Consider the following 72,089-nt stretch of genomic DNA (forward strand, 5'->3'; position numbering starts at 1 on the left):
AACCACAGGTGCAAGTCAGTTTTTTTAACGCACACCACAGTGTCACGTCGTAAAGGAAAACGACGTTCACACGGCGGAAATGACTGGGAGCTGATTTACGACACCGCAAACCGGATATGCAGCTTTTTTTATGCAATAGCATCAAAATTCCCCCAAACACAGCCATTTCAGCAGAAGAGAGCCAAAATGAATTCCAGATGCCTGTACAGACCCCAGGAAGATGAAAACAGACCAGGAACCAGCCAAGAGGACCCACACAAGAACGAGGACAGGGAGAAGAAGAAAAGAAAGTGTTGCTTCAATGCAGAGGAGCAGGAAATTCTGGTGAAAGAGGTGACGGAACACCAGCACCAACTGTTTGTCACCTCAAAGTTGCCAATCAGTAGGAGAGAGGCAATATGGCAACAAATTGTTGAGAAGATTAACAGTGTGGCAGAAGTACGCAGAACAGTCATCGAGTGCAAGAAACACTGGCATGACCGCAAGCGCAGGACAAAGGAAAAGATGGGCAGGAACAGGAAGGCAGCACTGCAGACTGGAGGGGGGAGTCCAGCACATCAGGAAGCCCTGGACCACATGGAGGAGATGGTCGCAGCCGTCATCCCTGAGAAGATCGTCACAGGGATTCAAGGACAGGACAGCGCAGACTACCAGGAGACAACGCACATGCAGGGTAAGTCGCATGGGAAACTAAAATGCACCAATGTTAACTGCAACCGGGGGGGGGGGGATCCTACTACACAATGCATGTAAGTCATCATATACATGGAGTGGCATGGGTAAAGGGGCATGGCACAGGGGCATGGGCTGTACAGAGAAAAGCTGGGGCACACCATAACACAACACCAACAACATTTCCATAGGGGTATGCTGCCATGCCAACAATGTTGCAAAGGTAAAGCCACGCCAGGAGGGAAGGGCACAACGTCAAACTGACATCCCGTCACACGTTAGCCACTATACCCCTACATTAACTAGGGCCCAATTAACAACCTCTTGCCATACCGACAACTGGAATGTAACATTGACAACAGTTGCCACTACCACCTCCGCTGTGTGTGCTGGTCAAGTAGCCAATGGCAGTAACGTCCCCATGGATCATACACACCTAAATTAGAGAGTTTAGGATGACAACGTTAACAATCCCCTGAAACAAGACAAATGTTCCAGTCCTGTCAAATGTGAATGCCCATAGTTGCCGCAAACATCAGCCAATGTCATCAACATTAGGAGCTACACAGCACTAAGGTCACACCCATGCTGCATATGTCAGGATCCATCCCGTGCCTGGGTCACAATGCAACATCCCAAATGTCATACTGCTCAGACAACAGCATTGAGGGGGAGGACACATGTAACTGGTCACTGAAATACACCCGCACAGTCAGAGGAGGAAATACGACACTGCTACGACCATCAGGGCAATCCAATGTACCACACATTCCCCAACATCAGCTGTACACATTACCAATGCTGACATCCATATCGTGCCACAACAATGCTATGCATAGTATATGCTACATTTCAACTACATATAAGTGGATGTGAAAGATCAGAGACAGGGGCTGGTCCAGATTGTTAAGTGTGCTGCTAGTGCCATCAGAGCACCCACAGCCAGTGAAAAGTCTCACCATGAGAATGGAAGTAGACGGAGGGTTGAGTAGGACAAGAAGGTGGCAATTCACTATTTGGCTAAAACCAACACCTAGAGGATGTGATGCTGACAAGTCTACTAACTGACCACAATACATGTGACATGCAGGTGTGGCATAGGCCTGGGAGAATGCCCATCTGAAAGTCTAGATCAATGAACAGGAACCAATATTACAATGTGAAATCATCACAAGGCAGGCATGTCACATCACAAATGCCACAACACAGACACACTAATTGTACTCTATTTCATTGCAGAGGACGATGGATCTCCTGCGGATATGCCTGTCCAGGACTACCCTGATGACATGGATGACGAACTGACAAACATCAGCCACCAGACCCTCCAAGATGTCTTTGGAACCCTCCAGATGCCACCTTCAGTCACAAGGAGGAGCACAGAACAAGCAGACATCACAGAAGACCCACCCACAACACCAATTGTACAACCTGCCAGCTCCAATACAGCTAAGGACTCAGACGACACAGGCACCAGCTTTGAGAGAACTGTAGTGGGAGTACAGCTGGAGCTGGCCAAGGAGGTGCAGGTGGGGATGCAAAATATGGCAGCCAGCCTTGAGGGGATGCGTACGAGCATGATGTCATCTGCAGATCAGGCAGCAGCCATGCAAGCGCCAACATCCATCCTGCAAGGACTACAACAAACTGTAAAGGAATTCACCACTGCAGTAAGGGAGTTGCCACAACACCTCACACCCCAAACCTTCCACTGCATGCACGAATGCAATCATGACCCACTCGGGGCCGACCTGGCTGCCTACCATCGTGATGTGGCTACTATTCTTAAGAACCATGAGATCCTTCTTGCAGCAGTACTGCCCTTAAGACCCCCACAGGTAGCAGCTACTGGGTTGTCTGACTCTACGTCTACACACACACTGAGGTGTGTGTTGCCCCTTCACAACCACCACCACCAAGGGCATAGAAGGCAACACACACATCAGAAGATTAAATCATGGAACAGATCACCTTCACACGTAAAAGTACCCAGAAGCACCAGTCCCTGCCACATGGCCGCCTATTACCAAGGTCCTGCGCTTCGTAACATGCCAGTCTTGCAACAACTGCACTCAAGCACTGTTCCGCTTTATCAGACAATTAAATTGACTGACTGAGAACTTATTTAGCTATAAGTGCAGGCATTTAATTCTAAATCAGTAATTCATTTCAGTCTAATGGCAGTGTTATTTATGGAAGGCAAACATCTTTAAGTACATGAAACCATAGCAAACAATATTTGAAAAAAGCCGAAGAACCTGAGACAAAAATACAGTAATTTAAAATACAATTCATTTGTTGACATTAATAATGCCCTCATTAAGAAAGCTTTTCAAATTCTGAATTGGGAGCAAAGGCGAGTTCACACCAAAATTCGTAGTATTGCATTGTGCAGCCTCACGTTCACAGTTCTCTGGTGACAGTACACTTAGGATAATAGAGGACAATGCACTGGTCTGCATTAGGTGTACCTTTCTCTAATATGGCACCCGGGTCTTCATTTACAAGAACCTGATGCATTTCTGCACATCCCCTAATGACGCCATGGATGCACTTTACAACACAGATCTCCATGGTGCACATTTTCACAGATGCATCAGAATTTCTGCTGCATCTCTTGGTGCTAAACCGATGCATTGCTGGAGTTGTGTCGTTAAACCGACGCAACTCAAGCAATGCAAGGACAGTCCCATAGGAAAAAGCTCTGCATCAATTTTACGCCTGGTCTGAACAGCCGGTAAAATTTTGACGCAGCGAAGTTGTAGAATTACACAGTCAAATGTTGTCAATTTCACTACGTCATTTCTATGTGGCTTTTCCTGTGGGAACCCCTACCCTTTATACATTATACCTGGTATAGGTAAAATGTGCCACAGGGCTTTACAAACAGAAGAGGACCCTGGTGTTTTCCTCCACAAAATTAAATACATAAATCCCAGCAAAACCTGAGCTGCAAAACAAGCTTTTGAGTGCTGTTTCTCAAAAAGAGGAAAAGTGTATGTATCCTCATGAGGTAAAAATACAGTATGTTGGATTTATTCTGACATGCAAAACTCGGAAAATGGCAGTAATTTCACACAGGGAATGGTAATTCCCTATGGTAAAATTACTAAACTGAAATTACAGCGGCAATTCCGTCTGCAAGTGGAATGACTCCTCTGTTCACTTATCAAGCATAGGTGTGTTTCTCTCTCATGATATTCTCCCTCCTTCTTAAGAAGATCCTTTTACATATTGCATACTTGTAGGTAGGAAATGGTCTCCACAAGCATTAAAAAGAGTCTCCACAGAAAAAACTTACCACGAGAATTCAACGAACCCATGGATTTAAAAAGTGAATAAAGAAATCTGTTCTCGTAATTTTATTCATTTTAGCTAAAGAAAAAAACGTAATACTGATGGTGTATTACTACACACACATTAATACCATTCTCATGCACATGAAATTTAGTCTAATGATGCCCAAAGTTCAGAAGGATCCGGTGTCGGGGAAGGAAGATGTTATCTATAATGATGCTTAGAGATGGGGAGCAGCTAGGTCCCTGTTATGTATTCCCAAAAAACCTGGGCTTTGATTTATATTAAAGTGGCACTGTGCAGTGCTGCGTCAAAAATAGCAGCGGCGCACTGTGCCACTTTAGAAATGCAGAGGTGCGTCATATTTAGAGGAATACGGCACACCCCTGCATTTCCCCCTGTGCTGGTGCTGAATTAAGCTGCCTAGTGCCAAAGCAGGCATCCTTGCACCATAGTGCAATTGTGTCTGCATTGAGGGGGTAGATTGTTTATGTGCAGGAAAATTGTCCCTTCCTGCAAGTAAACAATCGTCCATGTCATTCTGCTTCTTCTATGTGTGTTGCAGAATGCAGCACACATTGAAAAAGCAAAAAAACTGTAAGAATCAAAGCATTCCTCCTCATTTTGCCATGCTGACGCCACCCCTGAGGAAGAGTCAAAAGCAATGGGTGTTGCAGTAGAACGCCCACCGCAACACCCATTGCACACCCCTCTGATGCCGAAAGCTGCAGCAGAGGGGCCCAAATTTACAATGAGGTGTAATGCCACAAAAGAATGGAGAAACTCCTCTTTGTAAATAGGGAGCAGTGCTTAGCGCCACTGGAACGTCATGAAAATTGATGCTCCAGTGGTATTAGGGGCTATTAAATATGCCACCCAGTTTATTCTTAGTAAGGGATGAACTTGAAGGAAACATTCCATTGACTTACACACCTTGGGCCTCATTTACTTGAAATGATGCATCACTGCTGCAAAGCAGAAATGCGTCAAACATTTTAACACTGTGGTATGACAAATCCTAATACCATGCTTGCGCCGAATTTACAAATCAGCACATAATGGCGTTAGGATATGGGCTGCGGCAAAACATTTTACGCTAGCCTGTGCACAGCATCAGAAGCAAAAATGATGCTACTGCTGCAAGAGTGACGCTAGGCTGAATTGCAGCACACAATTTGACACAAGCCATCCAAGCGTCACTTTTGAGCACCCAAAGCATAAAAAACTGTCAAAAAGTCCATATTTCAGAACGCACAGAAAATGAGACACTCCAGAATCAAACATGGAGAACCCAGAGCACTAGAGACCACAGGACAACCCCAACAACTCCAGTACCAACCAGGATGTCCAGGCAGACTCCTAGAAGAAGGGGAAGGGGACAGGAAACAGGAAATGGAAAGTTCAGTGAAGAGGAGAATGCCATCATGATCACTGAGATGACAGAGCACCAATAACAGCTCTTCATCACCACAAATGTGCAATTAGGGAGGAAAGAGGCCATACGGCAGTCCATTGTGGACAAAGTCAACAGTGTGGCAGAGGTCAAGAGGACAGTCATTGACCTAAGACGCACTGGCATGATTGCAAGTGCAGAACAAATGAGAAACTGTCCAGCAACTGCAGGGCAGCATTGCAGACCGGAAGTGGAAGTCCCACGCCCCGGGAGCACCTGGATGATTTGAAGGAGATGATGGCAGACATCATCACTGAGGAGTTACTGGCTGGAGTTCCACGACATGACAGTGCGGTGAATGACGAGCAACAAAAAACACAGGGTAAGTTGCAGCTAGGGGCAATGTCATAAGGTACAGGTAGCTATATCCCAGTGCTAAAAAACACTTTCTTCAGGCTAAAGGGTAGTATGCTGGGACACTTATGGTTAAACAGCAATGGCATGTAATGCACACTGACTGCCCACAATTAGCACAGCCAATTCTCAAACCGTTACCTCACTCTCTTCATTGTGTGAAATGCAGTATCAGTCCACGGTTTCCTTACTTTGAATTCTGGCACTTGCTAAGCAATGTACAACAGTACTCACCACAATTACAAATCCCACAGTACACTGCACAAAACATGGACTGGAACAATACAACAAGCATGCACACTGCTACCTTGCACGACCTGACTGTTGCAATGCAGGAAACCATGCACTATGTGGCTACTCAGTCTCACTTTGGCATATGCACACTATTCTATAATTTAAATCTTCAGAATGGAATGACTGTGTCACAGGAGAAACAACTAATCTGAGAGGGAGGAGGGAGGCCAGGAGTGTTGGCAATGGAAGGTATTAACACATAGGGACATGGCAAGAGACATGTTTATAGTACCCTGCAATAAAGCAAATTACTCACAGCTGACATAGTGGGTAGGGTGAGTGCACACAGGTGTTAACTGCCATGGAAGGGACCACAGGAACTCCTTGCAAGTAAACAATTTGGGGGGGGGGTGAAAGAGATGCACACCACAGGACCATGTGTATTCAAACAAATTATGATTTGTGTGCATGGTGGCCACCTGCTACTATTCTGCATGGTAGGTGCTGACTGTGCATGGCAAAATGACATTTGCTTTAAATGGGGACACTGTGCCTACTGGGTAGGCGGAATGGAAATGTGTACTGCATCGTAGCTACACAAATACACATAGACTACTGGGTCTGATTGTGAAACGCTTGTGGCACACCTGGTAAGGGATGGCAGAGAACGGCCCATTGGGGGACTACAACTTACATGTCATGTGGACTGGGGGAACATGTAGCATGTGCCAGGAGTGAGTCTGATGTAACATTGTCTCATGGTATCACATGTAAAAGTTGGAGGATGTCAAACAGGGGCTACACAAGGGATACCAAGAACACTTAGCCATCACAGATGGGAGAACCCATGGGAGAACCCAGGTTGAAGTTGGTGGGCCTACTGATGTGGAATTCAGATGTAGGTGCGTACCACTAATTACACCACTACTACCATGTGGGGTGAGGCCACAACAATAGCATTATATAGCAAAGCATCACGTGTGACCACTGGATATGGTCATGCATAATACATGTGTTGTAGGCATGTGAGAATGAATGTTTGATCAGTGTAGGATCACTGTGTGGCACTTACTCGAATCAGAGAAGGCATGTTCACATACAATGACGTGGGTCTCAGTCACAGGACTCGTGACACTCTCAGATAAACAACTCTGATCGTGATGATATGGGGGGGATGTCAGTGAGCTAAACTACCCAGTAGGACAGGGCCTATCCCCTTAGAGTAGGCACACAGTGCTTGTGAGTACAATGCAGAGATACTGCCATTTATAATGGAAATACTGTGAAACTGTGCATCAAAACCCATGCCTAACAGATGTACAACACTGTCAAAATAAGTGCCTCATGTGTGAGGAAATGATCCAGCGAGGTGCAGCAAGGCAGCATGCTGTGCTGCACTGCATCATTTTGAAAGCGCAGGGATTTGTTAAATTTACTAAAATACAATTCATACCTGTACTTTCCTCAGCACTGGTGCACAAACTGCTGCCTAGCACAACACAGGCACGCTTGCACCATGGTGCAAGGTTTGCCTGCATTGCAGGGATGATTGCTTCTATACAGGAAGGGACACCTTTCTGCACATAATCACTCATTAATGGCATCTTCCTCTCCCTATGTGTGCTGCATAATTCAGCACAAATAGATATGGAAAAAAACAGAGAGAACATTTTGATTTCTCACCGTTGCACCACTTAATCGACACCCCTGATGTGGTGCAGGAATATGGCACATTACCAGCCTTGGAAAACCCATAGCAACACCTATGGAATGCACCTTTCATGCATTGTCATGTGTGAAAGGAGGCCATATTTTCAGGGCCTTGAAATGCCACACAAGGTGGCTTTGCATGACCTTGTAAATATAGGCTGGCATATTGTGCCACTGAAGCATTAAAAACAATGACACTCCGGTTGCACAATATGCTGCTAGTGCCTGATAAATGAGGTACTGAAATTGCTACATCTTATTACTCATGTCAACATCTAGCAAAGATCAACATTAACATACCTCCATCTCATTGCAGAGAATGACCCCCTACTTCCTGGCCAGCTTACTGTTGTGAACTTTTCCAATGATGTACACAACCAGCTGCACACCACACATCCTGACATACTCCAGCAAATCATGGGTGACATACAGACATCATCTCCAGTCCTGCGGAGGCTGGACAGGTTTTCAGGGTCTGCGAATGATCTTCCCAAAATTCAAAATACACCCCCTGCCTGCCCATCCACAGCTCTGGACTCCCAGCACCCACAACTTAAATTCCAACAAACTGTAGTGGAGAACTGGCCGATAAAGTGCAGGTGAGAATGGAGACCATGTTGGCACCCTACAGGCAGTCCATAGGCACCCTAAGTCCGAACAATGACAATTCAGCCGCCATAAGATGCACCTTCTCTATGCCCCATGTCCTCTAGCAGCCCCTGGCTGACATTGCTGGTGTCATGAGGCTACGGCATCATCAAATATCCTGCAAAAGTGGCACCAATGAGGTTGCTAACAGGTTGGGGGCAATCTGAAATTTCTTGGAGTCCATGAAGCAGAAGCAGAACTCACTCATCGGCCCCATAGGTGCCTACCTCCGTGACATGGCTGCTGTATTGCAAAATCAGCAGTTCTTCCTTGCAGCTGTGCTGCCTTATGTGTTGCAACAGATGAGAGATGCCGTGGACACAGGATCCTCATCATCAAAACAAGCTTTATTGGGTCACAAAACCATCATAGTATACAGCCATAATACTTCACATAAATTACAAAAACATATAAAACAGATAAAATCACCATAAAATACTGGTGGAATAAAATTATTCAATTCTCCAAGTCCCAAGCCCCAGAGCATACATAACTAACACCATTAGTCAAACATACATTAAAGAGATATATATATATTACTAATCTTTCACTGCAGTGCGTGTATGCCACTCAGCCACAAGGAACTTGCTAACTACATGAACCAAGACAGTTGAAGTATCATTCTTTAAAATCCTAAGAGCAATAACATGTTATCTAATGTTCAAGGTCTGGCAAATTGGACGTATCTACTTGCGTCAGGAGGAAGCATAAGCTGTATAAAAAAACAAAAAGTGTTCAATGACTCAGAGGCAACGCCACAAGCCGGGCATAGGTTAAATACAGATGATGCCCTCCATCTACTAATAAAATACATTAATGGCAAGCACCCATAAGAGAAGCAGACATACAAGCTCTTGACTAAGGATTCAGGATGACATTTAAAAAGGACTCGTACTGTGGGTACCATTTAAAGTCGAGGAATTGATTAGTCAACCACCCATAAGTTGTGCCAAGGGGATAATTATTCCTGACATAAGACCAATAAGCTAATTTCAAAGATTGCTTCTGGGCCTTCCTTAGACCCTGAGGCCCGTATTTATACTTTTTTTAGCACCGCATTTGCGCCGCTTTTTGACGCAAAACGGCGCAAACCTACAAAATACAATGGTATTTTGCAAGTTTGCGCCGTTTTTGCGTCAAAAAACGACGCAAATGCGGCGCAAAAAAAGTATAAATACGGGCCTGAGTCCCTATAAATATTAAGCTCCTACCCAAAAAAGTAACAGTCTTAGGGCTAACATATCTGATATTTGACTGAAGCCAAGATCCAAAACGATAGGAACCAGAGGGGTACTACCTGAACACAAAAGTAGTGCTCTAGCAAAGCAGTTTTCACTCACAAACAATTTGTGAGTTTTGCACAAAAAAACACACCTCTGTGTTGTAGGTAGCAGCATTTTGTGCTTTTGCCAAGTAAATCTTTAGAGCCAGAAAGATGGTTCTTGTGTTAGTACTTACAGTATATGTAAGCACAAATTGGCGCCTGATCTATGAGAAGAAGAGACACGCTCTTACTAATCTGGTCATCCAAACTAAAATTTTTAGAGATCCTAACACCTAAATATTCTAATAAACTAACTTTATCCAAAGTAACCCCGTCTACAGAGATGGTACATCTCATGGCTGTCCCCGGGTTGAACACCATCACTTTGGTTTTGCTGACATTCAGTTCCAGCCCACGATCTTCACAAAACACTGTTAATTTATTAACTAGAGTCTGTAGCCCCATCAAAGTATTGGAAATAAGGAGGGAGTCATCCTCAAAAAGTAGTATGGGAATTTTTTGAGCATTTAAAGAGGGAGAATCTTTCTGGCAAAGAGGCACAGCTTGGACCACCTCATTTACATATAAATTGAATAGTGTTGTGATGGGACACAGCCTTGGCGGACCCCCTTCTGAATAGGGATGTGATCGGTTAGTTCTACCTGATTGCCCCATCTCACCTGAGCATAGGTGCCCTCATGTAGCCACTGTAAAAGATGAATGATATTCCCTGGAGTACCTTCTTTATGTAGAGCCTCCCACAATTTTCCCCTGGGAACCAAATCAAATGCGGACCAGAGGTCCACAAAAACAATGTACAAGCTTTGTTTTGCAAGAAATACATATTTCCAGAATAAAAGAACCTTTCAAAAGTCTTGATCCACAGTACATGTATTGGATCCCGAGCCCACCTGGAGGGGAGAATTCACACGATTAGCTTCAGCTCATTCTAGCAGCCTATCCTGTATCTGTCTTGCAAAAAAATGTTGAAGGTTATCAATAAGGCTGATGGGTCTGTAGTTAGCAGGAGAGTTCACTTCACCCTTTTTGTAAATGGGTATTATTTCAGCCTCCTTCCAGGTAGTGGGCATTTGACCCCGGCTGCTATTGCATTAGATATCATATTATTATAACTAAACCAAATTTTTGCCTCAGACTTATATAAATCCCCCGTTATCTTATCTGGACCAGGGGCTTAGAGGGCGTTAGGGAGGCAATTGCAACAGTGGTTTCCACCAGAGTAAAAACAATGCAGTCATCAGGCTTGCTGAAACCCACCCCTGGACCACCTAGCAGTAAGTGCATTTCAACCAACTTTAGAGGGGAAGAATTGTGACTGAATGCATCACAGGGTGGAGCATAACGATTGTAAAAATGATCCACTTAACTCTCTGGTTAAATATGAGTACGATTAAGACTTCTACCCTCATTATGCCTATTAGAAAGTAACTTCAAGAAGGTCACATTATGATCTTGTCTGGTTGCGTCAAGAAAATTCTGCCAGGTTGAGTCTTCCCAGATTTGCTGACATTAAAGCTGATTTAGCCTTACAGCTATCGTTAAACCAGTCCTTTTTTTATATATAGAGACAGTTCGCGTGGCGGTAATCTTCCTATAAAAAAATTCTGTACGTTAGGCACCAGCATCTCATGGATGCTGAGGACTGGACTATTTCCAATCTCAAGCTCGTCATAGTTTGCCATAGCATCAACAAACGGTTTACAAATCTCCCAGTGCAAATAGGGATTTTACATTACTTTTGGCTAGCTAACATGTTCGTAGTTGTTTGCCACTAATGGCTCAGGGAGCATGGGGAAGTGGGTGTTTTGAGATCTTCTAAATACATCATCATGTAAAGTAAGAAGCAGAGAATTGTGATCACTATCATGGCGAAAGTCAACCCTCATGTCTTCCAGCATCAGCCACATCCTAACATCCACTAGAAAATAATCAATGACACTAGAAGACTGGCCACCCTTAAAAGTAGGAGTGTTGCTTAGATCAGAGCACATACGACCATTACAAGCCCTAAGCCCTCGTTTAAGACACAGAGATGTCAGCTGAAGGGCAGCACGAGAGCAGATATGCTGTGGTTTTCCCGTCAATTGTGGAATGCCCCAGTATTCATCCTCATCCGCTGTCAGATCACAGTTAATAAAAGAGGGTTCAAATGTGCAGTTAACTTCACCTATAACCACTAAATCAAAGGAATAGTGCAATGTGTCGATAAATTCAGTTAACTGTGCCAAGGTCCGAGACTCTACATTCCATGACACTGACCTAGCATATACATTAATTACTAATTAATTACTATTAACTTAAAACCTCAATTAAATTCAAGTTGTAATGCGAGTGTATCAGGGGAATCTATTTTTAAAACTGAGTGATTACACTGCAGATTCTTATTTATCAATATCAAAAGGCCACCCTTGGCCCATCCTCTACCCCCACCTGCAGGTTGGGCCTCCGCATAGTAGAATAAAAAAACATCCAGGAAGACTGGGGCCATGGCCGAAGTCTCCCGCAATATTCATATATCCTGCTTGTTTACATAGGTAGCCAACTCGGGATACACTAGTTTACTACCCAACCCAGCCAGATTCCTGGATACAATAGATAGTTCAACACTATCTTTCAAGATACTAGACCCATATCGCTGGGCTTTGACCCCTTCCCTACAATTGGCAGACTCGACCGACACCCCAACCCTGCCCCAAGAAGCAGCAGGCAGAATTGTTGCGTGGAGTTCAGTGGATAGTCAATCAACAGCTGACAAAATAGGGAGGTTATTTGCTGCCAAAGCAGGAACATGTGTTTGACTGGAATCACACTTCCCAGCTGGTATTCCCCTGCAGATTGTGGGTATACTAATGTCAGACGGAGATAGTTTCAGCCTGATGCCAACCCCTCTAGGATTCCTGAGATAGCAGTTGTGCAATTCAAAATCAATAAGGTTGGTACCTAACAACTTGTCAATAAGAAGAATAGAAATAAAATTGTGGTTTGATCCTTGCTGGCTATGTCTTTCAACCTCTAAAATATCCACCCTAACAACAGAAAGGCAGTCACACTGAACTCTCAACCAATAAATTACCTTAATTATCAGGGAGTCCCATGTTTCTATGGACCCTAGTGGCAACTTTGGTACCTCAACCATAAAGATAGTGCCTTCTGATCGGCCCACACTCTGGGCCTGTTTCTTAGATGTTAACGATCTTGCTTCAGACTTTTGTAAAGTGCAATCTAATGTCCCGGTTTGTTGTGCTCGCGAAGTAACTTCTCCAGCAGGCACCTCAATACCAGCCTACCCCACGAGGGCCTCCTATACACTCCGCAGATTGAACTTTGTCAGGGCAACCTAGTGCAGCATAATTCCTCCCCTTGACGAAACTGTGCTTGCACTTATTGGCCTCAAAAGGGGCCGGCATTCCCTCAAAATGAGGAGCAGATGGATAAATAAGAGGAAAATTAATGGCAGACCCTTAGGGCTGATTGCTTGTTGGCAGTGCTTAATATGTAAATAAAGAGGTGCCGGTGCTCAAAGCCCTTCTCTTAAACACAAGACTGCTGTAATTAAATCTGCCAGCACTGAATACTGAGGCAGCATAATCCTGATGCCATCTCAGGCCTCTTCAAACCATTTACGGACACCCCTGCCCCTTCAGCTCATCCTACAACGTTCTACTTTCTCCCTTTATGACGCTTTTTAATTTTTTCTTCTTCTGTCTTTCCCATATGTGTCTTTTACTCGCAGCAAATGCTTGAGGCATAAGAATAAGCCCCGGACTTCACAAATAAGTGCCGGTGCTCAGCACTGGAAACAACACGCATAAATTAAGCACTGCTTGTTGGTAACCTAGGTTCTAATAGAACCGTGCCTATGGACCTTCTCCCTGAAACAGGCATAATCCCTCCCGTACTTAACCTCTGGCACCTACACCTACAGATCTGTCCAGGTTCCCTCGTTACTTTGTTCAACAGCATCAGCACCAGGCTCTTAACTTCATCCAATTTCTGGTGCACAGATGGCAATTTGGGGTTACTACACAGAGTCAACGGTCTTCCCAGGCCCAAGGGTATATTGGCCACGACATTGTCTCCAGCAGCTACCCCAGTGCATGCAGGAGTAGCAGTATCATAGAGCCCCCTGTTCTATGCCAGAGGCCCATACCTGTTGGAACAAAACATATTCGGGACCACAACAACCTCTGGACGTACGGGAGGGTGGGGGGACTTCTTCTTCCACAGCAGGGCCACCATTAGAACGCTGCAAAGCAGCCGAGCCAATGCACTGGTTGATAGTCAACACAGGGGATAGGTCTAATCTTGTGGGTTGGGTTACTTCCTTCTGTCCAGATTTCCTTAGGGTTTTAGACGGTTGCGGCTTCTTCTTAAACATATCAGGAATTTTCTTGGCAGGGGCACCACAGTTTGTAGAGGGTTATATTTACATTACTTCTCAGAATGGCCTCCACTTCTTCAATTAAAATATCTATGTCCTCTAGGGTGTTGTTTTTCCTATTATCCAAAGAGCTAGTTTTTTTGTTGTTTGGATGTTTCTTGGATTTTTTAGGCCCACACATATGTGCACGAGCATCCACAGCTTTACGCTTTACCATGTCCTTATTAAGGTTAAAAAATTTTTTTAAAACTAATGATGACGTGGCTCAAGTTCTTTAAAACCAACATCTAGGTCATAAAACTTACTTTTAGCAGTAGAAGCCCTTAGCCCAGCCTCTTCCAAGCGATGATGGGAGAAGGCGGGTACTGCAGAAGTCAAGTAGCGCTTTAATAGTTCATGAGCACAGGGGGCTCCGTCCTGGAAACAGTGCAATCTGGAGGATGAAGGCCCACCCCAGCCGATGTCGTGGTCCTGAGGTTTCCCCAGTGTCAGTGCGTCCCACGCTGCAGAAGTTAAGTAGTGCTTTAATAGCACGTTAGCAGGCACAGGCAGCCCAGTCCTAGAAGCAATGCAGTCTGGGGGATGAAGTCCCACCCCGCCGATGTCGTGGCACCGAAGGTTCTACAATGTCAGCGTGTCCTGTGCTGCAGAAGTCAAATAGTGCTTTAGTAGCACATAAGCAGGCACAGGGGACTCAGTCCTGGAAGCAGTGCAGTCTGGGGATGAGGTCCCACTCCAGCTGATGTAGTTGCCCCTAAGACTCCCCAAAGTCAACACATCCCCAGACACTGGATCAAAATCTTCTGCCCCTGATGTGTGTGTGTGTCCCTCTACAACAACACCTACTACACCCCTGTCACTGGAGGCACTGAAGACACCAGAGGAAGAAGGTGTGGAACACGCACCTTTCACCAAAAAAACTGCCCAGTAGCTTTTCTCTGTGGTACATTCCACTTTCTCCTTTACTCTGTGCTTAGGATCATGCCAATGTTAAACCACCAGCACTGTCCTCAATCTGACTCTCCCTCTATTGTCCTCTCACATTTGTGGACTGTCATTGTGAATAATCTACCCTAATGGCAATGTGGTCCTCTTCCTCACTGGAGCACTCCTCTCCTACACATGTCTAATTACATGTTTTCTCCATCGACTCTGTCAAGCCAATGGCTTGATTCATCTGTTGGGGTTGTTGTCTCATGAAATGCACATCAGTACATCAAATAAATGTGAACCTGTAAATAAAACCACTAACTACAACCTGTGTGTTGTAAGTGTGTCTGACGAATGTCAAATTTTAACATGTTGCATTGTGTGAAGCAAATACACTGACTACTTGTCAAAATGACATGTGTAGATTGGACCACTGACAAAGCCAGATAGACTGAGTGAAACATTTGTGCTAATATGATTTGTATGTTGACTATTAAGCAGTTGATGAGGCTCCCAAGCATGTAGTGTAACAGGTGTCATGCAGTCATTGTGAAAGCTGATGTTACACACCATAGGAGGCTGTTCTAAGTATGGATGTTCACAACAAAACCTTATGTCTGTGACAACCAAACGATGCAAGTGTGAATGTGTGTGAGGGGTAGGCATAGGCGTGTGAGTAACAAATCCTAGATTTGACAACAACATTCCACCAATTCATGTCCCATGGCTTATCTACACAGACCAACTGCATATGAATGCCTGTTCACATTCAGATTGTCACATTCACTGCTCACAATGCTTGTAGAGAGCGTATGTGATTCCATTGCCAACCTGATAGATTATTGCCCATAGGGAATTCACCAAGTCATGCCTGTTGCCAAATACTGCCAGGAAAGCCAAGTACCCTACATACCTGAACAGACATGCCAACTCCTAGACAGTAAATCATGATGAATACTCTACTGCAGGAAACTAACTAAACTACCAAACCCAACTATCCTAACCTAACCTACACTACCTAATACTAATTAATACCTACAGCTATCTCAACTTTACCTAACTTATACTATACATTTAGTGTCACATCATAAACAGCAACACCCATCCCCATTAATACACATCTGCAGACAAGGACAACAGTAAGTACAGCTATGCATAAACTAGCTACATATCTAGCCCTAAACAAAGATATATTTTTTTCCATTGTTTATATTTTATGTATTTTCTTGTATTTTTTTATTTTCCTAGAAACACATACCTTAAACATCAAGTCGCTCACCCACCAAAAACACATAATATTGCCAAATCCATAAAAATGTACCCACCTCTAATGCAAACTACAATGTGCTACAACTAACCTACTCTACACTAATTTATCTAAACCTCCACTCCCCTAATACACATATGCAGATAAGGACAGCAGTAACTACAGCTCTACATGAACTAACTAAGCATCTAGCCCTAAACAAAGATATGTTTTTGCATTAGATATATTTTTTGTATTTTCTTGTATTTTTTATTTTCCCAGAAACACATAGCTTAAACATCAACTCCCACCCACTAAAAACACCTAATATTACCAAATCCATAAAAATGTACCAACCCCTAATGAAAAGTACAATGTATTACAGCTAACCTACTCTACACTACAATAACTTATCTAACATAAGCTAGCTAAAATCCCTGACAATAAAAACAACTGCAAAGACAAGGGATGAAAGGTTCCATTTGACTCATCCTGCTCCTCAATGTTTTTGTCCTGCCTGCTTTATTTCATGGAGCAGGACAAGCATGGTGTCCATTTTATGCTCAAGGCTGGTGACACGGTGTTTCTAATCAGCCAGTTCCTGCTCCTGTCCTTCTCAAAGTAATTTGACAATACCTGTTGGGTGCCATGGGATACAAGTTGGGCTATGTGACTAGTGGTAGAGCTGATGGACCTGTTTCCACAGACCCAACCCTGTCTGCGCACGAGCCTTGCTGGTGGTTGCTGCTCCCAACAAGTGAACCCCTTGAAGAAAAGCACTCCAGGACCTCTCTGCTTTACCCTTTTTAAAGGATTTTGCCATCTTCTTATAGGCCTTACACACTTGTTGGAGGTGGTGATACCTTTCCTCACTCAGCTCATGCTTTTTTCTGGTCTGGGCTCATGTTCCCTGTGAAACATGTCATGCAAAGGTTAACTTGGCAAATGAACATCAACCATGCCTTGTAAATACCATCTTCAGACATCACATGTTGCACTACACAAATGCTAAATACATTTTGAAGATCAAAGTGCAGATGCGTTTGCACAATATCCATCATTTCACAATTTATTGTGGTCAAGGTACCAAGGCTAAACTAACATTGCATAATAACAATGCACTGTCTTGGGACATCTTTGCATGATCATGTCAGCAGGGAGTATGCTTAGGAACAATGCTGTTTTGTGTCCATGGTATGCAACACTCATCATGTTGAATTAATCATCATTGTCCACTCTGCATCCTGCAAAGCCCCTGATTCCATAGCCACAATAATGTAAGCAAGGACTGCAAGTTGCATGTATTGTTTCACAACATTAGGTGCCTGATATGGCAGGGACACATATTTGGAGACATTGCTACATAGCATCTACATGTGCTAGGTATCATATGTAATACCGGAGGGTGGATAGCACACTCACATCACACTATGTGAAGTCCTATCTATTCATGTTGGGCTGTGGCATGACTTCTTACATACTCGCTAAGTAACTGGATGTGTCCCACTACACAGCCCATTGTTTGTAAATACATGTCCGATATTCATATCACCTTGCTGTACAACAGCACTCAGCACAACGATTTGATGGGTGTATGCATGCATGCCCTACATCTCACCTGCACAGAGATCTTGGGATGGCAATGGCTAATGCTGTTTATTGTATGATCCTGTCTGAAGTACATTTAGGAGACTATAATGGGCCGCCCTATCTGAAGATGGAGTGGGCATAGTCAAGCCTTATGACAAGGCTGAACAGACATACCTCTGGTCCAACACACATTGGCAGATCTGGGAAGTTGACGGGGACAGCAATATTGATTCATCCAACATTGAGTATGGGGCATGACACCACATTAGTGGCCTATTCAATTGCAGTTCTAAATGTGGAATATTGACCTCTGTACTACTATACTTAAGACCTTATTCGCAAGCCCCTCAGTCCCGGAAGAACATTATTTTCTGTGATATTTCTGTGGCACACACAGCAGGTACATATTCTGTGAACTACACAATGCCACCCTGTATACATTTATAGGAACCAGTAAATCTGGCTCATGTCTTTACCGTCATCACTGTGTTGTGACTCATCCCTCCTGTGTGGGCTACCCTTACATATTGGACAAAGATTGCACTGTAAGTAACAGCATCCCATCTGTGCATCTGACATGCACTTGTTAGGAATACCATCCCCTGCCATGTTCACTTATGAACCAACTATCACATATGTTCACAGATCCTGGCACTTTGGTCATTGTAATTTGTTCATTCTAGCAAATGTGTGGGCCCTCAGTGATAGCAATGAGATCCTCCTTTACATTAGTGAGGCACATTCCGGACACAGCCTATACCTTACTGTCCATACTCATGTATACCATATAGAGTATGAATTTGGAAGCATGCACTTTGAACATGGCATTGAACACAGCATATAACATTGCACACAATCCTTGCATATGTAGGATGACACTCACAGGTAGCATTAGGGTTTCTGAAGCTATCAACCACTCCAGTGGTGTAAGGCTCAGGGCCACCTGCAAGACATAACATGAGACAAAGCAATGTGATTGTTGAAAAATGAACATTGTGGCCAAATATTGCACATTGCACATGACTTGCAAATGGCCATAGAACCTTTCTGGTTGTAACAACTGAAATAGCGCATTTGACATGTCTCAGTGATACACTGGTAGACTAGGCTGACATGGACACACGTATAATGAATTTATACATACATATCTTGGGAACATTGTTTAAGGCTTTCAAATGACTCACTACCCCAAGATTTTGCAAGGCTAGCTGAGTCTAATGGCACTCTGCACCTAAATGACTCACAGAACACACTCATCAAGGACTAGCAATACCCATGCCGTATTTGTTTCATCAAATCTACGTGACTATGCTGCACACGACACTAGTTAGACATCTTTGTACCCTCATTTCAAAGACATCGATATATGTCACATACACATACATGTCTTTTCCATCCTCAAAACCTCAACATTTGTTTTCTGAAATTTTTTTATTCTGATATTTTTTTTTTAAACTGTACAGGCTGTATAAGACATTTTCATACAACACTACAGCATACTGGGCAATACCACTGTGGGAGGACGGGGCGCTCAGCAAGTTTCATCAATCAACCTAGAAGGAATAAACATATAACACAACTAACCAATAAACCAACCACGGCATCTACATGATTACGCACAGGAAGCGGGATAGGAAGAAGAAGGAATAAGGACAGTAAAAAAAAACAATCATTATTTAGTTGTTGTGTACGTGAGCAGAGGTGGGGAGGGCAGGGGCAATAGTGGGAGGGATAAGGCCCCTGGGGGCGGGAAGCCTCATACAGTAAACCACCCATTCATCACACTCAGTCATCCAACATCATCCACTCTTGCAGGGCACAGGCCCTAACATCGCTGGTGCAGTTCTCTCCTAGCTGGAGACTTTGGGGAGAGGGTAAGCAGACGGGGTCCAGTGCTCCCGAGCATCCCTCACTTCAGGCAGGTCAGCAGCCCCTACACTCCTAGTTCGTTTCCCCAACTTTGCCCAGGCTATGCAAATTAGTGATTATATTATTCCAGATCTCGAGATCCCTCTGCGCATTATTGTCATTGTGGACTCTCCTGAGTCTTCACTACTCAGCTATTTCCCATTCAAGAAGATTCAACATCCATTTTGTCTGGATTGGGGGTGGGCTAGCCCAATGTATAGATATGTGACTGCGGGCTAAGACAAGCCAGAGCTGGGCAAATTTGTAATGCATTTTTTTACCCTTTGCGGGTAGAGGCAGTAACCGCAGGAGGCACATTGAGGCAGAAGTTTTGTCTTCACTCTGGTTACTTTACGCATCTCCCCCAGTACCTCACTCAAAAAAGGTTGCAACTGCTCGCAAGTCCACGCAACATGTCCAAAATCCACTGGATGCGCACCACAGCGGGTGCAACCCGCGGACTGCACCTGGTAGATCCTGTGCAGGTGCTGAGACATCAAGGAAACCTTATACACATAATAGAATCGTGTCAATCTAAATGTGGCATTACTAGTCAGCTCTTTGTCCTGTGCTACAGCCCTTGCCCACTTGCCATCAGTGAGCGGTGTCACTAAGGGGGTCATTACAACATTGGCGGGAAAAGCCGCTTACCGCCGTGCAGACGACCGCCAACACACCGCCGCGGCCGCGAAATTCTGCCACAGTCAATATGACCCACAGCTCGGAATCCGCCAAAATTTACACACCCACACAAGTCCGCCACACCAAAGGTCAGTGATAAACTGGCGATAACAAAATCTCCACCGTCACGCCAACAGGAATACGCCCACACTATCGCGACCCACGAATCCACGCGGCAGTTTTTGAACCGTGGCATTCCATTGGCGGTACACACCATTGCGCTCAAAATACACACACTCTTACAAAACACTACCACATTGGACAATTCCAAATACACACACCTGATACACATAAACACACCACTCCCACACACCCAATACAATATAAAACACACACCCACATCACCCACAAACCCTAACGACCACAATTGTGAGAGAAGGCCAGAGAGAGACACTACAATTTATAACCAAGCATCCACAGGCACACAGTACCATCACCCACATAACATCCACGCACCTCACACAACACACCACTAAATATTACCCCACATATCGCAACAGACACCACCCCACACATCACCCACACCACCCCATGGCACGGCAAAGACACCCCAGGTTCTCTGAGGAGGAGCTCAGGGTCATGGTGGAGGAAACCATCCGGGTAGAGCCACAGCTATTCAGATCACAGGTGCAGCACACCTCCATAGCTAGGAAGATGGAGCTATGGCAAAGAATAGTGGACAGGGTCAACGCAGTGGGACAGCACCCAAGAAATAGGGATGACATCAGGAAGAGGTGGAACGACCTACGGGGGAAGGTGCGTTTGATGGTCTCAAGACACCACCTTGTGGTTCAGAGGACTGGCGGCGGACCCCCACCTCCTCCCCCACAACTAACAACATGGGAGGAGCAGGTCTTGGCTATACTGCATCCTGAGGGCCTCGAAGGAGTAGCTGGAGGAATGGACTCTGGTAAGTCAAACCTTAACTACTATATCCCCCACCCTACCTGAATGCCATCACATACCCCCACCCTCGCCCTCACCCCCATCACTCCTACTCCTCACAAATGTCCCAATATCTCAAACCACACATACCAACACCAAGCCCTGCATGCAACAGCAAAGCATGGACACCCATCACCAATGCATGGCCACTGAACATACCCATACACCCCCCTAAACCATCATCACACAAGGTCCCACACAGGAATGCAAGCACTGGGGTACACGGTCACCCACCCATTGCACACCATGGTACACATAGATGCAATAATCATGCTTTTACACCCCTGCAGGACCCCTACCAAATGTCATCGCAGAGGAGGGTCCACACATGTCCACACCACCAACAGAAGAGGCCCACAGTGATGACAGCAGCTCTATCCAACTGGATCTAGACGGCCAACCCGGCCCATCTGGGACCTCGGGACAGTCGGTTCCCCTCACACAGTCACAGGCCACTACAGAGCTTGCCCCCTCTGGAAACACCAGCACAGCACCCACCCAGCGGGTCCATACCTCTGTCCAGAGGACATGCCAATCAGCAGTGTGTCCATCACTACAGGGAACCCAGGCTAACCCACCACCCCAACAACAACAGGAACCTGGGGGCAGTGGGCACACCGTTCAGGGGACAGAGGCCCAGGGTAACAGGGGAACTGGGAGGGCTGCTGTGCAACAGGGGGAGGACAGGCCCAGGGAAACCACTCTCCACAAGGCCCTCTCCATCATCATGGGAGCGTACCATCATTCCCAGGAGACGATGGCAACGGTACTGGCCAAGTTTCAGGAGACCCAGCGGCTGCAGGAGGAACAGTATTTGGGCTTCAGGGAGGAACTCAGATCCATCAATTCCACCCTGGGCACCATCATAGGGGTGCTGAAGGAAGTCTTCAACACCAGGAGGGACACTGTGGCACAACAAGGGGCCCCTGACACTGGCCTGGACGATGAACTGCCCACCACTTCCGCCGGCGCTAGTGGACAGGAGGCACCGCCACAGGACCACCACACCAGCACCCCACCCCCTGAAGAGGGAGAACCACCTCGCAAACGGTCCCTGAGATCCAGGACAAAGACAGAGTACGATGCCAAGACCCCCGCCAAGAAATGAGACCGCCCTGAATGTCATCCTTTTGTCCCACCTTGTCACCCTGTCAATCCTCAAACTGCCCCAGCTCCACTTCCTATGCCCCTTTGGACAATGCACCTGTGAGACTACTAGACTGAGCTCTGCCATGGACATTCCTCCACCATCACCCCTCACCATTTTACAACCCCCTCCAATATTGAACACTTAAATAAACACCCTTAAAGCACAAAACAATCTGGAGTCTGTCTGTGATTTTGAAAAGTGTATTAGCAATGACAGTGACAAAATGCTCTTTCAATTGTAATGTCAACATACCTATGTCACACAGCTCTAGTCCATGAGGAAACAAAGCAGATGTCACACAGTGGGTCCCACATCTGTGAAATCGTAAGGGAAAGTGACAACTCAGTGACCGTACACTGGGTGAAAAGGACAGACAGTTGAGAGGTAGTAGTGCTAAAGTACATGTAGTAAGCAGGTTTGTCTTCTTACCTGTGTCTCACTGGAAGTATTGCAGGATCACAGAGTTCCTGTTGTCAATGTCCTCTTCTTCTGCTTCCTCGTCTTCACTGTCCACAGGCTCCACAGCTGCCACAACACCTCCATCTGGACCATACTCCTACAGAAAAGGCACCTGTCATCTCAAAGCTAAGTTGTGAAACATACATCAGGCCACGATGATCTGGCACACCTTCTTTGGTGAGTAGAATAGGGAACCCCCTGTCATATGGAGGCACCAGAACCTGGCCTTCAGGAGGCCGAAGGTCCTCTCTATAATCCTCCTAGTTCGCCCATGGGCCTCATTGTAGCGTTCCTCTGCCCTTGTCCTGGGATTCCTCACTGGGGTCAGTAGCCATGAGAGGTTAAGGTAGCCAGAGTCACCTGCAAATGGTGAGGGACAACTGTTAGACACACACTAACCTGTAGGGATATCCCCAGACCCAGACAACTATTCCCACTGATTTGGTTCCAGGTGTTCACCTAATAGCCACACACGGTGCCTCTGGAGTTGCCCCATCACATAAGGGATGCTGCTATTCCGTAGGATGTAAGCATCGGGCACTGAGCCAGGGAATTTGACATTAACATGGGAGATGTACTGGTCTGCCAAACACACCATCTGCACATTCATCGAATGGTAACTCTTCTGGTTCCTGTACACCTGTTCACTCCTGCAGGGAGGGGACCAAGGCCACATGTGTCCCATCAATGGCACCTATGATGTTGGGGATATGTCCCAGGGCATAGAAGTCACCTTTCACTGTAGGGAAATCCTCCACCCGAGGGAAAATGATGTAGCTCCGCATGTGTTTCAGCAGGGCAGACAACACTCTGGACAACACGTTGGAAAACATAGGCTGGGACATCCCTGATGCTATGGCCACTGTTGTTTGAAATGACCCACTTGCAAGGAAATGGAGTACTGACAGCACCTGCACTTGAGGGGGGATTCCTGTGGGATGGCGGATAGCTGACATCAGGTATGGCTCCAATTGGGCACACAGTTCCAGGATTGTGGCACGATCAAGCCTGTAGCTGATGATTACATGTCTTTCATCCATTGTTGACAGGTCTGTACACCGGAGGATGCCGCCATCTCCTCATATGTCCCAGCGGACGGTGCCTAAGAAGGACAACAGTCAACCAACTCAGAGGTACGTAAACACAGCATACTCAGAAAACCATTCATAACCCAAATTTTGCCTGTATGAGTGTTGAGGCAAGGCCAAGGTATATGTGACGCAGTTAAAAATTAAAGCCATGTGGGCCCCTGAAATGTTGGCTGCCTGAGCTGTAAAGTGGGACAATGGGATGTGAGGTAACTGCTCTGGCGTTGTACACCATCGCGGTAGGCGGTCGAAGACTGCAGTGCAATTCTGCATTGGTTAATATTGGACCCTATGGGTTCCAGGAGCCAATGACGATGTACGCCGCCGGTGATGGTACGCACCGCCACAGATGTGACCACCATTTTCTATCTGTTCAATCACTCAATACCTGATCTTCGACAGGAGAGGACCTACACTGCAAGTGCTGCTGTGACCTCAGTCTGGAAGAGACAATGGCTCGTGCATCTGGGGAAAGGGCCTGATGTTCAGGATCCTGGTGGTGGCGTACCCGGAGTTGGATGGGCACTTGAGAGCATCACAGCAGCAACAAGGGGGTGAGTACACTCTCATTCTGCTGATTCAGGAGGTGTCTGGGTGGGGGAGGGGGCTGTGGGTTTCCCTAGGCCAGGGCGAGTGTGCTAGTTAAGTCCCCTTTTTCAGGGAGACCCTGTGGCACCCCACCCCACCTGGGTACAGTGCCAACTACACCTAATCAGGCTCCTGTGACATCCATGAGTGCAGATATCGGCCAGAGCCTTGTAGGCCATGTCCCAGGGATTGAATAGTGGACCCCAAGTGCGCGGCGTAGTGCAGGGGGCTTCTGTGTCTGTCGTGTCCGCCAACGGTAATGCATGCACTCAACATGTCTTTCTTCTGTCTCCCCCCCCCCTTTTGTGGTCTCCCAGTACATGTGTGCATTAGCATCATCAGGCAGAGGAGCAGTGGCACCGGAGCAGGAGGGAGCTGCATCCCACATGGCCCTGGAAGGCGACACTACAGAGTCTGATTTCACCAGTGGGACAGAGGGGAGCTCCACGGCGGGGACAGGAGCTGACACCAGGAATACAGACTCGTCCTCTGATGGGAGCTCCCTTGTGTGGCGGCCCCATCTGTGCTCCCCGCATTTACAGGTACAGCCACCCCCCCTCCAGCACCGCCCTCCCAGCAGCCCCTCAGCCTTTGCCCTGTGCCCGCTCACCCAGGAGGGTGGGCATCTCCTTCACTGCAGGCACCTCAGCCCATTCCTCAGTCACCACTGCTGCCCTCAGTGAGGAGGCCATTGACCTCCTCAGGTCCCTCACTGTTGGCCAGTCTACCATTTTGAATGCCATCCAGGGTGTGGAGAGACAGTTGAAACAAACCAATGCATTCCTGGAGGGCATTCATTCTGGTCAGGCAGCCCTTCAGTGAGCTTTTCAGACCCTAGCCTCAGCACTGATGGCAGCCATTGTCCTTGTCTCTAGCCTTCCCCCTCCAACTTCCTCCACCCAGACCCAATCCCCTGTACCTCAGCCTACCCCAAGCACACCATCAGACCAGCATGCACACACCTCAACACACAAGGGAAGCTCAGGCAAACATATGCACCACACATCCCACAGGCACTCACGCAAGCATCACACACATGCAGACATACCAACATCCACTGCCTCCACTGTGTCCCCCTCCTCCTCGTCTCCCTCCTCCCTCCCAGTCTCGTCTCCACTCACACCTGCATGCACTACATCTACAGCCACTACTTCCATCACCATCACACCCACCACCACACCCCGCTCATGTGCAGTCACCACCCCCACTACCATTCACACATCCCCAGTGTCCTCTCCCAGTGTGTCTGTGACACCATCTCCCAAGGTACACAAACGCAGGCACACACCTACCCAACAGCCATCCACCTCACGACAGCCTCCAGCGCATGCACCATCACCCAAGTAACCAAACGTACACCTCCTACAACCACAACCTCTTCCTCCACTCCCAAACCCCCTCCAGCTACCCGTCCCAGTGTTCCTAAGTATCTTTTCCTGTCCACCCTTGACCTCTTTCCCTCACCTCCCCCTCACCGTCATTCTCCTAGGGCCCGACACTCCAAGTCCCAACCTAGCACCTCAGCCACAACATCAGCGGGACCAGTGGTGGCAGTAGTCACCAGATTCTGGAGTGCACCAGGCAGCAGGGCAGCCAGTGTGGCAAGGAGCCACAGCACGGACAGTCCCCTACTTGTCAAGCATCAAAAGTTGGCCAGTGCCCGGCGGGAGAGGGGGAAGACACCAGCCACCAAAGCCGCTCCCAGGGGTACAGGTGGGTGTGTGGAGTCAGCTGCGACACCTTCCAAGGTGGGGAAGGGGCATAAGAAACCCGGCAAGTCTGGGAAGATCAGCATGGTGGAGAAGACCGCGATCAGCCCGCTGCCCAGGAGGCGACCGCCAGCAGCCCCGCTGGCCCAGCAGGACTGCCAGCATCAGCCATGCTGCCCAGGAGGCGACCGCCAACAGCCCTGCTGCCCAGACAGGACCTCCAGCATCAGCCCCGCTGCCCAGGAGGCGACCGCCAGCAGTCCCGCTGGCCCAGACAGGACCGCCAGCATCAGCCCCCCTGCCCAGGAGGCGACCGCAAGCAGCCCCGCTGGCTCAGACAGGACCACCAGCATCAGCCCCGCTGCCCAGGAGGCGACCGCCAGCAGCCCCACTGCCCAAGACAGGACTGCCAGCAGCGGCCCCGCTGGCACAGAGAGGACCGCCAGCAGCTGAAGCGCTGCCAAGGACACCGCCGCCACAAGCACTGCTGCCAAGGACACCGCCGCCACAAGCATTGCTGCCAAGGACACCGTCACCACAAGCACAGCTGCCAAAGACATCACCGCCACAAGCACCGCTGCCAAAGACACCACCGCCACAAGCACCGCTGCCAAGGACACCGCCGCCACAAGCACCGCTGCCAAAGACACCGCTGCCACAAGCACCGCTGCCAAAGACACTGCCGCCACAAGCACCGCTGCCAAAGGCACCGCCGCCACAAGCACTGCTGACAAGGACACCTTCGCCACAAGCACCGCAGGCTCATGAGGGCCAAAAGCACTGATGCTACTGAGGCCGCCACGAGCAGGATGAAGCACTCTGGGCACCAAGCCCCCTCCAGAACCAGTGGAGATTTACATCCACTACCTCTGTCCTTGGCAGGATGAAGCACTCTGGGCACAAAGCCCCCTCCAGAACCAGTGGAGATTTACATCCACTACCTCTGTCCTTGGCAGGATGAAGCGCTGTGGGCACCAAGCCCCCTCCAGAACCAGTGGAGATTTACATCCCCTACCTCTGTCCTTGGCAGGATGAAGCACTCTGGGCACAAAGCCCCCTCCAGAAACCAGTGGAGAATGTTATCCACTTGTGAGACTGTGGCTTTGCACTCCCCAGGATTGAACAGTGGGCAAACCACCCACTGTAGAGACTTGTGAGACTGTGGCTTTGCACTCCCCAGGATTGAACAGTGGGCATGGGGCCCCTTCGTGGATTTGGCGTTGTGCACTCAAGCAGCTGAGGTGCCCCCCCTTTCCCTTCCCCCTGAGGTGCCTGTTTTATTTCTATCTGATGCCCCTGCAGTGTTCTCTCCATCATGTTCGGGTATCTTGTGTGGGCCTCGCCCATGCAGTGTGGGCCCAGTGGTCCATGGACTTTAAGGGTGGAATATCATGGACTAATATTCTTGGTGTATATATTTGTAAATAGTGTATGTATATTATTTGACTACTGAATTTTAATATGTTACAATCGTTTGCTTCATTTCCTTTTGTCTTTGCATTTTTCTAGGGGGCTTGGGGGGTGCAACTGTAATGTATCATGCTGTATTAGTGTGTGTGTTGTCGGGGGTGAGGGTGGGGGTGGGGGTGTTGTGTGTTGCATGTGTGTGTCATTGTTTTTTCCTTCCCCCCTCCCCTATGTCGTAGGTACAGTATTCACTGTGGTCTTCGCCGCCGGAGTTCGTGCTCCTAGTAGAGGAGCAAGAAGATAAAGGCTGGTAAAATGTGGAGCTCGGGTTCCATGGCGTCCTGGTTCCTCGTGGGGTGTGCAGAGGTGAGCGTTTTACCTTCAAAGTCCTGTTTCCGCCGTGTTTTTGTTCACGATGAATCCGTCCCGGAAAATGTGGCGGATTGGTAAGTTGTGATACTGTGGGCGGTACATTGTCTCCCGCCTGTCGGTTGGCGGTGACCGCCGCGCTGTTTGTTTGTACCGCCGGGCCGGTCGGAGTGTTAAACTGGCTGTCTTTGTTGGCGGTTTCCGCATCGGTCGTAATTCCAGTTTTTTTTCCATCATGTGTTGTCCACATCCCATAGATAGTGGAAGCTTCCAGTCTCCCTGGTCAATCCCACTATAGGCAGGTATGGGGAACTTAATTAAGTCAGTGCTGCGAGGGGGAATAGCAGCATTTTGTGGTGAGTAATCAGAAGCCCCGAGGCTGCCCCAAAATGGTCCTTCTGCTGCAGGAGGCGAGTCACCGACTGTTCCGGCTCCGTCGACTATATTAGTGCACCATCAGTGTAGAGGGACACGATGTGTGTTGTGTCTTCAAGCCACATGCCCTAGTCTCACATCTCAGCTCTAAGGTAGATTGTGAGGGGCACTATAACAAGAGCAAATAAAAGCTGTACCAGGGGGCACCCCTGTTGAGTGCCTTTTTCGATACCGAATGCCTTGGAGACTTCCCTTCTAGTATGTGCTCGCCCTGTCTGCTCAGTATACAGCAGCCGCACCCGTGCCAGAAAGCCTTCACCCATGCTCATGAGATGCTCATGAGATGGGGAACTACCCACAATAGGGTCAAGATAGGGCGTAGAAGTCTCTTTCAATGTGTTCAAACAAATGTCCCGGGTTGCATGTATGACATGGGAGAGACAACTTAAATTCATATGTGTTCCTCTCCCTGGCATAAACCTACATTGGTGTTTCTGCACTAAGGGCCAGATGTAGAAAGCAGTTTTGCCCATTCTGTGTCTATGGGAAAATGTGTTCGTACATATGGCCCTAAGTGTGTGACTACACTGCTTAAATGCAATGCCAGAACTTTAGCCAATAGTTTAACATCAACATTAAGCATGGGCAGGTGCTAGAATGATCCCGGATTGATGGGGTCTCCCTGTCTGGCTTGGGAAGCATTATTATGAGGTCCTCTTACATATAGGTCAGCAAATGCCATCCTTGTGTGCCTCACTAAGGGCCAGATTTACGAGATAGTGTGGTATCAGGTCTGATCGCCACTTTTCTTGTGCCCCCCCTAACAACACAATGGGGGTGATTTTAACCTTGGCGGACGGTGGAGGCCGTCCGCCAAGGTACCGCCGTGAAATGACCGCACCGCGGTCAAAAGACTGCGGCGGCCATTTAAACATTTCCGCTGGGCCGGCGGGCGCTCTCCGAAAGAGCGCCCGCCGGCCCAGCAGAAAAGCCCCTGCAACGAGGACGCCGGCTCAGAATTGAGCCGGCGTAGTTGCAGGGGTGCGACGGGTGCAGTTGCACCCGTCGCGTATTTCAGTGTCTGCAAAGCAGACACTGAAATACTTTGCGGGGCCCTCTTACGGGGGCCCCTGCAGTGCCCATGCCATTGGCCCCGCGGCACCCCCTACCGCCATCCTGTTCATGGCGGGTTTCCCACCATGGCGCACATTAGGACAATAGCATCAAAATTGATGATGCTATTGAGGTACTTGCAAGATTAGCTCCATAAATCGTGGAGCTACTCCTGCACTGTAAAGGGAGGCCCATTGAAAGTAATGGGCATATCATTTTAATGCCTGCTCTAAGCAGGCATTGAAAATGATGCTAAAAATAGAGCAGTGAAATTTTGTAAATTTCACTGCACCATTTTTACGGGCCTCCCTACGTGGGAACGCCCCCTTGCACACATTATACCTGGCGGCGGCATAATGTGCAACAAGGGGGCACAAAGTGGGGCAATGCAAGCATTGTGCCACTTTGTAAATAAGGCAAAAGAGAATGGCCTCCTTAACTCCACATTAGCATTAAAAAATGATGCTAATGTGGAGCTAAGAGGTGCTAGGGCCTTGTAAATCTGGGCCTAAATGTCTCAAGGATAGCAGGAAGCAAATAGTCTGAGTAGGCTTGAGAATATTCAACCAGAAGACCATCTGGGCCTTGACATTTCCCTCTTTCAAACTCCTGAGGGTCCCTCGCAACTCTTCCAATATAATAAGGTCCCCCAGCCTGTCTGCCTGTGTCGCTGTGAAGTGAGGTAGGGTGATGTTGCCTAAAAACTGTTGTCCCTCGGGGGGTATGTGATTACTGGAACAGTATACACTGACTTTAGTTGGTTGTTGAGTATGAGAATAACTGTTGCTTGGCCAGCAGGCAGGATACCATCTGGATTACGGAGGCCAAGAATATGCAGTGGGGGCCGCTTTCTTTTTAGTAGTCATGCTAACATGCAGCCAGATTTATCGCTGACCAGGTGTAGAGGCTGGCAGTACTCTTTGCAGACATGACATTCCAGCCTGTCCCATGTAACTACCACACATCTATGCACCTCCACTAAATCCACCCTATCTGTGTTCCGGTTCCCCTCCTGTCGCTGCAATCCCGCTAGGATATTCTCACTTTCCTGCAATTCACATTCAATTTTTTTTGTATGCCATAAATCTAGCTGAGCCTCGTGCCCTGAACAACCACCTTGAAGGCCCCCCATTCTGTGCCATTTGTCTGGTCGGAGTATCAGTTCACAACAAAGAAAAACTGTATGGCCTCCACACATCAAAGGCATACTCTGGGTCTCCCAGCACATTAGGATGCAGTTGCCTTCTTCCCCGCACTCCACACTCCTTCAACAGCAGGGTGTGGTCTGACAGGAATCACACCTGATAGCTCACTGTCCGAACATTTAGGTCACTTGTGTTCATCACAACATTAGACAGCTGTGCACCCCGTGGGTAGGGGTATAGCAGAAGTAAACCCTATCTGTGAGTTGGCGCTCTCTCCATATGTCTAGGAGTTGTAGTCTAGCCATAGTTTCATGCAGACTGGCTACCATACAAGGCTTTGTACCTTCCTGAGGTGGGTGCCGGTCCAGTCGGCCATTCAGTACTCAATTAAAATCCCCCACCCAGATTGTGAGAATCTCAACATAGGGTAAGAGTTTGGACTCCAAGGCCCTGTAGAAGTCGCCATTATCCGTGTTGACGTACATTTATTTAAATTACATTGTTCATGACCTTGGAGTTGGCTATGAATAGGCACATAACGGCCTGCTACATGTGCAATTTGGCTCCAACAACTGAAACAGGACTCCTGGGGCCACCCATATGGATATTCCTCTAGTGTAGTAAGAATAGGTGAAGGAATAAAGGTGTCCCCTCCATTTGTTATGAAGTTTATAAGCCTCTGCCTCCAACAAGTACATCTCCTGCACGAGGGCAATCTGCACCCCCAACATTTTAAGATATGTGTGGGCTCTATGGAGCTTCAGAAAGAAGTTCAGCCCCACACATTCCACATGAATAATCTCACACAGTCACCCATCCCGCAACTTTCCACCACTCTCCACCGCCACTCATACACGTCCATCCCCCAACTCCCATGCTACCTGGATCCCTGTGTCAACCCGGCACACAATAGATGCTATGTAAACATTAAATCAAAACCAAAAACAACTCCCTATATCCCACCCTGGGTAAACACCTCTGAATCTAACTGGTGCCTTCCCAATCATAGTATGGGATCCACCCACCCTCCCAATCAACACTCACAACATAACTGCAGTGTGTGTGAGTACAAACCTCGACATTTTGAAATAGGATATGCATATGTGTGTGACCTACACAGATGTATGACAGACCGCATGTCAGAACTGTGTACATAGTCACATACATCTTGCCTCATCTACATGAGACATGAGAAACTGAAGTATCTCATAATAGGATAGCTCCTGCTAAAACATGTCCCCCAGGGCGCACAAGTTAGCAAATGCCCTCGCAGCAGGCCATGTATTGTAAATGTTCACACTTCCTCAGGTTGCCCACAGCACATCTGTTGGCATATGAACAGTGGTGCTAACAGTGAATGTGGCCATCAGGCATGCTAGGGACACTGCTCCGTGTGAGTGAATGACAGCCAAGTATTCTGAATCCACTGTGTCATGCTCTGCCTCTGAAAAACCTGTATTGGGATGTGATGGCTTTGTGCCCTGACATTTGTGGAGCACTGACACTATGGACTTTATTTACAAGCCCTACACCACCAGAGCAACATGTTTGTGAAGTTTCTGTGCCATAGTGTGTCAGGCCATGATCACAAGGCTGGAAATGCATCACATTAAAATGCCACCTTAGGGATAGTGTCACTGTGGCCCAATGGAAATGAAGTGCATGATTTCTCCACATGTTTCATCTTCCTACGTGTGCTGCTTTCTACAGCACACATCAACAAAGGAAAACACCATTGATGATTGTATTTGTGCAGGAAGGTGTCCCTTCATGCACATGAACAGACATCCCTGTCAACCATGCGGCCTTGCACCATGGTACAAGGGTGCCTGCATTGGTGCTCAGCAGCAATTTGTGTACCAGCGCAAAGGGACTAGGGCAGGAGTGCACCATATGTCATAGTTACAGAGCACTGCTGCACTTGTTATGTATGCTGGTCAGTGCAGCAGAATGACTTGCTGCCCTGCCCTCAGCCCAAACTTAGTAAAGGAAGCATAGAGCCACCATACATCTAAATGCACGTGCAAGTTAAAGAATCATTTAGGAATGTGTACTTAACAGAAGCAGACTTTATCCCACCGCAGCTTGCGTGCCTATGTCTTGTAGCCCTGGATTGCGTGTCCATCCATGGCCACCATGTTCGGCAAGTAGTGGATCACCAGCCAGAGGAGCCTACTTTAGCCAAAAGACAAACACCCAACAATACACAGTAAAATACAACACAAATATATGTACAAGGACAAAGCTGATGTCAGGGACACAACAGGGACAGCAGACAGTGCAAGAGACTCTGGAGTTACACATTTAAGATAACCCTGCTCACCCCCTTGGTAGCTTGGCATAAGAAGTCAGGCTTATGTGTAAAGTATTTGTACCAAAACACACACTGTAATACAGTGAAAACACTACAAAATGGACACCACACCACACATAGCCACTATTTATCTAAATCAAACAAGACCAAAACAAAAACAATCCTACATACACAAGTAAAGTTATGAATTTGAAAATACTAGAATCTTACTCCATTGAAAACAATGGAAATGCTGTTGTTACACAAAGTACCTGGTTAGTCTTAAAAAAAAAGCCGCATGGGCGAGCGTGTGTGAGAAAAGTCAGCAATGCGTTGATTCCTTACTCGCAAGTGAGGCCGTGCGTCATTTCTTCTCTGGTCAGGTAAGCGATGCATCGTTTTTCTCTCCCCCAAGAGAGCAATGCGTCGATATCCAGATGGGGCACCTCAGATCCACCCAGGTTCACTATGATTTTGATGCCCAGCGACAATGTCTGTGAAATTCAGCCGCAAGGTGATGGAAAAACACCGCTACAAGGGGTTGCATCGGTTTTACTGCTGCGTTGCATGGTGTGCATCTAAATATTTCCTGCATGGCTTCCTGTGCGTCGATTTCAGTCCTTTTTTACCAGCTTCATCTTTCAAGGGCCCAGTGACTGGAAGGGGGCACCACTTGGCAGGGCAGGAGTCTCAGCAGAGAGTCCAGATGCTGGCAGATGAAGTCTTTGAAGGTCCTGAGACTTCAAAACAGGAGGCAAACTCAGTCCAAGCCCTTGGAGACACTTCACTTGCAGAAATATACCACAAAGTGCAGTCTTTGTTCTCTTTCAAGCAGAAGCAGCAACTGCAGGTCAAGCAAAGCACAGTCACAGGCAAAGGTGAAGTACTCGTCCTCCAGCTCTTCAGTTCTCTTCTTTGTAGAGGTTCCTCTTGGTTCCAGAAGTAATCTGAAAAGCTTGAGTTTTATGTCTGCTACTTATACCCCTTTCTGCCTTTGAAGTAGGCAAACTTCAAAGAAATGGCTATGAATAGGCACATAACGGCCTGCTACATGTGCAATTTGGCTCCAACAACTGAATCAAAGAAATGGCTCTGTTGTTCACAGCTCCTGCCTCGCCCGGGCCTGGCACAAGACACACACACAATAGGGGATGGGAGACTGCATTGTGTGAGGGCAGACACAGCCCTTTCAGATGTAAGTGACTACTCCTCCCTGTACTCTAGCCTAGATGGCCCATCTAGATATGCAGGCAATAACCAGCTTCCTTTTTGTCACTGTCTAGTGGAGACTCACAAACAGCCCAACTGTCATTCTGACCCAGACAGGGAATACACATGCAGGCAGAGTCACAGAGTGGTTTAAACAAGAAAATTAACACTTTTTAAAAGTGGCATTTTCGGACTGACAATCTAAAAACCAACTTTACAAAAAGATGTATTTTTAAAAAGTAAGTTCAGAGACCCCAAACTCCAAATCTGTATCTGCCCCCGAAGGGAAACTACATTAAAAAAATATTTAAAGGTAACCCCCATGTTAACATGTGAGAGAGATATGCCTTGCAACAGTGAGAAATGAATTTGGCAGTATTTCACTGTTAGGACCTGTAATACACACATACATTGTATTCTACCCCTGTGGCTACCTAGGGCCTACCTTAGGGGTGCCTTACATGCACAAAAAGGGAATGTTTGGGCCTGGGAAGTGGGTACACTTGCCTGGTCGAATTTGCAGTTTAAAACTGCACAACGTCACTGCAGTGGCAGGTCTGAGACATGTTTACAGGTCTATTGATGTGGGAGGCACAATCAGTGCAACAGGCCTACTAGTAGCATTTGATTTACAGGCTCTGGGCACCTCTAGTGCACTTTACTAGGGAATTACTAATAAATCAAATATGTCAATAATGGAAAAACCAATTACACATGCAATTTACACAGGGAGCACTTTCACTTCAGCACTGGCCAGCAGTGGTAAAGTGCCAAGAGTAACAAAAACAGCAAAAACAAAGCCCAGCACACAGTCAAAACAGAGGACACAGAGGCAAAAAAACAGGGGAAACCACACCAAGGATGCCATGTCTAACAAGCGTGCAGTCCAAATCAGAGTGATAATCACAATAGCATGGGCTCACTCAACCCTGCACAAGAGGGTGCACCCTCTGTTGCTGCCACAGCCAGTATAAGTGCCCGTACAGTACAGCTTCATTATGAATCTCTGCACATACATATGCAACTCCTTCAGGCATTTGCAGGGACCACGGGGGGCCACAAAGTGTGTACATAGGACCTTTTTGCACCTGGATTACTTATACTACACAGACGTTGGTGAGGATACTGTTGTACTTAAGGTGCTATTTCCAAATGGGTAGCATGTGAAGGTGCCTAGCTAGTCCATTTCACTCATGTTGAGGGTGCAATGTTAACACAACATGCAGGTCTTTGCATGACCTCTGATGTACTAAGGACAGCAAAAATGTGTACATCAAAACATTACTACACTCTGCATCGAGGTGGTGTTACTTGTGCATAGCAGTGGCTGTATCCATGCAATACCCATGTATTTTGACATTGTGACAGGTAATGGGGCTCATGTGGACCAGGCTTAGTCTCAGACATGACAGGCATCCCCAGTAGAGCGTAGACAAGGATGTATCAATTGATGTAACCTTGGACCATCTGCTTCCATGTGTCCTGCATTATGAAGCTCACATTGGCAATGTTGGACTGGACCATGGATGGTACATGTGCATGAAGGTGTTGTATGAACTGTGATGCAAAATATCAAAAGATTGTGTGGATATGTGAGACCCTTATTCAGCTCTATGTTGACATCCACATGTTCACATAGGTCATCCAGATTATTCATGTGGGTTCTCCAGCACTGATGCAACAACAATGTCCCTCCTATGTATCCACCACACTGATTAACAATTGTGAGCTTCTTGGGGTGCATTCTGTTACCCCATGGTTATGAGTCCATGACGTACCACACAGCTGGACTTTGCAAGTCGTCATGGATATTGTTGAGAGGCTTGTTATTCCAGATGGTCAATGAGTGTCATCTGCCTGTGGCACCTAGGCTCATATACGTATGACTTGCCATCGTAGGAGCACCCACTAGCAGCTTGGTTTTGGCTTCAAGGAACGGAAGTCTTATTATTTCTTTCTGGCATTAGTTATGATGAAGTCAACAGTGGCAGGTTGTTGAATTTCTCATTGCCAATCTTTGGAGTCCTATCATGACACATTTAGTTCCATCCTAGCAATATTTGGGTTTAGGTGATATATTTCCAAGTTAGCCTATGGAGCTACGTTTCTACTATGCAAATAAACATTGATATACAGTGTTCCCCTCACCAGGGTATATCACACATCTTTTGAAATATCCCTGCTTACAGTTACATGGCACACCTTCCCTGGGGCACCTAGGGGAGACCTTAGATGTGAATACTATAGAAGAGTAAGGTAAATTTACACTTTGCAAGTAAATTTTCTTCCAAAGTCGATTTTACACACATTACATTTTTTGAAGACAGTCTGAGTTAAAAAATGACACCAGGTAACACAGCAATATGGACCCCAGTGCAAGAAATCTACTTGGCCTCTAAACTTCCCTGCCCTATTATAGACTAGAGACTTATAGGTAGTTTGATCCCTCTTACCCTTTTATCTACTAGGGTCTTACAGGTACCAACTGGTATTTGGCTGACATGAGTGTTTTCAGTTCAACATGTTTGTTCGATAGCCAATGGAAACCTTACACACCACGCTTTTAAGAAATCAGTGCATTGTGTCTGATACCTTGAGGATGATGACAGTGTTCACACTTGATTGGCAACTGTTGTGGTCTATGTATGGTTTCCTGGATGTGAGTGTGTTGTTTTTTACTGGGACTGTGACATAATCTCCAAGCCATATGTTAAATTAAATCATTTATTTACATTTTTGGTAATATCATACTTTCAATCACCTGTACTACTGAACAGAAATTCTGAACAATGTGGACATGTCTGCGTGCACCTGCAGCAGTGCTTTGTATTTTCTGATCATGTGCTGGCTCATCCTCTTCCTCATTTCTGGGGACATTTGTCTGCACACATATATTTTGTAGTATAGCACATACCAAATATATTTTGAAGATCGGGGATGGGGAAGGGGGGTTGAGGATGCAACAGTCTATCCCCAGAAACATCCAGGCCATCAAACCAGGCCTTGACTTGGCCTTGAGAAGGCCAAAGGTAAGCTCAACTATGTTGTGTGTGCGGATGTGTGTGTGGCTATGGGCCTTTTCTGGCTTGGTCTGTGGGTTAGCAAATGGTGTCATCACCCACTGCTGGATCCCATATCCTTGGTCAGCTGAAATGTGTGTTATGTGTAAAGTATTGTCATGCACTTCTCCCAGTTATGACCACATGATGTGTTAATCTTGCCAGTGTACTGACATTTACAGTGTCCTCTTCACTCATTCTACTTGATGTCAAATGCAGTGCATAAGCATCATACAGTTAAACAACCTGACTGTCATATTTCTGCAGCAGATTTTAGTAGTGGCTGATTCCCATTGTTCTAGTGTACTCAATGTTATGTGTTCAAACTACATGTGTGGAGAGACAGATAGTGGATGAGAATCATTTTTTGTAGGTCCAGCCTAAGTAGGTGGTAACATTCCGGACATGGCTGACTCAGACACATGCATGAGTCCATGGTCATCCCAAAATGTTGGTATTGGCCTACATTACATTTGGCTATACCTTTGGTTGTCCAATATTGTCTAAGACAGTTGACATGATGCATCCACATAGTATGCACTCCCACATACCAAATGAGTAACATGATGTCACAAGTACCATTTTCCAATCAATGGTTGCATGTCACAATGGGGGGAACATTGTGAACATGTGTGATGGAATTGTGCCCAAATTATACACACAGCACGTGGATTGTAAAGATTTGTGGTTGGTCCTCTGCAGTCCAGCTACATAACTTCCTGCACTGTGCAAAGTCTCTGAGAAGGGCAACTGATACACAATACTTGAGGCCTCCTGCACTTTCTGGTCCTTCAAAATAGACTTGCACACAAATTGACTAGCGAGTACCCATTCACACTTGCATCATAGGTTTTAGGGGTTCTTCTTTGCTTTCGGGATGGTATTTGTGTGTGCAGGAGCACCTTCCAACCAAGGCTGCTGCCTCAGTGGCTTGGTGAGTGATGAATGTCTGTAGCATTCAACATCACACGTTAGATGGGAGTGCTTTTGCATATTATTTTACATTTACATTAGTACAGTTAAATGTCACTTGCCCATGGGTCATGGTTTGTCAGCTTACATCTAGTCCCTGGTGTGTGAGACATACCACGGCAGATGGACCATTTGTGTTGCATGCAAACACCCTCCAGTTGATGTAGTATACCTCACTTGCACACAGACATGTTAGACGGATTTCCTGCCTACCATGCATGGCTGTGTGCCTTTACATCATGCAACATCTGCAAAACTGGCTAGAGATGTAGTCATATGTATGTCAGGGTGATTTACATTGCAATGTAAACTGAAGCATGGTGCATGTTTGTGTAATGGACCTTATCCTGCAGTACCTACATGGGTAGGCAGACAGTGTTGTTTGTATTGTGCCCCCATATCTATGTGTTATTGTGTATGTTATGGATTTGCTCTTTACTTGCCTACAAGAACAAAATGTCCATATTGCCCATCTTGGAATCATTGTTTGATGATGGACTGCCGGAATAAGAAGGCATCAGGAGCACTGCCTGGATATTCGGCCACCACATTTAGGATCAATCCATTATGGTCCACAATGGCCTATATGTTAATGGAGTAGATATGCTTTCTGTTGTTTTATAGGTGGGCAGTTGCAGGAAGGGGAACAAGTTGCACATGCGTGCAGTCCATTGCTCCCAGCACATGTGGAAAGACAGTGATGGTATAGAAACCTTCTTTGATTTCCTGCTGCAGTTGGTGGGTGTTCAGGAAGAGGATGTGGAGTGGTGTGAGCCAGATAATAGCATCCAAGACAAAGAGGAGGAATGATGAGAATGATGGCTGTGAAATTCCTGCCACTCGGGCTGCAGTGGTCTGGAAGGACCCCGAGGCCAGCATGATAAGCATGTCCAGGAGCTTGGTCTGGGTTGGGAAATTGATGACACTGTCAAACGTTGCCTGCAGTCTGCGCCATGAGGTGTAGCAGATTTACGATATACTCCCTCTGCAGACGGTAATAGATGGTTACCTCTTCCTCCCTGAGTCCAGTCAGTGAGGTATGCTGCCGATATATGCGCTTCCTTCTCCTGCGCTGCCTCTGTGGTGCAGGTGGTAGTGATTGCAGTGGGGATGGTGTAGGTAGTGGTGGTTGTGGTGGTCTTCTTGGTGTTCCAAGCTGAAGTAGGTGTGGGTCCAGCTTGCCAGGCAGATTGGGGTCTGTTCTCTTTATGTACCTGTGCCAATGCATCATTTTTAAGCATGGTCTGACCAGGTGTTATTTTGTGATGCATTGCAGACATTTTCAAAGGGTGCATCATTTTCTGAAAAGCTTGTAATTATGGCTGCATCTGTCCTGCGTACGTTTTGTTAGGGGGGACACTTACCTTGCATATCATTGTTTGTCTCTGATGCGGCCAGATCCAACACTGTGAAAATGATGCAGCTGGCTAAAAAGTGGCACTAGAGGCCTCTAGCATCACTTTGTAAATAAGGAGTTGTTCTCGCACCACCACTGTGTCAAACAAAATGACACAGTGATGGTCCAAGAGACTTGTAAATAAGGTCCCTTGTATGGGGCTCTGCCTCAACCAGGCACTTGACTGCAAATATCACTGCAAATATTGAGCAGAATCTGCGACAGTAAGTAGGATCACTGACGACATCAGATGCTGCTGCCTTTGTGTAGACCAGCATCAATATTGGAATTCTTTAGGGGATCTGAGTAAAAATTAGTTGGCACCCCCCTCATAACAGATGATAAAACTGGAAAATAGAGGAAACAATACCTAAAGTTCTTCTTGGATGTGTTTGCCCAAATTTTACAGCTAACAAATCAAGGGGGTCATTCTGACCCTGGCGGCCGGTGGCCGCCAGGGCCACCGACCACGGGAGCACCGCCAACAGGCTGGCGGTGCTCCCACGAGCATTCTGACCGCGGCGGTTCAGCCGCGGTCAGAAGCGGCAAGTCGGCGGGCTCCCGCCGACTTACCGCTGCTCGGGGGAATCCTTCATGGCGGCGGAGCGCGCTGCGCCGCCATGAGGATTCTGACAGCCCCTACCGCCATCCTGTTCATGGCGGGAAACCCGCCATGAACAGGATGGCGGTAGGGGGTGCCGCGGGGCCCCTGGGGGCCCCTGCCGTGCCCATGCCAATGGCATGGGCACGGCAGGGGCCCCCGTAAGAGGGCCCCGCAAAGTTTTTCAGTGTCTGCCATGCAGACACTGAAATACGCGACGGGTGCAAACTGCACCCATCGCACCCCTGCAACTACGCCGGCTCAATTCTGAGCCGGCGTCCTCGTTGCAGGGGCATTTCCTCTGGGCCGGCGGGCGCTCTTTTGGAGAGCGCCCGCCGGCCCAGAGGAAATGTTAGAATGGCCGCCGCGGTCTTGTGACCGCGGTGCGGTCATTTGGCGGCGGAACCTTGGCGGACGGCCTCCGCCGTCCGCCAAGGTTAAAATCAGGCCCCAAGTGTGTTATGCATGCTTGTGTACCTAGACTGCATGGCACAAGCTTGGTGTGTGAGTGAAACAGAGCAATGGACTCCTATGAGATTCATTTTGGATACCCCTGATTTGATCTTTTGCACAAGATGGAAGTGAGGTCATTTTGCCTGGCAGTGGAAGTGTATTGCTGACAATCCTGAAGATGCAGAGAGGAGACCCAGACACTGAAGTGAGGGAAGATGAGACAAGGCTACTTTAGAAATTCAATGAAACATTTTAGTGTGCAAAGAGCTGCTGATTAGCATTTCTGTCTCGACATCGATGAATGGTTTTGGGTGAAATGTGGGTCTGTTGTGCAATGTGAAAAGTACTCTTTAGATGAGGCCCAGCCCTTTGCCTTTCCTGATTAATCTTTCAGTTGAAAGGTGAGAGGCAGATGCAAAAAAACATATCTTGTTAAGCGTCTGTTGTGGGTGCTTGAGGCAGAAGACAACCTTACTGTAGCAATCATTTCTCTACACAATGGCTGCAAATGCGCTGTAGCCTGGACAGTACAACCACCCCAAACTGGTTCTGAATGAGAAGACAGTGGATACACATCTGTATACATTTGCTCTATAACAGTGCAACCCAACTACCACAAGGGTGCCTCCAGTTCCACATCCTCTATGGCAAAGGAAGGGAGTGCTTGACAGAGTACTCAGAATGATGCTGTGTAACCAGAGCTTGCCTGGCCGCTAGTTTCTGAGAAGTCAGGGTACATCACCTGAGTCTGTCTCCTTGCTGGTAGAGCTGTATACGTGTCCTGAGCACATAGAAATCAGCATGTGTGCTGAGAGAGGAAATGAGCAGGCCAACCTTGCAGGAGGATGGACTGTCCAGAAGGAGCAAAGTACAGCTGGTGGAACTACCAGAAGAGGGGGGAATACATAAGCATACCCCTGGTGCTTGCAGGCCTATGATCTTTCCAGAAAAGGTTAATGTCAGGGACCTTGATGACTCCTCCTAAAATGGCCAAAGCTTGGTAAGAGCCATGATCTGAGTTTGAATGGCCCTTTTGCCAAGAAGAAAGTAAACCAGTGCATGGATGTATTTCACAGTAGAAGATTGGCCTGTGTGGGACTGGTTATCCAGAAGTAGAGTGACCAGTTTATTACTGTAAAGTCAGGTGGAGATCAACCAATGCACGGACCACTACTGGACGGGTATTGGCCTGTGCATGCCTGTACCAATCCTGAAGAACATGCCCACATAGGGCCCACCTGTTACAGGCCGAGATCAAGGCTTCCATGGGGATCCCCTTCCCTGACTGTTCGACCACCAGCAACAACCAATGCAAGCGTGCATAAGCTGGAGCACTAAAGCCACATTTGGTGGGCAACCTCAGCCAGCAAAGAGATCTTAAATGGAGATACTTTTGAGCTTGCTGCCTCACAGAAGTGGTAAGAAATGGGTGCACTGATATAAAGTCAGATGACTGCTAGACTGAACTATTCCACACTGAGTGGTACGAACTGAACAACTGAACTGTAAGAGACTGAATGCAAGCCATATAAGGGGGAAAGTTGCACCTGAACAATAATCACACTATTGTTGTTATCTCTACATGGAACCTCAAAGATAACATGGGGGACAAGAGCAGTAGAGGATAAAGGTGCAGCCGTGCTCTACAGAACTAAATTGCTTTTTGCTTATGTTTATGTCTAGTATTCGGTTCTGGTGTACATTAAAGTATTTTTCTTTCTTGAAAGATAAGCACTGAGTTGGACATTTAAGGTCTGATTTATATCTTGGCAGATGTTTTGTTCTGTCACAAATGTGATGATTATTCCACATTACAATTTCCATAGGGTATAATGGAATCATAATATGGCAGACTAGATATCCGTTTGTAACAGAGGAACCCTGTCGGACAATATCTAAATTAGGCCCTAAGGATCAAATGTCTAAAACATTTTTGCGAGCACAAATGGCCCAATGGGCTATTTGCGATCGCAAAAATGCATTTTAGTACGCATCAAGTCAAATTTGTGATTCAGTAACTTGTTACCGAATCGCAAATTGGATTTGCGACTACATACCAATTTAGTATTAGGAAGGGGCGGGTCAAGGGAGTCCCTTCCTAAAACCGATTTGCAGAGGTATGTATGATTGTTTTGTGACCGTGAATGCGGTCGCAAAACAATCTCAGTTACCACCAATTTCCAAATGGTGGTAACCCATTTGCAAAGGGGAAGGGGTCCCCAAGGAGCCCCTTCCCCTTTGTGAATGTATGGGAAAACATTTTTTAAGAGCAGGCAGTGGTCCCACAGACCACTGCCTACTCTTAAAAAATGAAAAGAAATGAAAAGAAAACTTCAGGAAAACGGGCTGCATTTAAAAAAAAAAAAAAACTATTGCTTTATTTAGAAGCAATCACAGACATGGTGGTCTGCTGAGCCCAGCAGGCCATCATCCCTGTGATTGTATACATTCAACAAAGGCTCACAAATTGTGCCTTACCTTATGAATATTAATGAGGTAGGTCCATTTGTGAGCCCTTGCGAATTGCTATATGGAACTACTGGAGTTTCATACATTCCAATAGCGATTACTTAATTGCGATGCGCAAAAAATCACAATTTGGTAATCGCTATTGGAATTAATTATACATCTGGCCCTTAGTTATTACACTGCAGTGTGATCGTTTAGTCCTGTGCTGTCCTCACTACCTCCCTGAGAAACCTGTGATTCTTTGCCATTCCTACCTCTGAGAGACAAGGGTACGTACTTGACCCTTTTTTGCAGAACCATAGTAGGATACACTCATTGACATCAGAGGCAAACTACTTCAACCCTTATGGTTGAGTACCAGTAGCCCCTAATTGCTTGGTGTCCCCTCAAATGGGGCCTAATGTACAGCTTTCCATGTGCCCGCAGTGCACAGCAGGGCACCATTAGGTTTACGCTTAGACTTGTGTTTTCCTGCTTAAAAACCAAACAGCTCAAAAAAGAGGGAAGACTCACAAACTTGATCTTGGCAAATCTTTAAAACCTGGGGCACCCAGAGCAAATACAATTTACACAAGGAGCAACTACGAAGAGTAAAATCTACAATCAGTGAGAAGAAATGAGAGAAACATGGGAAATAGAAAAGTCTATCTTGGGACAGACGTAAATATACCTGTGTCTATCTGACATTCATCACATCTATATTTCTAATTACTGAACTTTTAATACTGGGGTGATTTTTAAACATTTTTATTTTTTCAAACAAAAACGTGTTTACATTAATTTAAGCTTCTGGGGGCTTAAATACTGCAGTCACAGGGTTTCTTAGCTGATATTACAGTGTGAGGGGCTTGTAAGAGCAAACAGGAAGTACCGACTAGAACGCCAATGGAAGTTAGAGGTTTAGTTTCATGACAGGCAATTTTAAAAGTGAGAGCGCGGCACCGTAGTTTGGAATTGCTGCCTCTCGCTTGGGCTTTCACTTTGACTTGCACATTTTTCTGACGCTAATTTGTTGCTAAGGCTTAAATTACTAAACTTTTGATACTGGGGTGGTTTTTAAACGCTTTTAAAGCGCTGTCACTGTCGGGAGGCCGGGGAAGAGAGCCACGTAACAGGGCAGGAGCCCTTTAAAAGAACTTCGCGCTCCCGCCGTCGCGGGAAGCGCTGTCACTGCCGGGAGGCCGGGGAAGAGAGCCACGTAACAGGGCAGGAGCCCTTTAAAAGAACTTCGCGCTCCCGCCGTCGCGGGAAGCGCTGTCACTGCCGGGAGGCCGGGGAAGAGAGCCACATAACAGGGCAGGAGCCCTTTAAAAGAACTTCGCGCTCCCGCCATCGCGGGAAGCGCTGTCACTGTCGGGAGGCCGGGGAAGAGAGCCACGTAACAGGGCAGGAGCCCTTTAAAAGAACTTCGCGCTCCCGCAGCGCGGGACGCGCGCGGGCGGCGCCCGGGCCAAGGGCGGGCCCGTCCTGCGCCCGTCATCGCCCGGAAGAGGCCGGGCTGGGCCCACTCTCTTTCATCTACTGCCTAAAATACACCAAGTAAGCTAACTTACATACTTCAGGTATTCTATAACTTTACAGGCACCATGGGGAAAAGGAAAGCTGCTGACTCACTAGGTCCTTTGACAGATAGCAAAAAGCAGAGAAAGCGCACTGCTAAACCGGTCACTAAGCCAAAAAAAACCTTTGAGGAGATAGATCAGTTGTTTGAGGAGGTTGAGGCAATTTTAAACTGTTCGCCTAATCATAACGGTGCCTCCCTCGGAAAAAATGCCCTAGTTCCTCCAGGGAAGATACAAGACTATTTTAAGAAAAGGTCAAAGGATCAAGACCTGGACCCAGGGTCGAGTAGAAACAGTGCAATCATACTAACAACACACCTGCTATCCATCCCCCCCTCAAATGCTATAACAAACACAACAAATGCATTGGTGCACAGGAGCGGATCTCCCCACGTGGGAACAGTGGGTAACATTCTAAATCCTGCTATACCACTGAGTCCTGCGACTAACCTGATCCCGAATATTCCTTGTAGAAACCGGTTTGAGGCCCTAGCCGAGGACGACGAAACTCCTAGAGGTTTTGATATAATATCAGATGATACCAACAAAGAGATCATCCAGAGTACCCCGAGACAAGTCCCTGTCTCCCCCTTAACGCATCCTGTCACCGAGCCTAGTAATGCCCTTATACTTCAGAGAATAGAAGAAGTTAGATCCCTGGTTCTACAAATGGCCAAATGTTTCCGAGAGAGCTTAGAGCGTGGATGCAAGTGCAAATATAGGGATGAAGAGGCGAATTTAGATCATACCATGCCAGATTCAATACTAACAACTCAGCTTGCACAGGGGGGCCAGGTAAACGATCATCAAAAGGAGAAGTCAAATCGGGTCGGCCTAGATGGGAACGCAACACGCCTAGAATTCAACATCACACAGGCGAGCCGACATCGCAAAAGACCACTAGATGAGGGGGATACCATGGGAAATCACATTGCTATTAACAAACTACCTTCAGGGCCCTCAAACCACCCGCCAGCAAAGAGCTGCAAATAGACTGACAACTTCCCTCCTAGGAGATCCAATGCTATTCCTAACGACAACGACCCATTCGCTCCAAAATATGCTCCCGGTTATCCTAATGTCCCCTCTCTTCAGAGGACATCTTACGAACCAGTCCAACTGCCAAAACCCCAATGTCTCAAGCCTGGAACTAATACTCTCTTCTTCAAACAAGTCCCGAAATTGCCCCCTGGACTCAGTGAGGACCATGAGTCCAGGGCTAACAAAGTAATCCACTGGTTACGACACCAAAGGAACTGTCTATCAGTTATACGTTCAGATATTTGTAACACTAAGCGGTGGTGTCCCTCAGGATCAACACACAATGTAATTTCAATTGAGTTCCATAACAGATCTCTGGTAGAAAACCTTGTTCTGTTCAATGACCGAACTCTTCATCTCATGGAACAAAAAAGGGGGCACATCACCTTAGAGACAGCACCGGAAACAGAAGGCCAGTTACAAACTCCTGATTACGTACGTAACAATTCAATCAGCAAACAGTCCAGGCATGTCAACACTATTTGGTCTAACCCGGCATGACTGGCAACAGCCCAGGGACCAATTCCCGGCACTAGTCTAACGGAACTCAGTCCGACGATTTCTGATGGTCCCACTGATACAGAGCTGACTCCCGAGAGACTGAACCAACAGCCACCAACCCCGGTCCTTGAGAAAAAAGGCATATCAATCATGACATGGAACCTAGCAGGCCTTGGGAGGAAACTAGACGATAATGACTGGTGCTCGTATATTAATACCCAAGACTTATGTCTTTTCCAGGAAACATGGTCCAAAGAGCCGACTACCCTAGACGGGTTTCTTTCCTTCAATGTGGCTGCTCAACCCTCGACAAAATTGATGGGCAGAGCTAAAGGAGGACTTCTGATGCTATTAAACAAAAATGTACAGTGCACATACAAGACTTTAAAGTTCGATAGCCCAGATCTGATGCGGCTACAAATTACGTTCCAACAGGACTTTACTATAACATTTGTCAATATTTACGCCCGCTCGGTTTCGCGAGGGGCTGAGTCACCAGTCTTAAAACAGCTTCTTGACTTTTTAGATACCCTGCAATCAACTTCTTACTTAATAATAGCAGGGGATGTAAACTGCACCTTTGAACCTTCTGCGATGCTAACTGGTCTCACAGAGGATGAAGATGAAACATGGGGGATTGCCCAGTTGACTAGTGACAATAACTGTGTTAACTCTCATGTAGCTATCCAATTGGCATCCCTTTGTTTGAAACATGGTCTCAGGGCATTCAATGGCCGTATGCCCTCTGACCTGGATACTGCACCCACCTTCAAACGTGGCCCAATTACAAGCGTAATTGATTACTTTCTAGTGGATGTGAGACTGTGGCCCTTTCTGGATGATATGAAGGTGGACGTCAGAACTGAAAGCGACCATCATCCCCTGCTACTTTCTATGTCAGGTGACGTGTTTGTTAGGACTTCAAACAAACAAACTACCTTGGTCCCTATTTCTACCATGAACATCACATCCACAAAGGTCAGGTGGCCAAAGGTCCAGTCAAACCCTTACCTGTTAAGTGAGATTTATCAGGCCTTTGTAGATATCCTAGCCCCATACAGAGATCACGATTCCAATGATATCCCCTTCCTATCTATACATGAAAATATGATCACAAGATTACAACGCATATTCTATAGGAAGGTCGGGGCAAGACATCAAGGAGCTACCTCTAATACATGGTTTAACGAGTCCTGCCATATGGCCAAGAAAGGACTAAAAGGTGCCCTTTTGAACGGACCCCACGGGGAAATATTACTAGCCAGACGCTTATACAAAGAATCCATCACTCGAGCAAAAAAAACCTGGGAAGATAAAACTTGGCAGAGTTTAGTGGATGCTACTCAATCTAACAACAATAAATTGTTTTGGGAACTGTTAGGCAAACGAGAGAAAGAGGGTAGGATTGGTGTGAGAAGCCATATACAGCCAGAAAAATGGGTTGACCATTTCTCTGGCTTATACAGAGAAATTGAAACTCCTACAACCTTAATTACAGGGGAAGCAGGCCAAGACCTTCCATCTACCCCTGATGAGAATTGTGGCCCAGCCCCTCTTGTAGGGGGAACACAGGGTTTTAAGAGCTATATCTGTTTTACCACCAAAGAAACAGCCAATGCTATTGGTTCCTTAAAACTTGGGAAAGCCCCAGGCCCAGACAAAATTCCAGGGGATCTCTACTCGTCAGAACCATTAGTCTGGACTTGGTATATCAATACACTCTCTAATAAAATTGCCGAAGGGGGGCAGATCCCCATGACATGGAAGGGAGCAGAAATTATCCCCATCCATAAAAAGGGTGACGCCAACCTTCCGACAAATTATAGACCAATCAGTTTAATTGACAACATCCAAAAAATATTTGCCAAACAACTCCTAGGTAGATTAACCAATTGGGCCAAAGACCAGAATATTCTTTCCCCTCTCCAAGCTGGTTTTCGCCCAAAGACCAGTACAGTGGACCAGGTTTTTAGACTGGCCATTCTGTACTGGAAGTACACAGCTCTTGCCAAACAACCATTATACATTGCCTTTGTCGACCTGAGATCAGCATTTGACTTGGTCCCGAGGGAAAAGTTGTGGGAAGTGTTACAAAAAATAGGGACTCCGGCCAATTTAATCCAACTTCTAAAGCGGTTGCATGAGGATACATATGCGCAGGTGAGATGGGGGAACCTAGGCGAATTAACGGACAAAATCCCCATAAATAGGGGTGTTCGCCAGGGTTGTGTATTGGCACCATTTTTATTTTCTATTTTTATTAACGAGGTTGTACAGGTTTTAATGACGTGCCAGAATGATGCCCCCACCCTATGCGCTCAAAAAGTTCCAATCCTTCTCTTTGCCGATGACTCTCTCCTTATTTCTAAATCCCCCATGGGCCTTCAAATTCTTATCAACAGATTTAACTCCTTCTGTTGTGACTACGGCCTAGAGCTAAACCATAAAAAGACCAAGCTAATGGCGTTCCGCTCAGGAGTGCGGAAGAAATGCACTATCCACCTAGAAGGGAACCTCCTGGATAAAGTACCCTCCATCGATTACCTGGGTGTAAGGATTGCTGACAATTTAAATTGGGGAGAACAGATTAATAAAAGTGAGGGTCGTTTGCAGCATGGTGCGGCTTCAATCCTGCGCTTTTACAGGGGCACGACAGCAAAAACCGTCTCCCCGGCAATTAAGATCTACATCGCCAGAGCACAGGGCGCTGCCGCATACGGAGCAGAGGTTTGGGGTTTTTCTGACTGTAACAGGCTCACTATTAGTGAGAATAGTTTTGCGAGGTCTCTGTGTGCTTGTCCTCCTAGTACTCCACTGCTACCTCTGTTCTTAGACTTAGGCCTGAGACGCATACCCGATCTGATCATCCTAAGACCATTATTATATTGGATACGACTATGGACCAACCCCGAACTAGACGTTTATAAGTCCTCACTCCACGACCTGCTTATGTGCCCCAATTCAACTTCTATTCCCTGGGTCAAACATGTATCCAGTTGGTTTAACAAACTCGGCCTAAGCCACTTTTGGGAGGAACCCCATAAATTAGAAAAGGCTCATTCTATTGCGCTAAAACGCATATATTGGTCCCATGTATATAACGATCATATTACTCATAGAACTCATGGCACTTTAACAAATCATTTTACAGATTTTAAATGGTATCCCCAATTTGAACCCTATCTAGACAATATACCTGACATTCTTGGCAAAAGCTTATATGCCAGATTCCGTTTCGGGTCGCTGCCATTGAAGACATTGATGTGCAGATGGGGTACAAAAACAGATACAAGTACATGCCCAGCCTGTGACGCAAAACCAGAAACGATTGAGCATTTCATGTTTTTTTGCCCTGCTTATTCTCTTCCCAGGTCTAAGTGGATCTGTCATATCTGCCGCGATATGGGGATAAGAGATTGTGCCTCTGCTTTGCGGATTTTAAAAAGCCATCATTCCACGGTTTTAATACTTGCTGTTAGTAAATATTTATTAGTAGCATGGCGAATACGAAATTCCATTGCAAAGACTGTGTCTTAATTAGAGCCTTACTTTTATTCTTTATTCTCTTACTCTTACAAGGATTATAGGAAAGGGGCTGAAATCGTATTATGTGTATTATGTGTCCTGAGAATTCTTTTAATTATAGTATGCTCAGTAACCTATGTTCCACAATTTCTATTTATGTTTTATAATATAATATTTTTATTATTACTGGTTTTATCCTTATTTATTATTATTGTATTTTCGCTTTGATGATTGACTGATCGAATAAAGCATGTGTCAAACCACAAACTTTTTTATTTTTTCAAACAAAAACGTGTTTACATGAATTTGAACTGTTGGGTTATTATATAGTGCAGTTACACGGTTTCTTAACTGATATTTCAATGTGAGGGCCCTGTACGAGCAAACAAGGGGTACTGACTAGACCGCAGTTAGAAATTAGCGCTTTAGACTCCTGCAAGGTACTGTATTACATAGACTGCTTGCTTATATAACTCTCAAATGCTCACACATCTACTTTCCTGGCTGACTCCTTTAATACTGAATCATGATAAGTATTTAGTGAATGACAACTTTATGAGAACCTTGATGACTCTATAGGGAAACGATTAGCAAGCGATATCCTTATTTGTCAGAGTAAACAACTGATCTCTGGTCCAATGCACAGAGCATGACATACCTTGGACCTACTGTTTACTAATGTTGAGCATACTACTATTCACAGCATTGATACTCTCCTTTGGACAGATCCCTCTGTGATATATTTCTCTTTGCCTCTTACACTAAGTTGGAACGAAGAAATTAAACCTTCTCCCTTTCTCAAAAGAGCATGGAGTAAGATAAACTTGAAAACATTTTTCGATTATTTTATGCCACCTTTTACTGCTAAAAAGGCCTCACCTAATGATTATTTAGAGAAAGTTAATCTAGCCATTGTCAATTCATTGAAGAAATGCACCTCCCTAAGAGCAGCCAATAATAAGCGAGAGTCACTGCCTGAAAGGTGGTATACATCTGAGTTAAGATTAATGAAAATAAATAATAAATCATTAGAGCAAGCTTGAAGACACTGTAGATGCAATAAGGACCACCCGAAATAAAAACAAGACTTGACCATCTACCATACAACTCTCAAGAAAGCTAAAAAGGACTACCTTATTAAGCGTTTGGAAGAAAATAGTAGTTCCTCAAGAGAACTTTTTAAGATTGTAAGAACCAATCTGTCTGTCACAGGCCATAATGCCATCTGCCACCAATTGCAAGAAAAAGAAGTAACTTTTTTGCTGGAAAAAAATTGATAGTATGTATACCTCCTTTGAGAAACAACCCAATGTAGAAGAGATCTTCTGGGATCAGTTAACTCCGTTCTGGCTGGCCCTGCAGAAATAGGCAGCTTTACACACTGTGCCGCCAAACAGAAAAAAAATATGTTGCCAGAAGTCAAGTCCAGCCCCCTCTTAGATCCATGCCCCCATGTCATCTTTACCCATTTAGCTTCTATTTTTAAGTACATTTTAAGCTCAAATTTTAACTTTCCTTCCTCGGCTGCCAAATATTCTAGTAATTGGAAGCGAGCATTAACCCTTCCCTTAGCAAAGAAATCCGGTGTTGATGTAACTACCCTATAAAACTATCGACCAATCTCTTTGATCCCCATATATGTCAAAAGTCCTGGAAAAACTTGCTAATGCTCAACTTACCACTTTTCTAGAACACAACGAATTACTTGCTCCCTCACAAACAGGATGTAGGGCCAATAATAGCTCTGAAGCCATACTGTTAGCCATTTTAGTTAGCATCAGATCTGAGGTAAATCAGGACAAGGCCGCAGTCCTGATTCTGCTTGACTTGTCTGAGGCTTTCGATATGGTGTCTCATTGTCTATTGATAAAAAGCCTGTCTGAGATAGCGATACATTCCAAAGCTATAAACTGGTATGGCTTCTTCTTCTGTGAGAGAATGCAATCTGTACAACTTGGTCAGTTTTAGGTTGCTCCCCAGCACCTTTGTTTGCAGTGTTTCTCAGGGCTCCTCTTTGAGCCCCACACTTTTTATTGCTTATGTGTCATCTATTGCTAAATTCGTTAGGAAATTGGACTTCGAAATCTGTTCCTATGAAGATGACACTCAAGTTGTAATCTCAATAGAAGATAATCATTAGGAAATCCAGGAGAACCTATCCAACTGTCTTATTGTGGTGTCTAAAAGGATGAGGGCTCACTACCTGAAACGGAACACTGAAAACACATAGGCCCTCATCCCGATGACCGCCAGGGTCGCGGATGACTGAAGCACCGCTAACAGGCTGGCGGTGCTTCAAAGCCCATTCTGACCGCGGCGGTAAAGCCGCGGTCGGAAAACTGGGTCCGGTGGTTTCCCGTCGGATTTCCCCCGGCTGGGCTAATCCTCCATGGCGGCACTGCAAGCAGCGCCGCCATGGGGATTCCGACCCCCTTCCCGCCAGCCTGTTTCTGGCGGTTTTTACCGCCAGGAACAGGATGGCGGGAACGGGTGTCCTGGGGCCCCTGGGGGCCCCTGCACTGCCCATGCCAATGGCATGGGCAGTGCAGGGGCCCCCTAACAGGGCCCCAGCATGCTTTTCACTGTCTGCCTGGCAGACAGTGAAAAGCGCGACGGGTGCAACTGCACCCGTCGTACACCTGCAACACCGCCGGCTCCATTCGGAGCCAGCTTCAGTGTTGCAGGCCCTTTTCCCGCTGGGCCGGCGGGCGCTACCTTAGGTAGCGCCCGCCGGCCCAGCGGGAAAGTTGGAATGACCCCAGCGGTCTTTTGACCGCGGGGCGGCCAAATGGCGGTTCCCTCCAGGCGGGCGGCAACCGCCGCCCGCCGGGGTCAGAATGACCCCCATAGATACTGCTGTTTGGCAAAGCCCACCAGATTTGGAACTCCTCATGGTGGCTGACGGCCCTAGGAGCAGACTCTGAGCCTAAGAATGTAGCAAAAAATCGCTTTGTCGATACGAGAGCAAGGTATTACCACCTGCAGCAGATGTTTTGGAATATTGAAACTGTTGAGCAAACTCAAGGCGACCTTGTACCTACGGATTATCTACAGTGTTGCATTCGGCTAAAATGTTTCTACAAGCAAGTCAAATTTCATCAGAATGGATCTACTACAGTTACATTCAGCTTCTAGCTTATGGAAAAAAACAAGAGTTCATGTCCTTCAGCAAGTCAGCACACTGCACGTTAGAAAAACACATTTAATATGATAGTCAGGCAGCTAGGCCTCGACTCATGCTAACTAAAGCCTAATGATTTATTAGCAAAATTCTAGTATATAACTTTCATTTATTAGTGTAAAACCACATTTTAATAAACATTCCATAATTATTAGTCAGTTTCATTAGTCACCGTGTACATTGGCGGCCATTCCCCGTGGGCACATTCCAAACACATATTATGGCAAAATACATTAATACATTTTCTATGCGGCATTATTACACATTAGTTCATAAACATTTCATGTTAATATAGATTATATAAGCTACACTCTCTCATTCCCTCCTCTGATGACACTTGTCATCACACGAACCTTTCCCTTCTTAACCTTTCACTTTCCGCATAATGCGCATTTCAACATCTTGTCCTTTGTGTGAGCTCTCCCAAATTTCATTAAACATTTTCTCTCTTTTATTTTCATTTCTTTTACTTAGTTTTGTCAAATTTCTTTTAATTCTTTCATTTATTTTGCATGATCCCCATAATCCCAATAAACAAATCAGAACAATCAATAGACCCCCTTATATTTTTGCAAGTACCCCATTCCAAATATTACTAAACCAATTCCCTACTCTGGTAATTCCTCTCCCTACTTTCTCCCAAACTCCAGGTTCCTTCAGCTCCTTCAAATCTGCACTATCTCTTGTTAGGTTAGTAAACATTCCCCTAATCTTTTTGCTGTTATCTGGTATGAACGCACAACAATGGCGCTCATTAAGCATCTTGCAGACTTCGCCACTCTTTGCTAAAAGAATGTCTAAAGCAAGCCGGTTTTGAAGAGTCATAGCTCTTTCCGTAGCAAGTTCAGTATCCATCAGGAGTATAGCCCCTGTGAAGTTTGTCAGCATGTTATCCACCATAGTAGACAACTTTCAAATCTTTATGGAGTTTAAGGTAACCCCTACTGAAGGAATTATGGCTCCAAATATGTCACCAACGACAGCAGCCGCTGTCTCTCTCTTTTGTCTAGTGTGTTGTAATTCAGAAATTTTAAGAATTTCCTTTAAGTCATCAATCTGGTAAATCTTTGGAAAAACTATTCCCAAATACCATGTCCCATACAATCCTTTTTGAAGACGGTAATAAGCATTAAGCCCACATATATAATAGATCCCAGGGATCGCTGGATCCTGTCCATTTAACATGAATGTCCATTTACTCTGAAACAAAAACACATGCCTGCATTCACTCATTGCCACAAATAAATTATCATGATCAAATTTCGGCCTATATATACAAAGCCTACCTACATGTAATGCGTCTATAGGTAACTTGCCCTGTGTCTTTATTGCAGTGTAAGCATAATCATTTGCAAGCATGTGTTTTTCTAATCCCTTTTCTAGCCTTTCCTTTAATGCCTTTCGTCTATCATGAGTGTGATCTAAGAAGCTTTTCTCTACAGGCATTAGTAAACAGGTTAGATTATTGCGGTGCGCATAAACTGTTCCAAATGTTAGTGTTGGCTCAAAGAAACCCCTAACTAATTTTATGCTGTGTTCTTTAGCTAATTTGTTCAAAAGCTCAATTACAGGCACAAAGGAAAACACTCCATCTAAGTTAGAGTAGAAGTATTGCACATGTTCTTAGTCATAGAATCGTGTTAACAGCAAACTACAGCTTATCCCATAACTTAAGGCAAACTATGATAAGTAAGCCCTTCTTGCACCGATGAAGGAATCTTTGTGCACAAGTAACAATTCTTTGCATCCATTGTGTCAACATACTCATTCAGTAAGCGATAGAAGACATTAGTAGAGAGTTCCCCTTTTGGATTAGTTCCCTCATGCAAGTATTTTGCATCCTGCTCAAACTTCCACGGTCTTAATGTAGTAGTCTCAGGTTTTGAAGCATTGTTAGTCACTTTCTTATCCAGGCATTCCCACAATCACACCTATAATTATTATTGCACATACAATACCTAAAATAGCACTCAACCAACCACACATCCTACCGTTTTTGCTATTACCTCTAGTGTAAGCCATGATCTGTAAAGAATCAGATAGCAGAATAATACCAAGCAAACAATCAACTTGAGGATGATATAAAAGCTCTCTTTTTTTGTTTTTCTTATGCAAAAGTCTCTCTGCAAGTAGTTACAGCGTTTCACTCACTCTAGGACCCCTTTTTTTCAAATCAGGTTTAGCAGCTTGTCATAATCGGTTTTTAAAGTCAATTCATTTTATCAGTGTCACATCCGGTAATTTATCAGTCTCTTTTCTCAGCTTTTTAGCTCTTAATTTTTCAATTTCACTTTCAATTTTAACACAGTCTCTTTCTCAGGTTGAATTCAGGTGCCGTAGTATTGACCTGGTACCTCTCGATCAAAACAGAACGCCAAGAATTCTTGTTGCCATTCAGCTGGTGTTGCATATGCCCATTCAGGACCTGTGTACCTTCTGTTTGCAACTCTCTTTCTTTTCAGTTTGTGTTCTCCCTGCAACTCTCCTTCACTGAGATCCTCTTTTCTGGTTGCGTCAACTTCTTCCTCTATTGTATCACGACGGATCACTTTCTCTCCTGCAGCTTGTGGCTTCGGCCAGTTATCCCCTTTATGTGTTTTCTTCCTGCTTGGTCTTTCAGGACGTTAAACAGAGCCCTCCTCTTGTGCTATGGTGTTTTCTCTTGATGGACCTGCAATCGGTTCAGGAGGAGTCAGTTCACTTTGACCTCCCTCTGCTTCTTCCCCCTTGCCTTCAGGGTCAGTTACGGGTTCAACTTTAAACCTGTATCCATCTGCTTCTGGGAGAACCTCTCTTTGCGTCAGTTCCCCTGTTACCTCAGCTGAGATAGGCTCACTGTCACCCCTCTGGAACTCACTTTGAGCAACTAAGCCGTCCTCAGCGGGCTCTCCTTCAGTCTCAGTTCCCCTTTGAATACTCTCCGGCCCTGAGACGTCCTTCTCGGCAGCTGTTGTTTTGGACACTTCAAGTTCCTCATCAGTCGGACACGTCACTTTCTTTGTGTGACTGGCATGTATCCAATTCGGAACTCCTGCACTTTTCACAGCAGTAGTTGTTGTCAGTATTACTTGATATGGCCCCTTCCAACGCGGGTCCAAACACGACTTCCTCACGTGCTTCTTGACAACAACCCAGTCACCGGCTTTCAGGGTGTGAGCTGGATCACTGACCGGTGGCAATGTATTAGCCTCCACCTGGTGAGAAAAAGAGCGGACCACATCAGCCAGACCCTTGCAGTAGTCCAACACCATATCATCCGTGATATTCACAAGAGCATTTGCAGGTACTGCGGGCAATCTCATAGCTCGGCCCATCAGAATTTTACATGGGGATAGTCCTGTCTTCTTATCCGGTGTGTTTCTCATTGACATCAGCACTAAGGGCAATGCATCTGGCCACTTTAGATTAGTAGCTGCACACATTTTTGCCATTCTCGACTTCAAGGTACCATTCATCTGTTCCACTAGTCCTGATGCTTCAGGGCGATAGCTACAATGCAGCTTCGGCACAATGTTTAATGCAGCACACAAGAGCTTAATCACCTCATTGTCGAAGTGTCTGCCCCTATCAGGTTCTAAAGAGATTGGCAATCCGAAACGTGGTAGTAACTCCCTAAGCAGCAGCTTTGCTACTGTGCGACTGTCAGTCCTACATGTAGGGTAAGCTTCAATCCAGTGACTGAAAACACACACAATCACCAACACATATCTCAGTCCTCCACACACAGGCATTTCAATGAAGTCCATCTGCATCCTGCTACATGGACTGCCAGCTCTCCCAACGTGGCTCATATTCACCACCGTCCCTTTTCTTGCATTCATCTGTTGACAGATGATACACCTGTGACAGATAACCTCTGCAGCTTGTCTGAATTTTGGATTGAACCAATCTATTTTGAACAACCTGATCATTGCATCTCTCCCTATATGGGCTTGGCCATGATAGAACCTCGCAAACTGTGACAATAGACTGTTTGGCAAAACCATTTCCCCCCCCTCTGAGACCCATAAGTCATCAGCTCTTTGTAAACGGTGCATTCTCTACCAGGAGTGTTTCTCTTCTTTACCAGCATGTTCCTGCAGTGATTTTAGCTCATCTAATGTCTCAACCACCCTTAATGCAAAATTCAAACATGTTTCCTTCTCATTTTCAGGTAACAATTCCCACTGATCTCTGAACGATATACAGTTCAATGCGCAAAACCTTGAGACTTGATCTGCATAGCCGTTTCCCATTGACACAAAGTCTTGTGACTTAACATGAGCATTGCATTTTACCACGGCAATTTCAAGAGGTAACTGCATCGCATGCAACAAATCCTTAATCTTTTCGCCATTTTTCACTAGTGAACCAGAAGAGGTCATGAAACCCCTCTGTGACCATAATTGGCCAAAATCATGTACAATTCCAAATCCGCATCTGCTGTCAGTATAGATAGTGACTTTCAGGTTTTCAGCTACGTGGCATGCCTTAGTAAGGGCAATCAATTCAGCAACTTGTGCAGAGTACACTGTTTCGAGCCAGGAAGCTTCTAAAATACCGGTGATTGTGCACACGGCATATCCAGCTCTCAGTACTCCTACTGAATCTCTTAAGCATGAACCATCAACAAACATAATGTAATCATTTTCTTCTAACTAAGTGTCTTTGATGTCAGGTCTTGGTTTGGTGCATAGTTATGTTACCTCAAGACAATCATGTTCCACTTCCTCAGCATCATTAATGTCTGCATTTTCAATAGGAAGTAAAGTTGCCGGGTTCAATACAGTACATTGCTTGAGAGAAACATTCGGAGACCCCAGTATAATGGTCTCATATTTAGTTAACCTAGCATTTGTCATATGCTGTGTTTTCGTTCGGGTTAGCAGAATTTCAACTGAATGAGGAGCCATTACTGTTAAGGGATGTCCCATCACTATGCCTTCACACTGTGTGAGGCTTTGACCAACTGCTGCAACTGCACGCAAACAACCTGGTAAGGCTGCTGCGACTGGGTCCAGAGTAGCTGAAAAATATGCTACTGGGCAGTTTGCACCTCCATGGACCTGCGTTAAGACAGACAAAGAACATGCATCACGTTGATGGCAAAGCAGTAGAAAAGGCTTTGTGTAATCAGGCATACCTGAAGCTGGTGCCCTGCACATACATTCTCTCAATTCCATGAATGCCTTCATCTCTTTCTCGGACATGGTTATGTTACTTGGGTCATCCTGAACTTTCTTACCTGTCAGTTTCACCAATGGTTTAGAGATAATCGAGAAGTTGGGAATCCACTGGCGACAGTAGCCCACCATTCCCAAAAACATTGTGACATCTCTCTTTGTTGTCGGGGGATTCATCTGCAATATGGCTGTCTCTCTCTCTTTAGATATTTTTCTTGATCATTTCTCAATCAGGTGACCTAAGTACTTCACCTCTTTTTGACAATATTGCAGCTTCTTTGGGGACACCTTATGTCCGTTCTTTCCCAAATGGTTTAGTAAGGCTATGGTGTCATACCTGCAGTCGTCTTTTGTTCTGGGCGCAATTAACAAGTCATCAATGTACTGTACTAGAGTCAAACTGAAAGGCAGTTCTAATGACTCCAAATCCTTTTTCAGTATCTGATTGATGATGGAAGGTGACTCAGAAAACCCTTGAGGAATTCTGCACCAACTGTACACCTTATCCAGGAATTCGAAACTGAAGAGAAATTGGCTGTCCTCATGAAGAGAAACCGAAAAGAATGCTTGAGACAGGTCCACAAATGTGAACCTCTCTGCATCACACGGAACCTGAAACATGATCACAGCTGGATTTGGCACTATAGGGCAGCATTTTGGCACAATCTTGTTTATTTTCCTCCAGTCTTGAACAATTCAAACTTTCCCACAAGGCTTTTTAAACCCCATAATTGGTGAATTACACGGGCTACTCAGCACTTCTTTCAGAACCCCTTGTTTCACAAAGTCAGCAATTATTTGTGGTACCTGAATGAGGACATCTTGTGCCATGTGGTACCTGAGGAAACACTGCATTCGGCTTTACCTGTACTTTAACCGGTTCTTCTACTCCCTTTATCAGTCCCACTTCTTTTCCTGTCAGGTCCCACACCTTCTCTGTCACTGTTCCCTGCAGCTCATGTGGTAAGTCAGTCACTGTAAGCATCGGGAATAAGGTTATCAAAGGATATTCTTCATTTGCGGTCTCCGTCTCTAGATCTATAAACGGACTCTCATCCCCTTCATCATCACTGTTTTTCTGTACCTCGATCCCTTCATTGTAACAGGTAATCGAACATCTCATTTTGCACAGTAAGTCTCTTCCGAGTAGGAATACGGGACTCGAATCACAGACTACAAACTTGTGTAATCCCTGGAAGTTGCCAATTTCAACTAGGACCGGATCTGTGATCGGATTTGTAAGGAACTGATTTGCTACTCCTACCACCGTTATGGTTCGCCCCGAAAGTGGTAATTTCGGAACCTCTTCATTTCTGACTGTAGAGCGTGTAGCTCCTGTATCAACTAGGAATTAAACCTTGTGACTCATCACCTTTCCCTCTACATAGGGTCCCCTCTGATCTACTTCTAGGGACACTGCAAGCCTGCACTCCTCACTGTCTGAACAATCATCCGATCATTCATCGTTTATTCCATCCTCACCACGCAATGGGAACTGTTGTACTGTGTTATTTTGACTCATCCATTTGGCCTGTGACCTGTTGAGGAAGCATCCCCTGTTGCTGTCCCATCGGAGCTAATGGTATCTGCATTTGCTGTCTAGGTACCATGGGAACCTGCTGTTGTACCTGCTGCATTTGTGCTGGTTGAACACGTGGCATTTGCATTTGCTGCATGGGCTGTAACCCCTGCATCTAAACCATGTTATTCTGGAAGTTCTGATTTTGACCCCTTATTTTTGGACCCCTCACATTTTGAAAGGTACCGACATTGCTTTGTTGAACAACACCATCCTGCACCACCATTGGGCATTCCTGCTTCCGATGCCCCACGCCCCCGCATGCGTGACATGGTGACACCTTTTTTATCCCCTGCAAATTATTTTGAGCTACAACAGTATTCAAGTCTGGACCGCGGTTCACAAAACCTCCTCGACCTCGACCTCTGGGCTGTGCTTGAAACATGCCATTCCCCTGCGGTTGCTGCTGTATCACCTGTTGTACTCAATTTCCCTGCATCCCTGCTTGCGCTGCTTTAATTTGCATCACCATCACCTTCTCTTTCAACTTTCTTTGCTTCAACTCAATCTCGTCACTACAGTATTTTACATACTGCAACACCTCATCAATCGGCTTTGCTTGCCAACAGATCATATGGTTCTTAATCATCTGACTAATTTCTGGTCTCAGCCCTTCAAAAAACCTGAACACAAGATGATTCATGTCTTTCGGTTCAATGACGTCAGTGCCACTGTAATGTTTGAACGCTTTCAATAGTCTTTTATAATAGGCATGAATCGACTCTTTAGCTTCCTGTGAAGTTCGATCAATTTTCTGCCAATCAGTCACCTTCGGCGACACTTTCTGCTTCAAAAACTCAATCACTTTATGATAATACTTCATCACCTCCTCAGATGGTGCTCCAGTCACCTTATCCCTTGCCGGCTCCTGTGACGGCCAGTCCACACCTCTCTTGCACTCAAGCCATAAGGCGGGTGGAACTATAATCTCAGACAGGGTATTCAAGTCCTCCCAGAGACATTTCGCAAGCTTCACAAATCTATCTGTCTGCTGGTACCATTCTATCGGCTTCTCCCTCAACCTGGGATAATCATTTGTGAATGACAGGATGTCTCCCCTAGACCATGGTTCATGGACTAGAACCCCTCCTGCTGTCTCTCTCATTGGTAAAAATGTTATTGTCCCTCTGTCCGGTGCGGCTTTAGCCTGCTTTGTTTCCGGACATTCACCCTTCTCTTTATCTCTTTTCTTGGCCCATCTTCCTTCCCATTTCTCTAAGGCTCCCCAAATTTTCCCACTTTGCAGTATTTCTTTAAGATGCGCTTTCATTCCAGTGGACCCCATGTGATCAAAATCTTTAGAATCGAAGTCTAATCTGTAGCTTCTTTTCAAATGTTTAGTATTCTCAATATCTATGTCGTATTTGTCTGCCAGGTTTGCCAACCTCTGATGCACCTTGCCCACTTCTTTAGTGATCATGGGGCACAGATACCTCAATTCTGCTTCTGTGTATGACTCTAATCTGTTCACCCCCATTGTTCCTTCCACTAGTTACGCAGCTTCTACACCCAGTCTCACAAAATGTAGGTATTCTTCCCTTTCTGACTTCTCTGCGGTCTCTCCAGTAGTTTGTGAAGCGTTGAGCTTTTCTAGCCACTCACTTAACTGTTGAGTGGAAAAGCCTTGCAGCAAAATGTTTCCTGACCTCCTCAATGGTGTCTGTGTCGTATTTGTACTCAGTATCTGTGGGGCTAGCACACTTAGCCCTGCTTGCCTCATTGTCTCTAAAGGAGCCCCAATCGGACTGAGGTCTAGCAAACACCTGAGTCCTTCTGCTGCTTGTACTCTTGGTGTCATTAGTTGGGGAGTTTCTGTGAACCCTCCTCTTATTGTTTCTTGGATCATTACTCCCTGATAACACACGCCAGGATTACCCAGCGCATACAGTGGTACTGGTGGACCAACAGTAATTGATAATGATATGGCAGCTTGTGTCTGACCAGGTCCCAAACCCCGTGGAGCATTAACGCCCCTTGTTTTACCCATCATGGGTGCTGTAGGTACAACTGGAGTGTAACCCAGAACCATCTGTTGCTGCGTCTGGGGCAGCAATTGCGGAGTTGGCTCAATCTGCACTAGCTTTGATTTTGTATATATCGGATCAGGCAGCACCATCAGACTTGTATTTGTCTCTAGTACTGGGACATCTGGATAAATCCTCTGAATCTGTGGCGGAGGTTGAAACTGTATCTGCGTGTCTGGTGCAGTGGCTACACTGACACCATTTTGTATCAAAACTGTATCACTTGTCTGCACTGTATTTGCAATTCCCTTACACTGTGCCGGGTCATTAGGACCTGCACTAGTGCTCGGACCAGTGTAATTTATAGCATATGGTATGGTGGCGGGCGATCATGTAACAACTGGTTAAGAAACTCTTCATCGTCTGAGTCATCTTCATCTACCCAAGACCTCTGAGTCTATTTTGATTTACTAGAGCCCTTGTCTGACTTACAGGTGGCTTTCTTCCCCTGTGTCTCATCTTCTTGAGTTATTGCTGGAAACAATTTAAGTCTGTCAACTATTCCCCTTCTCCACATCCTCCTCTCATTGTCCCATCTAGCCTCTGCTAAAGTCTTTTCTGCTCTTTTCATTCTCCTCTCAAATTTCTGCTGTCTTTGTTGTATGGCCATTAAATCCCAGACTGCTAACACCTCATACTGGGCTGGTCTCGGAGGCGGCTTTTGTATACTTAACATCCACCTCAAGGTCTCAAAAATTCTTGTATTAAACGTCCCATACTCTGGAAACGCTAAACATCCCTCCTTTTCAGTTAATTTGTGCCACTGCGTCATCCAAAGACATGTCGCGACTCCCTTTTCCTCCATTACAATATAAGCTGGAGCACCCTCAGATGGTGTAGGCTCCCCTTCACTCGCCATAATATATGCATCTCCTTTTAAGGCGCTCTTTAGAGCCTTGAAAAACGTCATTTCTGCGTCTTTTATTTTGTTTAGAATCTAATCAGGAAGTGACTTTAATTCCCAGAACACTCTTCACCCACCTTTCCCAACCTATTGCCTCTCACGGATGGCTGCCAATCCGTGCGCGACCCCTCTCGGCAACTGACCTATCCCAGCGCGGCACCGCTGACGTCACACTCACACACACTGCATCTGACAAAGTCTTGCGGCTTGTCCTCTTCACACACAACACTAATGCAATATATTGCGAGCACCTTTAACAACAAAACCTAAGTTTGCCTGTTTACTACAGGAAGGGTAACACAATCGCTACAGAACTTTACAGAGATTTCACTTGAAGCCTCAGCCACTACTCTCTCCTTCTCAGCTCCCGCATACACAAGCAGAATTCGACCCGCAAATCCTACTCTCGACTTGTCAATGGTTTGTTCTAGTGCACTTTCCAACTTGCCAAATCTCCATCGAAGGTTTCACTCACACAATTTGACTCAAACTCGACTTGTCAACCACGCCCGATTGACCTATTAAACCGCACAAATTACAACATATCCCAAGTGTCTCATACACTTGTCAATATACTCCGGAGTCTTAGACCACGACGGGTCCGTACATCACCAGCAACCACGTGGATAATTTTTTAGCACAAAGCGCCACACTCATATGAAGTACGCCGACTTCCCTACTCTCATACTGCGGAGTACGCCCCCACCTACTAAACCAACATTACCTGACCTCAATTCATACAAACTTCACAAAAAAACTGCAATATGCATAAGCTGAGCAAGCGCAAATTCTACACCACACATGCTAAAATGCCAAGAACATACCCAACTCACTTAGGCAGGATCCGAGATTCCAGGAAAGTCATGGGGAATTTAGAAACACATTATACCTCCAATTTGCATAATCTTAGAAAAACAATTTAAACAATAGTCCTCCGTCCTAGGGCCCTAAAGGGCCTAAACCGTCGCTCTGCTACCAGAAACCGTTAACACGTCCCTTTATGACTAATTTACTCACTTTGGGACTCGTTTTAGGCCAATTAATCTTTTGACCCTGATTGAAGACACCTTAGGACGAGATAGCTAATCAACATGTCAATCAATATTTCAATAACGTCATCAATATTTACCCGAATAAGACAATTCAATTTAGTCAAAGACATTAATAAGACTCTGAAACCACCATGACCTTGCAGTCATGAATAACCACACCAGTTTAATATGCGTTTTGTGATATTTATTCCCTATTGATTACAATTCTACTAGCAAGGTTATTAATCCCAAAACCAAGAAACACATTAGCATAGTCACAATATGGCAACTCTGATAAAATTTCATGAAGGCAAGGATCACAACCATTAGAATATAACACAACGTCAGCATAGGCTATCCTTAGCAGAGTACATTAGCGCATTTATTCAACAAAGCATAGATTCAGTCATTTGTCTATTTGCGTCAGTTTAGTGAATCCCTCTCCTAACCTCGAATTAGCATTAGCATGTTGGGCTTCATGCAAAACAATTTAGAAACACCAATTTAGAAAACATCTAGCTATGGTCTCTGTCAAAAAGAGAAGCAGTTGGTACCTAGAAAGGAAAAACAAACAGACAATCACAATTTCATTGTCATGTAGTTACCCTCCGAATTTGGTCAGCACTCAGGTTCAGTCTTCGTTTTCAGGGCAGCAGTTGATTCGCCATCAGCCAGGAACTCAGCTCAGGCAGGAAGGGCAAAAGGGGGCACTTCCCCTCATAAGGAGGTAAAGTGTAAACGGGCAACATAAGGTAAGAATGGTTTTAAGAACCAAACAGCAAAGTCTCTAAGCAGAGTGACAAAGTGTCTGGGTCATAGCAGATCGCATCAGCATCTCCCCGTCTCCTACTCCCTAGTTCTCTAGTCTCTCCTGTTCTAATTTACTTCCTGGCGTCAAGAGTTTTTATCCAATTTTCGTTGTACATTCCCCTAAAATCTGGTTGGACAAAGGTTGCACCCCACTATCTTTCACCAATTAACTTCAAATTAGCTCATCAAATTTGTTACCCCATAAGAGATCTCACGTATTTTATTGGTCCTTATGATTGACGTCTTTAACGGGTGGAATGTCCGGTATGATTTCATAGTCTTGTGGTCCTTTGCACATCTTCGGTCAGTGGCTCCATTGTCTGTTCCGGTTCAGGCGACCTTGTACCTACGGATGATCTACAGTGTTGCATTTGGCTAAAATGTTTCTACAAGCAAGTTGAATTTCATGAGAACGAATCTACTACAGTTACATTCAGCTTCTAGCTTATGGAAAAAACAAGAGTTCATGTCCTTCAGCAAGTCAACACACTGCACGTTAGAAAAACACATTTAATATGAGTCAGGCAGCTAGGCCTCGACTCATGCTAACTAAAGCCTAATGATTTATTAGCAAAATTCTAGTATATAACTTTCATTTATTAGTGTCAAACCACATTTTAATAAACATTCCATAATTATTATTATTAGTCTCTCAAGTGGGTGGTTTGCCCACTGCTTGGTCCTGGAGAGAGCAAAGCTACAGTCTCTCAAGTCTCTCAAGTGGGTGGGTTCCCCACTGCTTGGTTCTGGGGAGTGCAAAGCCACAGTCTCTCAAGTGGGTGGGTTGCCCACTGCTTGGTCCTGGGGAGTGCAAAGCCACAGTCTCTCAAGTCTACCAAGTGGGTGGGTTGCCCACTGCTTGGTCTTAGGGAGTGCAAAACCACAGCCACTCAAGTGGGTGACGTGTTCCACTGGTTCTGGAGGGGGCTTTGTGCCCAGTGTGCTTCATCCTGCCAAGGATTGGGTGAGAGGATGCCTTCTTCCACTGGTTGTGGAGGGGGCTTTATGCCCAGTCTGCTTTATCCTGCCAAGGATTTTGTGAGCGGATGTATCTCTCCACTGGTTCTGGATGGGGCTTTGTGCCCAGTCTGCTTCATCCTGCCAAGGATTGGGTGAGTGGACGTATCTCTCCACTGGTTCTGGAGAGGGCTTTGTGCCTAGTGATGCTGCACCTGGGGTGTGGCAGTTAACATCCACTCACCTGGGTGTCTGAGCCACGTGATGTACCTGGAACACGTAGCAAGATACTCCATGGAGGCAGAGCCACACTCCATCCTGCGGTGACTTAGGCTGCAAACTGCTGGTCGTGCCAGTGCTGGAGGTGGTGCCTCAAGTGCCGTGTCCAGAGTCCAGGACGTCACCTGCAGCCTCGGATGGCTGCCCACTGGTGATGCTGCTGATGTCCCACAGAGTGGTACCAGCTGGGCACGTGGCGGTGCAGATGGTGGTGCAGGTGGCGGTGGCTGCGGCGGAGATGCTGCCGGTGCTGGCCATGGCGCAGGTGTCTGTTGTGGTGGAGGGAGACACCACACCGTCTCCGGCAGCCTCGGATGGCTGATCCTTGGGGAGGATGTTGCAGACTGATGTTGTGGTAGTGGCAGTGCAGGGGGTGGTGCAGGTGGCGGTCGTTGCAGTGTTGGTGACTGTGCCACAGGTCGCTGGCATCCGTGACGAAATGGTGGTCACCAGCCCCTCATCAGGAGGCATTATGCCCTGAGGTGACTTGCTCTTTGTCATGTGGCCCTTCCCCACCTTGGCAGTTGCTGCTGGGACCTTGTCACTGTCCTTTCTGTGTTTGGGGGAGGCCTTGCTGGGTGAGTGGTGCGACTTTCCCCTGCTAGAAGCCAGCCCCTTTTTGACCTTGGCAGGTGGCGGAATAGAATGGTCCTTCACATCTGTAGGTGACACACTGGCAGTTCTGCGGGTGCCCCCTTCGATCCACTCTGACGCAGATGTGGTGGCTGAGGTGCTGGGCTGGGATCTAGACATCCTGGCCCTAGGGGACAGATGGGGGGAAGTGTAGGGAAGAGGTTAAAGTTAGCTTAATGTGTGTGCATGCTGGTCTGATAGTGTGCTTGGGATAGGCTGAGGTAGAGGGGATTGGGTCTGGGTAGTAGAAGTTGTAGGGGGGAGGCTGGAAACAGGGACAATGGCTGCCATCAGTGCTGAGGCCAGAGCCTGAAATGCTCTCTGTTGGGCCACCACACCAGAATGAATGCCCTCCAGGTATGCATTTGTTTGCTGCAAATGCCTCTCAACACCCTGGATGGCATTCAGAATGGTTGACTGCCAAACAGTGAGGGATCTCAGGAGGTCAATAGCCTTCTCACTAAGGGCAGCAGGGCTGACTGGGGCAGGGCCTGAGGTGCCTGGGGAGAAGGAGATGCCCACCCTCCTGGTTGAGGGGGGACGAGAAACACGCTGAGGGGCTGCTGGGAGGGCAGAGCTAGTAGGGGGGGGGTGGCTGTACCTGTTGTTGGGGTGGACACAAAGTTATCCGCCACCGCCAGGGAGCTTCCATCAGAGGAGGAGTTGCTGTCGCTGGTATCCACTCCTGTCCCCGTCATGGAGCTCACCTCGCCCTCCGTCCCACTGGTGACTTCACCCTCCATGGATTCACCCTCCTTGGCTGACCAGTACATCTCCCATGTGAATTCCAAGTATCCTGACTCTGTGCATGATGCCTATATCTTGCGGAATAGCAGTATCCCTTATGTGGTGAACCAAGTCCAGAGGCACTGGGTGTGGCTAATAGGTGAGCCCAAGGTCCCCACACAGTATGAGTAGGTGTCTGGGTATGGGGTAGTTCCTAAGGGTTAGTGTGTGTCTAACAGGTATCCCTCGAAATTTGCAGGTGACTCTGGTTACCCCAACATCTCATGGCTACTGACCCCAGTGAGGAATGCCAGGACAAGGGCAGAGGACTGCTACAATGAGGCACATGGCCGAACTAGCCGTATTATTGAGAGGACGTTTGGCCTCCTGAAGGCCAGATTCCGGTGCCTCCATCTGACAGGTGGATCCCTATACTACTCACCGAAGATGGTGTGCCAGATCATCGTGGCATGCTGTATGTTGCACAACCTGGCATTCAGACGCCAGCTGCTTTTTCTGCAGGAGGATGAGCCTGGTGATGGTCTTATGGCAGTGGTGGAGCCTGTGGACAGTGAGGAAGAGGAGGCAGAGGAAGAAGATAATGACAACAGAACAAACATCATCATGCAATACTTCCAGTGACACACAGGTAATAGACTGTAACGCCTCCTCACATTTCAGAATACTGTAGGACATTGTGCATATCAGCCTCTTCACCTCTGTCTATGGACACTGACTGTTCCTTTTGGATTTACTTTTTGCAGATCTAGGTACCACATTCTGCCTTCTGCTATATGTACTGCTGCCCAACTACTGTCATACATTGGTATGAGTAAATGAACATTTACATTGCTATTTGTTTCTAATGTTGTAATAATACATTTGTGAAAGATCTGACTGACCCCAGATTGGTTCGTGATTAAAGGGTGTTTATTTAGGGGCTATTGAGTATAGGGGTATGTGCAAGGGGCTGGGGTGATGGTGGAGGAAGGTCCATAGTAGAGTCCAGTCTCTTGGTATCACAGGTGCATTGTCCAATGGGGCATAGGAAGGGAAGTAATGGCAGTTCAAGTTGGACAGGGTGAAATAGTGGGACAGAAGGGTAACAATCAGGAGAGTCTTATTTCCTGGCAGGGGTCTTGGTAATGTTCTCTGTATTCTGCCTGGATCCCAGGGACCGTCTGCGGGGTGGTTCTCCTTCTGCAGGGGGTGGGGTGCTCGTGGCCTGTTGTTCCTGTGGCAGTGTCTCCTGTCCAGTAGTGCCAGCGGATGTAGAAGGCTGTTCCTCGGTTTGGCTAGTATCAGGGGCTCTTTGTTGTGCCACTGCCTCCCTCATGATCTTGCCCATATCAGCCAGCACCCCTGCTATGGTGACCATGATGGTGTATATTTTGGTGAGGTCATCCCTGATCCCCATGTAGTGCCCCTCCTGCAGTCGCTGGGTCACCTGAAACTTGGCCAGTACCGTGCCCATGGTCTCCTGGGAATGGTGGTATGCTCCCATGATGTTGGAGAGTGTCTCATGGAGAGTGGGTTTCCTGGGCCTGTCCTCCCCCTGTCGCACAGCAGTCCTCCCAGCTTCCCTGTTGTCCTGGGCCTCTGTCCCCTGGCCTGTGTGCCCACTGCCAGTGACCCCAGGTCCCTGATCGTCCTGGGTTAGTGGGTTTGCCTAGGGTCCCTGTAGTGGTGGACACACTGCTGATTGACGTGTCCTGGGGACAGTGGCGTGGGCCCACTGCATGGGTGCTGTGCTGGTGTTTCCTGAGGGGGGAGGTTCTGTGGTGGTTTGGGACTATGGCAGGGGAACCGACTGTCCAGAGGTCCCAGATGGGCCAGGCTGGTCATCCTGATCCAGGCGTGCAGAGCTTCTGTCATCACTGTGGGCCTCTTTTGTGGAGGGACTGGATATAGCTGGGACCTCCTGTCTGGTGACGTTGGGTAGGTGCCCTATTGGGATGTAAACGCATTGTTATTGTATCTGTGTGTGCCATCTTGTGCAATGGGTGTGTCCCCCTATATTAATGTGCTTGCACTGTCGCCTTGGCCTTGTGTGAGTGGTGATTTTGTGGGTTGGGTGAGTCTCTCTACTGGGCATGCTGTGGTGATGGGTGTCCATACAGGTCTGTGATGGGGGGTCCATGCAGTGGTGTTGCATTCAGGGCTTGGTATTGGGATGGGTGGGTTAGGATAGTGGGGGGGTATATGTGAGGTCTTGGAGTGAAGGAGGTGGGGTTAGGGTTAGGAGTTTGTGATGGCTTGCAGGTAGGGTGGGGGGATGAAGTAGTTAAGATTTGACTTACCAGAGTCCAGTCCTCCTACTACTCCGGTGAGGCCCTCAGGATGCATGATCGCCAAGACTTGCTCCACCCATGTTGTTAGTTGTGGGGGAGGAGGTTGGGGTCCATCACCAGTCCTCTGTACACCAATCTGGTGTCTTGAAACCACAGAACGTACCTTCCCCCGTAGGTCGTTCCACCTCTTTCTGATGTCATCTCTGGTTCTGGGATGCTGTCCCACTGCATTGACCCTGTCTATGAATCTCAGCCATAGCTCCATCTTCCTTGCAATGGAGGTCTGCTGCACCTGTGATCCGAATAGCTGTGCTCTACCCGGATGATTTCTTCCAGCATGACCCTGAGCTCCTCCTCAGAGAACCTGGGATGTCTTTGAGGTGCCATGATGTGGTGTGAGTGATGTGTGAGGTGATGTGTGGGGTGCTGTGTTGTGATGTATTATGTGAAGTGCGTGGATGGTGTATGTGTGATGGAGTTCTGTGCCTCTGGATGATGGTGTGATCTTTGCTTTTCTCTCTCTCTGCTTGTTCAAATTCTTTCATTGAGATGGTTGCCAGTAATGTGGGTGGGTGTTTTATAGTGGTGTGAGTGTGTGGGTGTGGTGTGTGTATGTGTGTCAGGTGTGTGTATTTTAAATTGTCCAGTGTGGTGTAGTTTTGTTAGTGTGTGTGTATTTTGAGCGCAGTGGTGTGTACCACCAATGGTTTACTGCAGTTGAAAGACCGCTGCGTTGATTAGTGGGTCGTGATACTGTGGGCGTATTCCTGATGGCGTGACGGTGTGGGTTTTGCTAAAGCCAGTTTATCACTGACCTTTGGTGTGGCGGACTTGTGTGGGTGTCTATATTGTGGCAGATTTCTCTGAAGGGGTCATAATATCCATAGTGAAATACCGTTGTGATCACGGTATGTTGGCGGCTGTCGGCATGGCAGTAAGTGGGATTTAACGCCAGGGTTGAAATGAGGGCCTATTGGTTTTTCCACCTCCAGGTGATTCAAAATGTGGCAGCCAGACTTATTTTTAATAAGAACAGATTCAGCTCAATGCCAGCTTGTCTAAAAATGTTACACTGGCTGCTCATGCGCAAGCATACAAAGTTTAAAATCATTTGCCATGCACATAAAGCACTATACACCTCTGGTCTAGAGATCCTTCACTCCAGGTTAGAATTTTATAGACTGTTTCACAATTTATGAGCTCAGAAACTAGCACTAGCTAAAATGTCACGATTTAAAAAAGTAAGGGCAGGTGGTTGTAGTTTCTCACACCTAGCAGCAGCACAATGGAATCTATTACCATTGGCCATACGGCTTTTGGAAGAGCATGCAAAATTTAGAAAAAGATAAAAAATGTGACTCTTTGCTGACTAGCTTTTATTCAAGATGTTTTCTCTAATGTGCCTTACTTTTTGGAGATTAGCATCATTAGCGCCCTGAAATCCCCAAGGGGACGATTGAAGCGCTCTACAAAAACCTACAGAAATAAATACAGAAAAAAACTTGAAAAACAGGGAAGGTTCAGGTAGGCACTATGAAAACTGGTAGATAAATGATACCTCGTTTTTATTTTCAACATCATTGGTTGCCAGATTTAGGGGCCTGATTTAGATCTTGGTGGATGGGAATATTCTGTCACAAACGTAAAGGATATCCTGTTTGCCTAACAATCTCATTATATCCTTTGGGGATTCTAATATGGGTATTTTGATATCCATCTTGTTTGTGACAGAGTATTCCATCCGCTGAAATGTAAATCAGGCCCTTAGTGCTGTGGGGTGATGAGCCATCAACTAAAAAGTAAGTGTGCATGAAAATCATGTTATTTGTTGTCACTTAACTATCCAAAATGTCTGTTACATGAAATTACAGGTAATTACGCAAAATTCTGAATTGTCATTTCTTCCTATAATTTAGCATGCATTGCACCATTGTTTTAACTTTTGATGTAAGAATACATTTAAAAAAGCACCTCTGCTTGCATTCTGTTGTTCACATGCCCTAAATGGTGCATTTCACCTTAAATATTTACCACAAATTACGTTTAATTTCGCAAAGTGGTGTAATGATGTATTTTCAAGGCTTTTACATAACAAGTATATTGCTAAATTTTAGTTAGTCCTCACATCCATTTAGAAGACTGTTCAGCTGGCATTGGCACTCTTGTACATGATGTATTCCCATCTTCCTTTTGGCTCCCAACACATTGGTGATTCCACCAAACTCAGAATAAGGCGCTAAATTTGCACATACTGATTGAAAACATCCTATTTTCTGCTGCGCTGTACTCAATCATTATGTAGCTTATAGGTTATTAGAATACTAACTAAAAGCATGCACAAAGTAAGCATCCATAAAATTCTGTTCACTGACAGAGGTCAATGGTCGTAGGTACATGTAGCTTGGTCACAAGCAGGCCGTTGCAGCCTTGTCATTTTGAAGAAATCTGGCATAACATTTATAGTCAGCAACCATTTATTTCTGCTTTATGAGTCTCATTATTGCTTACAGGAGAATTTATGAAGTTTGGTAAGCATGGTTCATTTTTTGCATTGCTGTTGACATATGATTTCTGCTCTCAAGAAAGATGTGTGATGATCTATGTGATCCAGAGAGCTTTGTTTGGAATGATGAATGTGGACCCACCCTCCGAGGGGCCCCACACATGGTGATTATGCTGGGCCAGGAGTGCCTC

Source organism: Pleurodeles waltl, chromosome 10 (assembly GCF_031143425.1).
Source record: "Pleurodeles waltl isolate 20211129_DDA chromosome 10, aPleWal1.hap1.20221129, whole genome shotgun sequence".
Lineage (NCBI taxonomy): Eukaryota > Metazoa > Chordata > Amphibia > Caudata > Salamandridae > Pleurodeles > Pleurodeles waltl.